Below are 70,719 nucleotides of genomic sequence, written 5' to 3' on the forward strand. Positions count from 1 at the left end.
TGATTTTTCTCGGTGCTAACGGCTCCGGGGACGTTAACGTCTGTCAGCCGGTCGACCGCTTTGGATTGAAACTAAAGCTGGTCACATATACATGGTCTTTAGGCATTCAGGACTGGACTTTGGTGGATTGGATTGTACTTTGGTACAGACATTCGTGGTCCCCAGATTTCGGTGATCCATGCGGTTGACACTTGTGGTTTTCAGTGAGTCGTATTTCCATCGTGTTTTCCATCGTTTGAGCTTTGACTGGAGCTCTTTCAATGACGTCACCTCATTATGTCCTCTTCTTCTTCTGCAGTGGTTTAATGGCATGGACTGGAGAATTTAATTAAAGCTATTGGATGGATTGCCATGAAATGTATTACAGACATTCGTGTTCCCCTGATTTTGTGTGATGATGAGACTCGCCCTCGCTCCCTCGAACTCTCTTGATCATTCCCCGCCCGTCCACCAGACACCTGCAGTTTCCCGCCCGACCTAATCTCCACACCTGTCTCTTTGTTTTCTTATTTAGCCCCACACTACACTGTACACCTGCCCAGTTACTTCAGTCAAATTGTCAGGTTGTGTCCTCGCCATAGATTTCCAGCCACTCCTGCCTGTCTGTCTATCCTACCCCTGTCCTGTGAATCTGCCTGTTACCGGTGTAAACCTATTCATTGACCACTGATTTTAGTAAAGTACATGTAATTTACCCTGCTTTGCTCAGCCTGTCTGCATGTCTGCTCTTTCTTGTTGCCTCGTACCTCAAATTGGGAACACACGAACATGAAAGAAGCTGAAAGAGTGAGAGAGTCACGATAAAGACGAGCAGTTAATGCTCTGACACACAAGCTACAGATAATCAGTGACAGCAGACATGAAGCCAGCGTGATCAGTTCTCTGCTGTTGAAACTGACAAAAATGCAGCAGAGCTGGAAATGAGATGATGTTCTTACTGAAACACTGTAGTACTGTGTACTACTACTGCTGTTACATAACAGTAGTAGTATCCAAAAGAGAAGAACAAATGCCCTTAAAGTGAAAAAGGTAAGGACACACACACACACACTTATATACACAGAGACAGACACGTTCACACTTCTGCATATACACGATTTGCCAGGAAGCAAATTGTTCAAGTTTTAGCTAAAAGAGGAAGTCTGGAGGCCACTGACACCCTCCTCGATCTGTGTAAAGAATATCCCGGGGGATTTCTCGCTATAACTGATGTTGGATATTCATTCACAGAACCGCAGATGATTAACCGTCCCTAGTTTGTGTCTAGCCGGGGTTTTGTTGCATACCACGAACACTACAGCTAGAGAGAACCCTCTTTTAAAGAAACCTACACTCAACCCTTCTGATATAAAGAACTACAGACATGTCTCTCTCTCACACACAACTTTCTGCAAACCTCCACCAGAGACTCCTTGCTGTCTCTTTACACCAAGTCACTTGGCTCTGTTATTCACTCACATGGCTTTTCCTACCACAGCTATGCCGATGACACTTAACTGATTCTGTCTTTTCCACGGTTTAAAACCCAGGTGGCAGCATGGATCTCTCTGTGTCTGGCTGACATATCTCACTGGATGTCTGGCTCACCACCTGAAGCTTAACCTCCCCTCTTCCTTCCAGGGAAGGCATCTCCCGTCCATGACCTCTCCATTACCATTGAAAACTCTGAGGTGTCCTCGGCTCGGATGCGACAAGCTCCCCGCTGACATCAGAAACACATTTTCCGTTGCAGACTGAAAACTCTTTCTCTATCTCTTATTATTTCTAAATGTAGCGCTTGAAGCAGTTCAGCATATTAGAGGAAGTTGGTGAACTTGCATGATTCTTGCAATTTCTGGCTTGTATCTACATGGTTAAATGCGCTTATTTTAAGTTGCTTTGGATGAAAGTGTTGGCTGAATAAATGTAATGTAATTAATACAGCAAGACTACAAGTCTACAGCCATGCTAGCAGCCTGTGAGCCTGTACTTAGAGTGCATTGGCGCTTTTAGCTAAATGCTAACATCAGTTTGCTAACATGCTTGTCATGCTGACAATTTTAATATGCTGATGTTTAGCAGGTAATGTTTACCATGGTCACCATTTTTACTCTAGCATCGTAGCATGCTAACATTTGCTAATTAGCAATAAACAACATACAGCTGATGATGGGAATGCCATTCGTTTGGCAGCTATTTGGTCCTAAACCAAAGTGTTTAATATCAATCAAATTATAATTCTAACCTGATGTTGGCACTACAAATTAAGAGATCATCAAAGTCACTGCAGTTCATCCCGAGGGGGGCATGAATATCAGAACCATACTTCTTGGCAATCCGTCCAATAGTTATGGAGATATTTCACTAAGAAAACCAAAATGTCGTATACAAGCAGGACATGGAGAACTGCTGCGTCGTCGCATTGAAGGACTCATTTGAGGTGGTTAAACATCTGATCTGCTGCTGGAGGTATTCAACACGCACTCAACTGGGAGGAAATGACAGACTCAGAACATGGTGGAGGGATTACATTTCATATCCCATCTGCTGTAGGAACGCCTCTGGATCACCCAGGCTATGGCGAAGGATGTAATGGCTACTTTGCTCACCCTGGTGCCTCCGTAAGTTTTATGCACCTGGTCCCAGTGTTATATGCCGTATTAACATTGATTAGAAGCAGGACAAGCAAGAAAACAGAGTCTATTTCCTCAGGTTCCACTCAGGATGCAGAGTCCATATCCTCAGTCCGATTGGGTTCAGCTCTGTCAATTTCGAGTCTTGCAGACATTTTCCGAACTCTGCAGAGGAGCTTAAGATAAATATCTGTGCACACGTGGGTTAAATGTCATCAAACTGCACTTTGACATTCATACACACATTTATTGAATGAATGAAAAGCATGAATGATAAGAGATCTGTCTGCACTCTACACACACACACACACACACACACACACACACACACACCACTTCTGCCGAGAACCTTCTCATTCATGACTCTGCAACCGGATGAGCAGGAGGAAGAGGAAGAGGCCTCCATCCCCCGAACCGCCCCGCTCTCTCTTCCTCTTTCTTCTTTATAATTGAAAGTATAGGACGTTCCGGACACTGCATGTCGCAAGTGTTGAGAACTTGTTGCATGCAGACCGCAGGTCATACATACAAAAAACACCACTCATGTCAGCAGAGAAGTGTGAAGAGCAGTCTTCCTCTTACTGTCTCTCTTTCTGGCCAACATAACGCAGCTCTGGTCTAGACTCCATTCATTAGACCTTGAAAACAGCCATTAAGAAGCGTTAGCTGGACCAATCACCAAATTATGGGAATTGTGTAGATGATGACGTGACTTCCTGCATATCAAAAATCCTGAATCCACTGAAGCATGACTTTACAGCTACATGGCAGGTTTAAGCTGCACCAGTTTATACGAATATCGGTTATTACGTCATTCCCTAAAACTGCTGAAGCTTTTTGATGAATGGATGCATCTTCATTTGTGCTCAACTTTGACCTGTGAAATAGTTTTGATGCATCTTGTGTTGATAATAATCCAGCACCAGACAACAAACTGCAGTATCGCTCTCATGACTTCACACGCATCCTTTTTGTTTGTGCTACATGCTGGACAGTTTCGTTAGATTGAGGTAACAGTGACCTGAAAGCAGTGTGTTGTTGGTAAAGTTGACACAGGTTCAAGTTTTCGCCACAGATGATTGAGGGGGCTGTGGTTTTTCACATAGTGCTAATGTCAATCTGAACAAGAGGGTCGCAACATGAAGGTCGTGGGTTCAAACCCACCAGCCGACTGGATTCATTCTCTGTGGAGGCGTTGGTTATATATAGTAAATGCAATGTACTCAGACATTTCGGTGCAAATGTGGCTTCCAGAAGTGATGCTTTTCTGAACTGCACGGTTAGCACGAGCAACGTTAGCCACCAGAGACGAACAGGCAAAGAAAAGAGCACCCAGTGCAGAAACGCCACAGGAATCAGCATCAAAGAGGAAGACAGAGCATTTTTTCAGTGTTATTTAATGTGCTAATACACACGCGCCTTTTCTTTAAAACTCTGACATTTAAATTTGCCCCTGATACAACTTCCTAATGTCTATGGCATAATCAAACCTGTTTTCCATTGAAGATTATTCCCCTGACATTTCACGGTTAATTCTGTAGGAATAAAGCAGCTGACACAGGACAGAAGCCAACAGTGAGCGTCGAACCGCCGCCGGCTCAGAGTGACTTGTCATCGCCTGCTGAGCCACCGGTCTGCCCCACTTATGGTACAGTCATTTAGTTACACAGCTCCTATTGTCACTCAGCCAAAATTGTACACAGACATAAACAAAACACACTGTCCTATTGAGCTGAAGTTAATCCCCTGCAGGCCTTTGAACACACAGTCACAGATGCTCCTTTGTGCGATCGAACACCCGTTCGGCCCCATGGAGACATTTTTCCCGTGTCCCTCACTGTCTCATCACATGTCTGTTTTTCCGGTTGGTTGTTACATTATTTGGGGCAGTAGCTCCAGGACGTTTTAATGTCACGGCGCCTGGCACTTAAGTTTGGGAACATTTTGTCTCGGGATCCATTTACTGTTAAACTCGACTTGATACTGTAGTTGGGAATAGTGCATGTTTCATTTAAGAAATAATAATAATTTTATGATTTACACAGCACCTGTCTTACAGGTACACTGTAGAACAGTTACGTTTACATTCAGTAACATCTCACCACACATTGTGACCCCATTTACACATTTCAATTGTCTCGATTCTGCATAAAATCCAGATGTGACTGTCGTTAACACTTAGCCCCATATTACAAATCTGCTTGCAACTGTCTTGGTTTTCGCCGGCTGCATGCAAATCAGGTTCAGCTCCACTCCAGTTCAGAAGGGGGTGGTAATGCACCTGAAGCTGTTTGGTAGCTACCAAAGTCACGTCGCTCCCTCACACACACACACACACACACACACACACACACACAATCAGTCTAATCTCCAATTCTGTGTATCTGTTGCTGACCTGGTTGTAAATTTAAAGATTGATTTGGTAAGCGTTTAGCCTAGCTTAGCACAAAGACTGGTAACAGGGGGAAACTGCTAGCCCCCACCAAAAGAAAAATACTACAAAATCCAGAACTTTGACAGCAGAGACAGAAGTTAGCGTCCCGAATTACTATTTGATTAACTTTTCTGAAATAGGATAATAGAATAATTCGGTCTATGTTCAGCCAGTGAGGCAGCAGACAATCTCACATGTGAACTACATGTGGAGAGACAGAAAGAACAAGACGTCGTATGAGGCCAACCACAGTTTTTGGAGCTGGCAGCCTCTTGACGTTCCCAACGTTCCCTGAAACTGGAACTGTGGAAGATTCTAGGAACTTCAGGAACGAGGAGGAGGAGGAGGAGGAGGAGGAGTGGAAACAGGGCGGGAGATCAGGGTTAGTGTGGTGGAGTGGTGTTACCAGAGGACTTTATTTTTAGGACTACAAGAAGAAAGAGACAGAGAGAGAAATGCAGAAATAAATTGTTTCATCTCGATTCTAACAACATATATTTCTACTCATCTGAGCATTTTAGCTGATTGTTCTGTTCATTTATCATCAGAGACCCTGAGAGTGTCTGATGAGGTCCTGCTGTAGCTCATGCTGCATCACTTCTGCATACAGCAGACATGTAATCCAGACGGTTATCTGAGTCTGTCCAACACATTAAAGACAGCTTCCCTTTTACTCTTATTCAAAGAAAAAAACAGAAGTAAGAAATAAACACAGTAAGCGTGAGAGAGAAGAAGTTAAGTTTGACCAACTTTGTCATTTGCAATTAGATTTGATCATATTTAACAATTGCAAGTCATCTGAAAGAAAATGTGACTGTTAAAAGGTTCTATGAGGAGTTTTCAGGAAGTCCTTGTTATTAATGACACCGGTGGCCGTGAAGCAAAATGCAGTCAGCATCCTGTTGCTCAATTTACAATCCTATTTATAATAACGTTACTATCTGTAATGTTTTTATATTTTATTTGGACCATTGCCTCCATGATACTAACTAGCTTTCTGTTTGCAAATTACTTTGTCAGCTAACGTTACGAAGCAACCACCACCAGATCCATGCGGCATAGCTAAGTTACAGCTAGCTGGCTAACCGAACGTCTCCTTAACGCTGTAATTTAGCTACTCTGCATGGATCTGGTGTCGGTTGGCTGATTTGCTAACCAAATTCGTCGGAAGTTAAACTGGCTCTTGTGCACAACTGCGCGTGCACCGTACAGAAGCAGGATTTTAGATTCACTTCGAGTTAATGGAGTCGAGTTAACTCATTCCTCTTTAAGAGTCGTTCAAAAAGAACGATTCATTCACAAATCTAACAAGATGACGCCACAGTCGCGGACTCTCCCTCTCATCTTAAATAACTGTAACATTTGTTAAACTCAAGACCATTTATTTCCTTATGTTTATTTCAGACCACACGCACACACACGCAATACCTGTATATTCATCAGGTTCTGGAAATAAACAATCACTTCTACAACAAAGGATTCTCTGACTGGACTTCCTCATATGCACCTAATTATCGCTCTGAGACAAACTTGAGAAATCCTGAACCTATCCTTTAATTACTGCGATCATAATACTGTGAATTACTGGCAGGACTGTTTATTATTTTTTGCTCTGTGTCAAAGCGCCCTTTACTTGTCCGGGATTTATTCATCTATGCTTCATCTCAGCCCCTCACGTCAGGGGCCACTTTAGTGTCCAGACTGTCCAACTGTTGACGAAATAAATGTGATTTGAGTTTTTCTTAGTTTGTATTTGGATGATATCATAAAACATGTCCAACACCAGCTGATACCAGTGAAGTACGAGAGCATCTTTTTCACACACACACACGTCGGACATGTTTGGATGCTCGTCTCGCCATCCCCATATTTGGCAGCCTGTTGCTGCCCCCCACACACACACACACACACACACACACACACACACACACACAGACATTCCCCTGCTGTTCCCTCTCACTTTATGACCGGGACTGAACCCAAGAACCTGACGAACCCCCACCCACCTCCCTCCCCCTCCTCCTTCAGGTTCACTGGGTGATCTTCTGGGAATCAAAAGCAGCAACACTCTTTTTGGACAGCTGGTTGGCGGGAGTTTTCTTTTTCTTCTCAGGCGACATGACGAAGTGTTCGCAGAGTGACACTGAGCTGCGTTTGCCTGCAGAGTCATTCTATATTTGTCAGGTTTGATTTCAACCTGCTGCACATCACATCCACTTTGGAAAAATGTTGCCTCTTGAAAGAAACATTTGAAGGATGATGGAATAACTGGAATAACTTTCTCAACAAATGAACAAACGTCTTCGGATATGATTTTTATAAAATGGTGGACTGTTGTTTATTCATACTCAAAAAGTCAAAAGCCAACAGTGCTTTCAAATGTTGAGGATTTTCATTTAACACCAATGTAAAGTACTTTTGTCCCCGGCTGCCATGTGTTTCAGCAGAGGTAGCCACCAGTTGGCTGGCCGTCCTGCAGCAGCTAGCTCCGCCCACGTGCATGCTGCCGTGGCGTGCCTGGTTCGGAGCGCGCGGTCCGCTCCGAGAATAAATGCGCTACTATGTCATCACCGAGGATACGATCTGTGTAATGCAGCTGAGCGGGTCAGCTCGATGAAATCCAACACTCACTCTATTTCAGGCAGGAATGCGTTGGCTGCAGCTCGCTGCCTCGACACTCCCGAGACCAAAAAAAAAAAAGATTTGTCAGGGTTCGTCACAGGCTTAACACCTGACACCGCTCTCTAGATATCCATCCAGATATCTTCTTCTACTGATCTTTTTTTGGTGGGTTACATAAAAGAGATCTTCAGTAGTATCTCAAATTCAGGATATCTCATCTTCACCTTCCACTACTCGTAACTGCAGTTCCAGATACGTACTACTGCACTTTGACTGGTCATATAATACTTTTACATATTTAAAATGATTATATATATTATGTGACTATTATAATATCATGTCATGTAATATATGTGTATATATATATATATATAGGCCTCCAGATTAGCTTGGTTAGCAGAGGTGCTAAGCTGGTGGTGAGTTTCCATTTTAATTCTTCCTGAATACCTGAATTTCCATCTGTAGCGTTCATCCAGTATTCATAGAACCACAGTTACACATGTAACTCTTGTTCTCCTCACGCTGATTGTGACTGATTGAGCCGTTTATTTCTTTTTTCCCGTCATTTCGATGTGCTGTTCTGATTAATTACCACCACGAAGCGAACATACAATGTGATGATTCATCAGTCAGTGTCACCTGCTGAGCTGAATCAGGCAGAATGTGACACATTTCTCGGATGACGGTATAAAAAGCTTCCTGCCTCATTAAATATGAGGCCTTTGCTGTGTGTTGCGCCTTTGCCTCCACCCTGAACGGATAATGTTGCAGTAATGAACAGGCTTGTTTTCAGGCGAGGCGTCTCTGCTATGATATGCTGCACGAAACTGAGGTCGATGTGTTTGAGTTTGGGTTTTCAATGAGAGCATCATCGTTGTTGAATACAGTTTTTTATTTGATGCCAAGGTATTTACTGCAGGAAACCACAGCGGCTGTAAACTGAAACACTCAGTGGCCCGAAGCTGAAGTGACTCTTTGAGTGTGTGAAGAGTTTCAGTGCAGCAGAAATATTAAACTCTCAGCGGCATCCAAATCCAGAGTCTGACGATGAAATATGGACTCTGACTGCTCCCTGCTGCTGTGGACAGCCTTATACAGAGCTCTTTAAACACACACACACACACACACACACACTGTGCAGAGTCAGGCTGACACAGCTGACGTGGCGTCCACACGGCACGTGGAGAGAGAAAAAAGCGCTGAGAGCTTTTCAGCTGGAGGGATTTTAAAGGGGAGGTCCACCTCTAAAGTTGTTTCTCTCTCTCTCTCACACACACACACACACACACACACACACACACTATAGTGAACACATGAGCATGGAGACGAGCACATTCACAAGCATACATACTCTAGACGCAGAGAAACGCAGGTCAAAGGTCAGCAGACGTTCATAAATGTAAGACACGAGTGTTACTGTCAGGTTTACTCCGTGAGTCACAAGGATAAAGCATTCTGTAGATGATACTGATAATACTTCAGAGGTGTGTTGATCTGATCCCGGCTGCTCTAGATGAAAAACAAGATTCTTATCACTTGATTGCGAAGTAAATCGTTGAAGCTCAGCTCACAAACGCTTCTGTGGAATACTGACATGAACCAGCAGGCCGGTTAACCCTCTAACATCCACCTCCGCCTACAATTTAAATCACGTGTTACTGTTTCCGATCGTTTAATTGTTGAGATGAAAGGCAGGGAGACACTGCGAGCCGTCCGCTGTGTCATTTTTACAACGTGACCGACAGGAACAATTCATATATATATATTACATGTTCATGCTCGTGTGACTTTTCACAGCACTGACGGTGTGTGTGAGGTCTCCAGCGTTAGTGTCCTGCAGGCAAAAAGGTGGTAAGTTAAAAGAGGACGATAAAAGGTTAATCAGTTGCAAGGACTCTGGAAAGTTTGTGAGAGTTTGCCCACCCAGCTTACACGTGTTTTTTGGACCTGGAGAAGGTTTATGATGTTGTCCCACAGAGTGCTAATTTTTTAAGTTTAAGTCCAGCGGCAGCCGTGGAGGATGTGGAGTCACTTTTTTTCCAAAGTAGTGGCTTCCATCTGTTATTAAATGCATATTTAATCTGTCTGATTCTCTGCTGTCTGTGTCATCACCCTCTGCATCATCTTTTCCTCCTCTCAGTCTGCGATGACACAAAGTCTTTTGGGCAGAGAACTCATCTTTTTAACTTTCAGCTAGTTGCTTGTCTTTTTATTACCTGTTACCGTTATCCCTCCGGCGGGTCGGTCTTCGTTCCCACTTGAATGCGCCATAACGTTGTTTGCAACCACCGTAAAACATCGAGGAGAAGAAGAAGAGTACACGTGTGTCATCAACTACACTCATTTGTTTATGTTGTCAGTGTAGAAAAGAGGACTACGAGCACTCTGCCTACTATTACTGCTACTGTGGAGACAATGTCAAGAAGGACCCGCTCGCCTTCCTTCCTACTTTATCAGACGTGCAGTTCAGAGGGTGAGATCAGTACGACCCGAAGCTTTCACACCTGATGCGAACCGTACCTGAGTGCTCGTGAACCGTACTCGAGACCACCTTCTCAAGCGGCACGGCACAGTGTTCACACTAATCAAATGAACTGGACTTTGGGGTCAAGTGTACTTACAGTCCATGTTGTCCTGCCGACGAGAATATTGTGAGTATTGTCTGAACACCGTCTGCTGGACTATCTGCCGTCCTGGGACCCCTCTCTGTGTCCTGGCAGTCAGCGCCTCTCTCCAGATGTTTTGGATCTCCAGGAGATTCTGGCTCTTGTGTGTTTGTGTTGTCGGTCCTCTTCCGGGTCTCCGTGGTGGAGAGGAGGTCGTGTGGTTCAGGTCCTGTTTGACGACACCTGAAGTTGCTCACTGTCTTCCCGGATCCATTCTTCATAATCTATTTATTGTCCGTATGATTGTCCGTACTGTCATTTTATTATTCTGGTTTATTCTGTACACACGGCATCCATTTCCTGTCTGTCCGTCCCGCGAGAGGGATTCTTCCTGCTGCTCTTTCTGAGGTTTCTTCCAAATTTGTGATTTGTGATATGAAAAGAAATTGATTGACTTGAGAAGATGCACACGTTTATTTTGCTCCACTCCCTCACATGCTTCAAAAAGCAAATAATAAAGCTTGCTAAATATATCACACATACATACACAACATACATTACATAGGATTAATATTAATTTCTCACCAATAACAGTATGACTAGGGCTGCAGCATTATTTGGTTAATGAATGTAATGTGTGATGTGACAGTTAAGGAGGGATCACATTGTGTTATGGGGCTCTAGGCCCTGCCTGGATGATGTAGTTCTGCTGGCTTCATCAGGCCGTGACTTCCAGCTTGTACTGGGATGGTTTGCAGTAGAGTGTGAAACAGCTGTGATGCAGGAAAACTGCGGATCGCTTTGGAGGTTCGGCATCTCTGTGACTCATTCATGAGTGAGTGAGTGAGTGAGGGTGAGACGGAGCATGAGATCGACAGGTGAGCTGATCTACGCTCCCTCTACGTCACCCTCGCCTCCAACAAAGACTTTAATCTCGACTTACAACTTAAAAGAATTCTCTCATCAAAACATTGGACATGCGGATGTGTCTGAGACTCTTCTGGAAACACCCTCATATGCAACAGGACTCAGATTTAAACCAAACAATTTGTCAGCAGTCTGACCACAATCAGACAGACTGCATCCTTTATTTTTTTGTTTTATTTAAAGGACATTGAATGAAGAACTTGGCGAAATGATTTTTTAAAAAATCCCAAAAGCCTGAACTTCCCTCCTCAGGACTGAAGATGGACTGACTCACTGCCGAGTCGTCTGCTGCCTTCAGTTCCTCCAAAACAAAACAACTAATGAACATGAGGAATTTAAGAGTCAGGAGTGACTCTCAATTCCTCATCTGTAAATATAAAACAGCTTGTGGTGATGTTATGAAATAAAGCTCAGAGAGTTGAGAGCTGTTTGTTTCTATTAGGCTCTTTGACTTTCACGGCTCGATCCTCCTGACCCCCCTGGTTTGGATCAACTGATCTACAGCTAAATTAGATAGTTTAATCTAATTAACAGAGAAATGTATATTATAGACAACATCAGCCAATGAATAAAAACAGGTTTAAGTTTTGAATGTTTTTGCGTATTAACTATAACATCATATAATTTACATTACTGGCATGTTTTGAGCCCCACCAGCTTTAAAGATGGCAACCAGTCTGTTGGTCTTTGGGTCCACAACTGGAGAGTGGACTGTTTCAACACCTATTGGACTGGGTTTGGTTCGGTTTGGACATTCACGGTCCCCAGAGGATGAATACCCAATGACAATGTGGAGACTTTTGATATAGTGCAATGGGAACAGACTTAGTGCATAAATCATGACGAACATGTGAACATCAGATCTGTGTGGAGCGATGAGGAGACTGTAAAGTTCCTCAAATTTATATGAAACAAACATAAATGTCATATTTCCATCATGTTTTCCACATAGTTTTCCACTGTTTGAGGTTCGACAGGTGCTCTTTGAATCCCGTCACCTCGTCGTGTCGTCTTCCTCTGCAACGGTTTAATGGCACCGACTGTTTACCTCGACGAACCAACTCTCCTAACGTTTGCATAATCGTAATGTCTTCTGTTGAAGTCTAAAAACATTTTCAAGTCCCTGAGCCAACTAATCACTGGTTCTCTGTGATTGATCATCTGCAGCAGGTCTCAAGTTTTTCTATTGAAACTTTTTGAACTGTACTAAACTTAAACCAATGGCTGTCTGGAAGGAAGTAAACGTGCTGAACTGTGCCAAGCCACCACTCTGCTCCATTGAGTTTAGTTTGAAACATTTCTACTGATTCATCGGTCAGACCAACCTCAGCGTGAGTCACTGTGGATCACAGGCAGACTAATGCCTGAAAAAATCTGAATAAAATAATGGGGGACTCTTGTTTGATATTTTCCATTTTGTTGTGGAGGGAATGAACCAGCTTCAGACGTCACGATGAGTCAAATCCAGCTGTCCACTCTCCGAGGGAAGTGCGATCACTTCTAAAACTGTCTGCATCTGGTTGGTAGAGGAAATTAGTACAGGAAGTTCATCGCTCAGTCACCCTGTCCAAAATCATTTCAGTCCTCTCCGGTTCCCTGTTTTTTTTTTATCCAAACGTACCTCCACTGGGTTTAATGTGTCTGATTAATGTAGACATCAGATGAGCTGAAAATTATAGGATACAATAAAGAGGAGAAGGTAAAATAAACCCTCCTGTCCATCAACAGCAACAGTATATGAAATTTCTTAGAAAGCTAAACTTACAGACTATAAAACCTCCCTGTAAGCACTGATCTGATCTTTTTTTTTCAATGTCAGGGTCACATGGTATGTTTAAATCTGTAGTTAGGACCTGCTTCACACTGAAACATACTCATCTAAACAGTTTTCTGTATCCTGGACATCCAAAGAATATGACCAAATGTCGCCCAGTTTTAACCTCAATGTCTAAACGTCTTTGGACCTGCGAATCACCAAATTAGTGCTTATTTTTTGGGCAGTTCACCACCTACTGATCCAGAGAGAGACACACCCAGAGTTTAGACGGAGGAGAAACGAACTGATTACGGGCTGACGAGGAGTGAGATTACTTACAAGGGAGTTGAGACTGAACCCAGTGCTGCTCACTGTTTTACTTTCAGTTCTGATTCACAAACCAACACATCTGGCCAGCAGAACCACTGACTACGCCTTTTCCTTTTTCTACCAGCATGCCAGAGTGTGTGTGTGTGTGTGTGTGTGTGTGTGAGTATGTATGAGGTGTCCACTGTGTGTGCAAATCCCAAAGCTAACATCCGTAGCTGGTAGATCCCAGCTGATAGAGCAGCGGCTCGCATTGATGGCATCATAATCCAGAGACAGGAAGTTGGTGGATGAGTGTGTGAATACAATGCCAAAACACACAAACACACACACACACACACACACACACACACACACACACACACACACACACACACACACACAGCTGACAAAGAGGGAAAATATGTAAAGCCTTTAAACCTCAGAAAAGGGTCATAGGTTTGTCTTTCTTGAGTTGATGGGTAGATCAAAGCTATTAATTACTATTAATTGTGTTGTTTGGGTACAATGAATTATTCCTTGAATCTCCACTAATCAATATTTATATTATTTACAATGAAACAGATGACAGGTGTAATGTGAACGTGTTTCTTCTCCTGACAAACCCACAGAGGATTCTCATCAACTCGGCAGCTCCGCTGAGCTTTTCAGCCTCTTTCACCTCAGAGTTTTGGGTTTATTTCATAGTATATTTCATTTAGTGGCTCTACAGGTGGATACGATGATCTGTCGGTCGGTCCAAATTCTATAAATTGACTACGATTTCATAGTACTCTTATTGAGCAGTGAGGGCAGTGAGTTCCTGTTGCTGTTAAGTGAATACAGTCCATGAAGATAGTGGTGTTACGTTGACCGCACCACAACAGGAACTCTTCCAGGGATTCTGTTCACTTCATTATTGATAGAGACAATAATCGATCATTTAAGACCACAGACAAACCTCCCTGTTAAAGAGAGAAAGTCTGAGGGTCCGTGCGATCAGAAGTGGGAGTTGTTCCAGGCTAACATATCTTATCTCATTTGTTTATACGCCAGTGCCAGTAAGAGTAAATACGTCAGCCTGCTGGAAGCTGGAGGGATGCTTCCATGGGAAATTGCTCTTTCCAAATAATATCAAAACATTCAAACAGATGCTTATTTCTCTTCCCTAAAAGGAAAGAGGTATCATAAGTAGTTGATGTAATGAGAACATTTACAGGACATTAGAGAGTCTGAGAGGCTTTTACTTCTACAGTATCTGCTGTGTTTCTGTTGTCTATATCTTTGAATGTTGCACAACTTTCTGTACAATCTGGGCTTCATTAACTGGTTTCTGATTTATGCCTGATGGGATGGGATGATAATCCGAGCACTGTAGGAAATGAAAACTTGCGTTGGGAGGTAACACTTGGCAAGGAGGACACGGTACGCTCAGCTTTCATGAGGGACAGCAGCGTTCCCATGGTACAAAATAGTCTCAATTTAAAGGTCCACTTACCTGTTTTGGGTCTTTCAACGCTGACTGTGAGTTGTGGTCATCAGCTACACCTGTTAGCCTCACGATTATAAAACACGATTTTAAGATCATAGTTCACGCTGAAGTCAGCTCCATGGTTGTACTAGGAGAGCTGGATACAGTTTGGCCAATCAGCATTGCAGGAAATTTTCCCCCGGTGGTCAATTGCAGTACTGCAACTGGAAATTTCTCAAAAAGACTTTACCCATAGACCTCCATACTTACCGGCAGGCACTTCTCATGCAAATGAATGGGCGCCATCTCTGAGTCCAGTATCCGGTTATTACGATGCACCCATGGTTGGAGCACTTGGTTAAATGTGGACTTTGAATTGTGTTTGGGTCGGTTTGTGATGACATTTCACAAGTCCATGAGAACACTGGCATTGATCAACAACACGATCAGCTCCTGTTGGTATAAATGTGCCACAGATCAGTAAAAATCTGACTTAACTTCACTCAACAAGCCAACAGGTTTTTTCCATCTTTGCCTCCTTCTGCAACAGAGAGAGAGAGACAAACTCTGTCTGACCCTCTGCTCATCAGTCTGTGGAGTATTTTCATTGAGCGTGTGTGCGCAAAATGTAACTGCACTTGTGAGGTCCAGAGAGTCTCAAGAATTTCAGCAGAAAATGATTTCTGCAAACATTTATTTGAGATTAAAGTAAAATGTGTGTGTGTGTGTGTGCTGGTGGATGTGGGACAGTGTGTGAGGTGGTGTATGCGTTGGATTGAAGTGGAGATGATAATGAGTTCTCAGTGTTGTTAAATAATGAATAATCCATTAGAGAGAGAGAGAGATTACTGTCCTGACTCCTCCTTGAGAGAAGAGTCAATCTGTGTCCTCAGAGGAAACACATTTGCACTTCTGCCTGTTGGACTACGGTCAGAATAAAAGTCAGAAGACTCGACGAAAAAAGTGGGGCTGGGTATTGAGCCGCAATACTTTTTTGCTGCTGACTGAAATGTGTCCGCAGTGTCCAAAGCTGCCATTGAATGTCTGCTCCGATGCGTAGTCTTGTTCACTTGCTTTCTCCTTTGATCACATAGTTCCTGATGTTTGTGTGCAGCTCTAGAGCTCACTGACTACCACGTTATACTTGGGTGAATTACGTTCTTCAGAAACTGCACAGATATCATTTTGACTTGGCTGAAGTGCATTCTGCGTGAATTTACACAGACAAGACATCCAGATACAGATCACATGTTAATACCAGGTGGAAATGAGGCCATGGCCTCTTTGAATGGAGCTGCGCTTTGTCCTAATTGTCTAGCAGATAATCACATGGGTGGAGCTGTTGCATTAGTGCAGCTGTGAGCACCTGGACCAAATGCTGCTAAGAGCTTCTACCTCAGCTAACAAGACTCTCTCTGTGTGCCGTGTCCTCACACTGTCAGCTGATTTCATTAAACCCTTTTAGATCACATCCCCCGGTCATATTGTGCACAACATGGCCCAAAAATGTACAAAAAAATCTATTCATTTGTATTCTTATATCAAAATCAAATCATGTTTTCATGTTGGAAGCTCTCAGAATGTCATTTCATCTCAACTTTAATGACCACACCCCATCTCCTCTATGCATTTTAACTTGATTTAAGTAGCAATGCAATACTGAGTTAAATTTGTTACACCACATGACAACAGGTTGTTTTATTGTGACGTTGTGTGTAACATCACCAGATTAATCACATTAAGTATGAGCTTCAGAAGCAAGGATAGCCGTTCAACATCTCATCTCGTCACTGGGCTGAATCACATAAAGAAGTCACTTTAAATTGAATGCAGAGCCAGCCTCTTCTTAATCCTGAAACCTGAAGTTAAAGTCTTGACTCCAGCCATGACCTAAAGTCTAAATCCTGCTCCCTCTAAATAAACCAGAATCCTAACCCTCTAATTAAATCTTAACCCTAACTCTAGACCCAACACATTCTAAACCAAAAACCCTTGAAATAAACACAGAAACCGAAACCTCAAGTCTGACCCTAACTCCAGACTATAGACCTTAATCCATTACCCAAAACCCATTAACTCTAAATGCAAAAGACAGACCCTGAAACCCAACCTAAGCATTACTGGACCTAATACAATACATTAGGAAAAGAAACCTCATCTCTGAGCCTTAAAATTATAACCTAAACCTTTTCCATCCACAGTGCCACCAGCTGTCAGCGCTCTTAAGCAAGGCATTGCACTGTGCTTGATCCTGGCCTCTGAAGAAATGCACATGTGTAGGGTAACAGGTAAATGAACCCTGAAAGCCAAATGAAAGCTGAACTGAACTCTAAAATGATCCTTTCGGTTCTCACGACCCCGGACGTTGGACAGCTGTCAGGTTAGCACGTGAATCTGAAGATGCGTACTCTTCTTCTGTTGTCCAAGCAGCCTTTTTAATAACAGAAAACATGCATATTAAATAGATACTGAAGATGTGGAAGATTCACATTCAAGTAATAGTGCAATAGTTCATGAGAAAACAGTAAAAATGTCCTGTTTCACAATTTCAAGGAGTGAAAAGTTCTTACTCACCGACATACTGATGACCGGGACTCGTGGGGGTAAATGCAGTGCTGGAAAGTACATTTACTCAAGTGAGTGTGAGGTACTTTACTTGAGTATTTCCATGTTATACTACTTTAAACTTTTACTTCACTACATTTCAGAGAGAAATATTTACATTATATATATTATATACTTTATTAGTTACCCTGAAGATTCTTTACATACGAAGCATCTGATCAGTTTATAGAATGTGATACAATATTGATTAAATTATAGATTAAACTGAACATCGGCTGCAACATTAAAATGCTGCTTACATTTAGATTCATCACTAATCCAGTGAGCCTGACATGACAATACACGACAATACTACAGTACTCCACAATGAGTACTTTTACTATTCATACATTTTGCTGGTAATACTTCTGTACTTCTACTAAAGTAAAATGATGTATGCAGAGCTTTTACTCGTAATGAAGTACATTGTTGTATTGCTACTTTTACTTCCTTCATGAACCTGATGATGTTTCTCTGCCCCTGTGAGGACCTAAGATGTACATGTGATGGATTTGATATGATAAACACACACACACACACACACACACACAGATACAGAGCACCACGCCCCAGACAGATAATTACATTTCCAGTATCAAACTATTCTCTGTGGGCTGTAATGCTACACACACACACACACACACACACACACACACACACAGGAAGTTACTCAAGGCGGATGTAATTTCATTCAGATGCTATGTTCTGTGTGTGTGTGTGTGTGTGTGTGTGTGTGTGTGTGTGTGTGTGTGTGTGTGTGTGTGTGTGTGTGTGAGAGAGAGAGCACAGTGGAAGACAGTTTAACACACATGGTCGCCATCTAGTGGCTGACAGATGTAACTGCTGCAAAATTATTATAAGAAGAGATTAATTATATGAAGGAGAAACTTTAATTTCAGTATCATCAAGTCTTATTTATTATATATTTGGAAATATAAGTTACTGCTCTTGTGTTTTATAGATTTTCTGTAAGTTGATTTGTGAAGAACAAAGAGAAATTTATCCACTGCTTCAGACAACTCATTCACATCTCCCTGAAAAGACATACGTCTGTGTGTGTTTGGCCGGGGGGGGGGGGTCAGAGGTCACCTGGGGCCAAGCCTGACCTCTGGGGTTCATCATTTTGTTCAAGGGCACTTCAGCAGGGACACTGTTTTTTTTCTTTGTTGTGCTGTGGAAATAAAAGCTTATGCTTTTGCTTACGCTGTTAATTTACTGCTGGGCTGTTACGTGTTGCAGGAGGGACAATGTTACTAATTTAACAGTCGATATATTTTTGTGAATCCAGTTTCCTTGTCATGAAAAGCAGTCGTCAACTCAAAACCATACAAAAATAGAGTCACAGTGACGTGCGATGGTGATCGGTGAGTGTTGTGTTCTCACCATTGGGAGCAACAGTCAGCAGACTGGCATCAGCTTCATCACACAGTTACCTCAAACTGAGTTTGTAAAAAGTAATAAAATCAACCAGTCAACTAGCATGCTGCACATTTGATTTAATGTAAAGACGGTCAAGTTTGTAAGATTACATTTTAATATAAAAACCAAAATAATGAGGAGGCAGACAGTTGAAGCTGGTGTATTCAACATTTATTTTCTGTCATTTTAAAAACTGTTTGAGGACAATCAAATATAAATACATTTCTCTCTCACACTCATCCACACACACACACACACACACACACACACACACACACACACACACACACACACACACACACACACACACAGCAACTGGCATCAGAACACACACACACTACACACACACACACACACACACACAACCCCTGCCCCTGATTTAGATGTTAAAAGGTGCAACAATCAACCATCAACAGCTGAATCATCAGGAACTTTCAAACTGCATCTTTCAGATTTCAGAAGTTATTCAAACACAGAGAAGAAATATCAGTTTTCTCTTTACAGCCGTAATACTCTGAACTTTTACCTGCAACAGCCACACGAGCCTCAGTCTCAGTCACAGATTCACACTGAACCAACATGTCCCAGACGAACCTCATCTGCTGTTACATACCGTGTCTGTCCGTCAGCTGAGTGAATCTAGAGACGAGCCGAAGAAGTTGAGTGTTTTTTTAAAACCATGAAAAAGAAGTTTGGTCCAATGTCGCGAGGTCTGACTGTCTGAAGTGTTCTGAGATTTTGTACTTCAAGCTACAACCTGGGACATACTTGAATAAATGTACATCATTACTGGGATGAAACTCCATCGGTTCACAGGTGACTTGTGGTAAGTGTGCATTTAGATTATTTAGGAAAACTGGTGATTTTTGATGTTTTCAGCATGTGATAATCACCATGCACTGATTTGAAACTACTTGTCGCCTTTATTTTGTTGTTTAAGTTATATTGTCGTTTGGTAAAGCAGAGACTGTATACTGTGGAATAACTTCCTGGTGTGGCATTCGAGAATACTAAAACATCTGGATAGGACGATGGTCCGCAAGGTTCTTTAACATGTTCATGACAGACAAGACAGACAGATCAACATAAAACTCTTCCTTAAAACTCAAAGAAACATGGTGGTGACTACCTTACAACAAACTACTGACTTTCCATCTCTTCAGGGAGATCAGGCACCGATTATTTAATGGATGAATTAATCTTTACTCGTCATGTAACTATTTTGATAATAAACATTTTTCAGTTTTAAAGCAAACTCTCTCCGTTCTTTGCTGTTTTCATATTGTTGTAAACTGAACATGTTTGGGTTTTGGACATATGAAGGTGTCACCTTGCACTGTGGGACCATGTGAGGGGCTTTCTTCAATATCATCTGACACTTTATAGACCAAAAGTGATTAAAAATAGTAGATTAATGCATCGTGAAAATAACTTGCAGTCCTGTTTGTTTCCCAGCAGACTGATGAAAAGCAAAGCACCGGTGGCATTTGGCATTAGACAGACAAAGTGGACCCTTCAGCATCTGGAGCTCTGAACAGTTAAACTGATTGTGTCGGAGAGTTGACGTCCACTGAGACTTATTAGGCAGTAGACTCCGCAATCATTACCACATGATAAAATAAAACAAAAGGTAACTGACTGTTGGACTACCAACCTGAAGCTCCAACCTGAACGTCTGATGTTCTTAACATGTTGTCACAGTCATGATATAAACTATATAAACTATGCCTGATCTGCAGTTAATGGGCCAAAACATGCGAAACCACCAGTGTGGTCTTCTCAGAAAAATTCCTTTTAACCAACATCTCACCCGTTTCTGTCTGTCTAACACTGAGGACGGTCGAAACCGGCTTAAAATAAACAGAGAGGCGAAGATCAAACCGGCAGAAACATCTGGGTCTCATATGGTGACTCAACACGTGAGTCAGGAATAAAGTCAAAATCAACCGACATTTACTCGCTTGTGTTCTTGTGGTCGGGAGCTTCCTGCCGCCTCCCTGCCGGCCCTGTCATTAACTGACAGTTTCTGGATGAGAATAACACTTCTGAAAGACTCGCAGGGCCACAGGAGGAGGATCGTCATCTGGAGCAACTGGCTGTGCTGCGGCCATCCCCAAAAAATAATAGAAAAACACGAGCATATCGTTTAACAGCAGTCTAACAGGGCAGATTGTGTTCTATCATCCCGACGAATGAAAGCAGGAAACAAGCAGAATAGAAGCAGCCCTTTTCCCCATATTTAAAAAAATCTCATCTACTTAATCTGAGTGTGTTTTTTAACACCGACACAGTGCAACACTCCACCTGGTGGGATCCTATAGTGTTGTTGTTTCCCTCCCTTCTCTGAGGCAGTGGTGGATGTGTCTTTACAGTATTTACACTCCTGAATATCAACAAAAAGAGGTAAAAAAAAAAATCATACGAAGAGTAAATTTCCAAGTAGCTGCATGATCACGACGAGGGAAAAGAGTCATTTTGTCGATTAGGGAGGCAACTTGCTCTAATACAGCAGCTGAATGTGCAGACGTTTTCCGGTGGCGATCGATTTAAAACACTAGGTGTAAACTGAGGACGCGGAGGAAGAAACGCAGAGCGCAGTGTCTGGAAATTGTGTGAACCCAGCGAGCTGAAGTTGAAGCTGGAGGACAAAAGAAACTGAACCACATGCTGCAAGTTTTCGTCTGTTTTGCCTCAACTGCCGCTTAAACACTGAAGGAATTTGGCTTCTTAAATATCGGGCTCCGTTCACACCGCAGGCCTTCATGATTCTCGACTTCCGTTTATATCAAATCATTTATCAGTCATTTATTCAGTCTTAAAATCACATTTCTCTTAAAGCTGCTATGTGTAGGACTTGTGTGCGTTTGTGTTCGTGACCAGCTGGACTTATATCATCAACAGCTGTGATCAGACAGGGACACAAAGTCAGACTGAACAGTGAAGCGAGTCAGATTATCAGGATAGACTAACATGCACCCACAGATCGAACACAGGGACACGGAGACGAGCAGGCTGAGAGCAACGCAGGCTGCACCAACCTCCATCGGGATTGTCTCTTCTTTTTTTTTTTTTTAACAAACTAACGAAATCCTACACATAACGGCTTTAAATCAAGCTTGAGCAAAACCCTGCCTGTATAGTGACGTTATTTTAGCTTGTTTCAAGCATTTTTTGTACGGAAAAGTCTTTAAGGGAACACGTCACCCAAAAGCATTCAACCACTCACAACCTGAGGCCTGAAGTACCGGAACATTCCTCACATTCATAGAGCACGTATGACGTACGAGGTACGAGGTATGGCACTCCTTTCAGATCCTGGTTGGCTCTGAACATGGGTCTTTATCTGAGGGATTAGAATTTCATATTGAGTATTTTTCTTATTGTCAATAAATCCCATGAAAAGACCAAAACCGACAATGTGTTCGTCCTTCTCTCAATACTTTCTGACATCTCTATCAGGTCTCTACGAGCTCCAGGCCTGTAGAGCCAAACTGCTCCTGCTGAAGACGCAACTTTAAAAACAGGCTCAGGATTGTTTCTTAGAGCTGGTCGCTGTAGTTTTTAAATCAACCTTTACTTTACTGGGGACTGTTTTCAGCAGCGGATTACTCCACATTTGGTGCTCTAGTGAGTATTTGCGGCAGCAGGACGGTGTATGTGGGATTGAGTCAAAATAAACTGCAGCGTGTGTGTGTGTGTTCATGGTAATGAAGGAACAGTTTGGCTCATCGATGTGTTTTTAATAGTTTTTAACAACAGAGGTCTGTGGCTCAGAGGAAGAAGATATATCAGGCTTTGATACACACATAATACTTGTTAGGATCAAGTCATTGTTGGTTTTGTTTTTTCTTTTTAAAGAGGATTTGTTGACAATAAGAAAAGTATAAAATATCACCAGACTTGTAATCATCTATGTCCTGTCGGGCTTTCTGTGATTCTACTTAAAGAAATGTGGACAAACATTATTTCATCAAGCAGTCCCAGTTACATGGGGTGAGTAACTGATAGCAAAAATTTAAGCATTTGGGTGACGTATTCCTTTAAAAAGTCTCGATGCCCCTCTCATCCTCACCCCTCTGGGACGAAGGCTCGACCACAGATCCTCAAACGGACATTCAGAGCAGCGATCCGAGCGTTGACAGGAGGGAGGGAAGCTCCCTTTCTCCACGAAGAAGCTTCTGGAGGCTGGGTCTGAATCTGTGAGGCGTCCTCTTCTCTGCTCGCGTTCAGTCTCATAAAGTCTCTGGTCCATGTCTGATTCTGACTCTGTCCTGTTGGCATCGAATTTAATGGTGGAGAGCAAAATTCAAAAAGGCCCACGAGTTCCTCTCCAGTGTTTTTCCACAACGAAAAGAGAGACAGAGGAATTAAAAACATGGCCGATTTAAAACCTCTCTGCCTCTCTCTCTGTACTCAATCTGACAGAAGACAGAAAGACTGAAGGAAAACAAACTGATCGATTCTGTTTCCAACCGTCTCCCTCTGTCTGTCTGTCCCCCTTCTTTCTGTCTTTCTGTCTCTGTGTCCGTGTCTTGGTCTGCGTTGCACCGTGGAGGCCAGCGGGGGGCGCTGTTAGGACGCCTTGCCCAGCTCTATCTTCTTCTGGATGACCCGAGCTGAGTGGTAGATGAGCGAGTCGATCAGACCGGCCACTGCAGGACAGAGAAGCAACAGAAGAAGAAGAAGAGTCCGATTTCATCATTTAAAGTTCCATCAAGATTTCAGACTGAGGTATATTATCAGGTAACACACAGCGTCACATAGAGGACTGACCTGTAAATACACCTCCAATAATGGCACAAACTCCTGTTAAGAAGTGTGTGAACGATCTGAACAGAGAGAGAGAGAGAGAGTGAGAGACATAACTGTCAATAAAATCATATAAAAAGGTGTCACAGATTTGCAATTTAAATTAACTTCTTTATACATTATATTGCCTTTAACACAAAACATAACAAACAATCTTGATATGGATCGCCAAGACACATACTGAGAGGGTCATTTGAGACTGAAATAACAGAAATATCGCGCTCTGTCTACTACTAGTTCGTAAAGTTACATTGTGAGAGTTTAAACAAAGCTAAGCTGTACAACATGCATTTGTAATTAGAGCTGGTCTCCGGTCTCAAAGAATGGAGCAGCCACAGGATCCCAGACGTGAACTGAACATCAACACACGCCATCGCTGATCACAAGAATCAGAGACTCAGAAAGTTACCCGGCAGCACGGCGTGCTGAGGAAAGATGAGGACGTTTCTGGTGGGATTGACAACCAATAGCTGTTCTCTTGATTTCTGACAGCAACAACGTGACCAGAAGCAGCTCAAGCACAGATGCAGCTCATGCGTCATTGCTGTATTACACAGTTTCAGCAACACGTGATGAGACAAAGACAAAGACTCTGCACACGAGTCGAATAAGCGTCATGAAATGGGCCGCGTCATGTTCCAGTAGAGCGTTAACGTCAACTGACCAATTTAAATGAGAGGCAACTGACAGCTTTTACAATGTGAGGTCCTCCGTTGTCTCCTACCTGTGTTTCTCTGTGAATTTCACCATCATGGGTGACAGCTCGTATAAAACAAACACGCCCGGCAGCCCCTGGTCTCCTATTAGCCCGTTGGCCACTTTCTCATGCCTGGTGACTGAGAACTGGTTTGTTTTCACCACCTGTAGAAACAAAATGACAACAAAACACTGTTTTAGACTGATGAGAAGGGTCGCAGGTTAAATGTAGCCTTATGGACCTTTCAATTAAAGATTAGATTAGATGGGGCATTTCAGGGAAACTCAGTAAGACACATACGTTTGGAAAGATACATGAATGTCTGTTTTATGTCTAATTTAAAAGCAAAAGAACAAACGAAAGATAACGTCACAAAAAGAACCAGCCTTTCTCAATTCGTAATTTTAACATCTCTGAGTCCACCAATCCAGTTCCTTGTTGGTTTGATGAGGTCTGGAATGAAAGAGGAATTTCAGGGACCAAATGTAAAATAAACTTAGACTCACCTCTCCATCAGTTTTCACGTAGATGGTAGGAACAATTTTCACAAAATACTGGTACATCATTGATGCTGTGGGGACAGAAAGGAAATTAAACTGAAATATGAATGCAGACACATGGAAGACATTTGAGATTAACATGGCTGTTAATAATCTGTGATGCACCAAATACCTGGTCAAGATAAAATAACAGGAAATAAGAGCAATGGGTGTTATTACATATAATATTACATTAAAAAAAACAATTATCAGAATGAAAGAAGCTATTTTAAGTAAGGAATATATATAATCTAATATTACAGCAGTGAAGAGTGTTGAGGAGTGACTGAGGATGAGGATGTTCATACAGCATAATCAATACTGAAAAAGGTTGTATTGGAAGCGAGTTAGAGAGTTAAGGGCTGTATATTATTAAAAGAGAGCTCGTGAAGACCGCTGCTGTACTTAGTAAATGATTAAAATCTAAATAATAGTGATAATGAAGTGAACCACGGGTCGGCGCTGTTCATTTCCTCCTCCAGGTTCACTCTCCTCTTTAATCGCTTCCTCTGCCCTTCTCTCCTTCCTCTATCCGGTTATGGAGGTCTGCTGGAAAGACATTTAAACACACACCTGCGCTCCGATAAACGATAATCCTCCAGCTTGGAACCCGAAAACCAAACCTTATTTTAAACGCATAGTCCAAGGTAAGGTCGACTTCAGGCGGATTTTCGATTATGTGTCGATCAGAGACGTAATCTGTCGGTGGAAACGTGCCGTGTTTATCTGTCAAGGCCACAGGTGACGTTAGCCTGTTAGTTAGCATGCTAAGCTAGCACAACAAACGATCCGGTGGGATAAAGGTTGAATATGACGGAGTTAACGTTACAGTCTTAAGTCTTAAGACTGTGTGCTCACCGTTTAAAGACTGCAGTAAAACAAGCCGCTGGTTATTTCGTCTGTTAACACAACTGTGCTCGCTAACATTAGCCTAGCTTACAAGCTAATTGAATAACACAGGCTAGCGCAACGTCACTGACGACATCCAGAGACAACTAGCTAACGTTAGCGTTAACCAGCAGCTTAACTACCAAACGTCTTTTGTTTAGTTAAGGCAACGTTACTAGTTAACGTAGGTTGTCAGCTGAGCATTAAATAGCCAGTAGAAATTATGAGATAGTATATCAAAGGTCAAATGTCTGACTGTTGGGAAGCTATCATTTGAATTTCTAAAACTTGAATTGCGTGTCGATGTTTTTGCATTAGAGTGGAAAAAAGACAAAGTAACGTTATGCATGTTAAGAGATGCTTAATTTGATTTAACTGTGTGACTGATATAAGTTAGTGTTGCACTACTCTTCCACTGTGCTCACAGTTGGAAACATTTTAAACTGACTGTGGATGGTGTTTAAACAGCTGCAGAAACACCTCAGAAAAACCAAAAATAACTTAAACTTGAATAAACATCTTGTTGTCTCACTAAGAGTAATTGGCATTTTAAAGTTGCAGTATATTCTTCTGTAAGTGTGTTGATTTCTTGTATACCAACTACAAAAAGCATATACTAGACAGATTCGTGTACTACAGATTGTACACAGTATGGAGGTTAGGACATTGAACACAGCATTGTCTTCTTCAATGCTGTGTTCACTGACGGACTGATGTGAGACTGCTGCCCCGAGGCAAACATGAGCTGCTAAGTCCCGACTTAACTTTCTTTGCTTTTCTGTTCACTGTATTCATATGCTGGGATATTACATGGCCCCAAGTTTCATGTGTAGTTATTTGATTAAACACAAATTAATTTAGGAATATGTTCAGTGTAGGCTTGAATATCAGCTGTAATAATGAAGGTCTTCCAGCTAGACATTATCAAATGGCCTTAACATTACTTTATTTACTACTGAATCATCTATCTCGTCTTCTTTCCTCTACAGATGCCAGTGGCTGTAGGTCCATATGGCCAGACCCAGCCCAGCTGTTTTGACCGGGTCAAGATGGGCTTCATGATGGGGTTTGCAGTAGGAATGGCTGCTGGCGCCATGTTTGGCACTTTCTCCTGTCTCAGGTAACTCTGAACTTAGTGTGCACACAAACTATTCTGCCTTTTTATAGAAAAAGCAACTGCATAATGTGGTGAAATTGAAAATGTGGACTTGGTTTCCTTTTAAGACCAACTGTTACAGTCCAGGAGCCAGTGTGAGCTGTTCAGTGGACCAACTAATCAGCCATAACTGGCCCCCCACCCCAGCGGTGGATGTTTTGTGTGTGCTGTGTACCACTTAGAATAATGTCTCTCAATTAACACCATGCAAACAGTGAAGACGTAAACTCATTAGTTGTAACTAGAGCTAAGTGATATAATGGAGCAAAGAGTAATTAAAAAGTTGCACACGGACAAAGTGTGCGCTCTAATATTGATCAGCCATGTCAACTCAAAGTTACCTGACAACATTATTTTCTTGTTAGATTATAAGTCTACTCTTTAGACAACCTACAGTTACGAGTCTAACTTTCAAACTGGAGCCTGACGGTCACTTTCCTGACAGAACAGCTATGAGCCTGTAAACTACCCACTTCACTCGACACTAAATGAAAGCCGTCTCTTCTGTCTGTAGGATCGGCATGCGTGGCAGGGAGCTGATGGGAGGAGTAGGAAAGACCATGATGCAGAGCGGGGGGACGTTCGGCACCTTCATGGCCATCGGTATGGGCATCCGCTGCTGAGGAGGAAGAGTGTAACAACCTCCTTCGCCTCCACACAACTGTACAGCTATGGGACTCTTCCAGGAACTACAACCACATCTCTCTGTCTGCTCGATGCTGTCACACTCTCAACCGACAGCCTAGTTTTGTCAATAAAAATTCAAATTTGTCAGATGGTTTTCAGAGTGGATGTGTTACACTTTCTGCTGCTGCCAACGTGCTGCTCGGAGTGACAAACGCAAAACAGCTAATTTTATCTTCCAGGAGAAGAAGAACACCTGCAGACGCAGCACACTTGGTTTAATTCTACATCACTACGTTGGTCTCTCGTCCTATGTATCTTCTCTCTGATTGGTGCAAATTGCAGCTATAGAAAGAAGCTCTCGCTCTCCAGTTCTGAGGGTCTGACAAGGAAAGACTCAAGTTTAGTCCTAATTAATGAAACTGAGTCGAACTAGATGTAGAACTGAGGTTAGACTACCCACTTCAGTGTGAGCTAGTGCACTCCTATGACAGCGTATCTGTCCTAACTTTCCAGGGTCCTGTGCAAATGTGCATTGCTTTTTATGGGTACCGTTATATGTAGCCGATAAAAGCCCTTCCTTGTTCCTCATGTGCGGTGGATAGGGACAGCCTACGTGGTCATAATTTTAGGGTGGTGCATGGACGTCCACACAGATAATTTAATTGTGAGCTAAGCATGATGGAATGGTAAGATTTAGAGCAAAATCAACCATGTATTTTTCAAGAAAAAATGTAGTATGGACATCGAACATGAGCGTTACACTGCTGCTTACTGTGATATTCCTACCAGCATAATATTGACGACAGTAAAAGCGTGCCGTTACCGACCTTGTGGCGCTGTGACGTCCGTCTCGTCCAGAGGGTTAACGATGCCGGGGTAATCTTTACCAAACGACAGGTGTTTTATCAGATGGGTCATATTTATCTGCAGGACGACAAGAACGGAAAGGTTAGAAGTTTCACTTCAGCAACTCTTCGTCGTAATCATCATCACTAAAGCAGGTTTTCCGTTAAAGATGTCGTCATTGCCTTGTCATTCAACAGCGTTCAAAATAATACAAAATAATTTCACACAACTGAACAGCTTGTCATCTCGAGTCTTTTCATAATATTATTAATAAGGGACATGCACTGTACTGTAGTATTACTATATACAGTTTTGAATATTACCCGACAGTCAATTCAAGTTTGGGGATTTATTTAACATTATACAAACTGCCAACAAGAAAAAATAGCAAACAAAATAATCTTTAAGTAAGCAAACGACAAAAATACAAATCTGTTATTTTTAATCATTATGAAAATATGAAGTTGTAGAAACTTAAAACAGAAAATATGATTTACTTACGTTGTCTAAGCCAAAACTCTGCAGGTCGTGAACTGCAAACACAAACGAAACACATCACTTAACTTGTTAATTACAAATGCTTCAAATACACTTTTAGTGAAGAAAAAGGATGCGAATGTATCTTTAAGCTACAGATTTGCCAGAAAGTTATTGATCAGTTTGTGATTCAGCTGTTCAGTCTGATTAGTTTGGAGAGGAAAGGCAACAAATAAAGCTGAAGCCAACAATCACAGTTCATTCAGAGTTAGTAGCTGCACGTCACATCTGTTCTCAGGGTGCTGAGTCTGTCTGACCTTTGACCTCCCTTAAATGAGCTTGTTTGCATTCATAAACATTCATGAGGTGTTTGGTTTGAGACAACTTCACTTCATTTGTCAGCAATAGCTCAGAATGACCTCAGCATGCGGACATTTCATGTGTAATCCTGTTCAGTAAACAGTGGCAGCTTTTCAAGTATGTCAACTGTGAGGACGTGTCATTGGGACGTTTTTTTTCTTCCCACGATTTCTAAAATCCGATTGGCTGCGAACAAACACACCCACAAAACTAATCATATATATGTTTGTAAAAATGCTGAAAACTGGCCAAATAAATACAATTTAAATACAGATAAATACAGTAAATATAAGAGCCAGAGGTTAATCAACATTACAGCAGCTTCACTGCCCCGTTTGTAAACCTGTTGGAAAGTACTGCAAATACACAATAACAAAGCAAGTTTCTTAGAGCTGCACGAAGCAGTTTTTCAGTCTGTTAAGGATAAAACTTAAGTCTGTAAAAGTATAAAAGCCTCCCAACTGAGACACAGTGGATACAGTTCTGGTGTCAGTTTGGTCAGTGGTATAAATCGACGACCTTCATTCTAAGTTCACTCTATAAATGACACCATCAGCACAGCGAGATCTCAGGCTGAAGCTCGAGACGTTTGCTGGATGAGAAAAGTCTTAAATATCAACATTTCTAACGGGAAACAGTCGGCTTTCTTCAGCCCTTTAAAAGCGTAAGCCCAATCACGTGCTGATACCTTAGTAATATAATATAGATACATTTACTGCATATGAATATGAAATCACATCAGAATTGTGAATTTAAAAAAAATGACCAAAAATTCAAATTCAATATTTTGAACGAAAGTTATTTTCACGTTTTCACTTCATATACTTGCAATACTTTCCCATAATCAATAAAAAGGTTGCTGTACTGGGGTGAGGCTGTTCTCCAGTGAAGTTTATAGGTATATATATATATATATATATATATATATATATATATAAAAAAAAAAAAAAAACTACAAATAAAGATGGACTTACTTTCCACAGCGTGCACTGCAGAAAGAAGAGAGAAGAGTCACTATGATGAAGCAGGTACACAACAAACCATGTCATGTTCATGTGTGGGAGGGTGTTGGTAGGGGCTGCACAACACTGACAAAATGTTTTTTTTATGCTCAATATTTTTTTACAAATCTACAAATTTCATGAAGACACAAACAGTGACGCATGAGGACACAGCTTCTAAAACTTACCTCAGGCTTTTGTGCTCATCATTTGGTTGGTTTCAAAGTATTAAAAGCTCAACTCCAATATACGAATTGATTTACGAGCCCAAGATTTTACAGAACAGCAGAATTTCTCATTGAGGAGGATTATATTTTTTTCTGTGCCAAAGAAGAGAGCTTAAAAAAAATAGTCGGTATAACTTCTGTCAGGGTAATCGTGCAGCCCCAAACACACGACGCAGTGTGCAACACTTTATGGTCAGTCCAGACTAAAGGGGGTTTCAGACCAGAATGAGGATGAGGGGGATTTATTTCAGCCGCAGCCTCATTTACAGTCAAATCTTCAGCACAAGTGATTCTTGTCTCTTGTTTCTGTTGCTAAGCATTCAAATATAACGGCAAACAAAACAAATGAAATGCGTTCAGTCAGATTAATTTATCTTACATCACAGAGCCAGAGATCAGGATGCTGCTCAGGAAACTAACAGCTGGTAGCCTCAGACTTCAGCCACATGCACTATTTTATCAACCAATCAGATTTGCATCACGGCACAGTATTTTTAGTTGATGCTTGGCTACCTGAAGAGTAATCTCATCTATTGGCCACGTTCTGCATCTTAGTAGCCGGCTATTGTTTTGTTCAGATTACACGCAGCCTGTCAAATTGTGGCACTTTTCCTGCTGAAGGGGCTGTTAAGAGAAGATTTATTTCAGCATTCGATGGCTGGCTGCTGTTCATTTCCTGCTCTGGTTTAATGTGCAGATGCAAAACAGGACAGTCCAGTTAAGATAATAAACAAAGACCGAAACTGACGCACAATGACGGCAGAGCAAAAGTCGGCGGCAGCAGTCAAAGGACGAAACAAAAGAAAGAAATACAAATGTAGACAAATGCAGAGGAAAAGCATGGAAATGGAGCTTTTTACAGTTAGACCAATGCATAATCAAGTGTTTGCTGGTGTATCAGGTGATAATAAAAATATCAAAAAAACCGAAAAGACACTCCATTCTCTGAAGACCCTGAGGTGCGGCTTTAACCTCCAAAAAAGGCGAGTAAGCGGACCTTAAGCGAAGATTATTTTGTTGAAATTGAAAAATGCCTTTTTTTGTAGTAAAACTAGTAAAAAAAAAAAAAACATGCAGCAAACATAGAGGCAATAAATAAATAAATAAATACTCAGTCTAGACGGCTGCATTATTCCTTAAAGGATGGAAAAACAAACAACTAATTCCAGCATTGGTGGTGCACATTTAAGCAACATGAGTCCTGGGACTTGAATATTGATGACTAAGACTTGGACCTGCACACTGAGGACTTGAGCTTTGACAACGCAGACATCTGCTTACATTTGCTTAAATGTGTTAAAAATAAGACGTCCAACATGTTGACAGAACGACACGACCTTCAATAGACACAAGGGGACTACAATGGATGTTCTGAATAAAGCTTTTCAAATACAAACATTGAAACATGTTGAAATGAAAATCACAATGATTAATTGTTGCAGGAAAATCTCAACATGCAATCAGGAATGATTGTGTGCAGCCCTGAGCTGGGATTAATGAAAGTTTTGTTAATGTGGTGGATCTACGATGAGGGATGATGAATGCATGGATTAACAGAGGCTGGTCAACACACTTACCAGTCAAACGTTTCTGAACACCTTTTATTTTAGAAAGTGCAGTGAGAGGTGACTCTGATCAGAAAAGACCCGACGACGGGAGAATGTCAAACTTATTTAGTTGACTTTTCTCGTTTGTGAGCCGTCTCTTTGTGAGCGTCTTAAACTTTAGAAAGGTTTTTATGATCGTTAAAAATAGCATAACGTACTGAACAGTGCAAATGTAACTGACATTTACAGATTTCCAGTTTCTCAACACCTGGTTATACATTTTTCTGCACTACACAAAACAAAGTTGGAGTCTATGCAGCTTTCTGCAGCTGTGATTTTGTGCTTTAGTTACATGACAAAGAGTGAAAAGAATTGAATTATCTGTAAAGACACAGTCTGCCTGTGTACTCTGCATATACTGCAGAGCTGTAAGTTAGTCATTCTGTCAGGTGGCCACAGAACACAACACTCCTCTTTTTCTCTCAATGACACTGAAACCTCATGTTGTGATTTGAGTCTCACTCAACTACACAGCTACTAAACAGTACAGCGATGAAACACAGTGTGACTATCCTGGACTACTGTGCCTTTCTTCTTGGTAGCTGCGTACTTCACCTATAAAAAGGTTCCAACAAAGACCTCTAAATCAGTGTTTTTAAAAGGACTACCACTTCAGCCACATCTGCCACAGGAAACTAACACAGGGTGTTCAAAAGCCTTTGAATGGTCCTCTGTGTGTGTGTGTGTGTGTGTGTGGATAAACAACAGGTCTTACCGTGGACATGAGACTGCTGGAAACTTTTTCCTGGAGCAAAGTGGAAATTTCCTGCCACCTGAGACACAAAGGATCCAATCAATACAGTCATAAAAAAAAGAAAACATTTCAAGAATAAAGTCATAATATTTTAAGAAAAAAAAAAACATTGAAAGAATGAAGTTATAGTATTAAGGGCTTTATTTCAAGAACAGTTGTATGTTATTAAGCACTTCCTGATGGATACATACTGAACTGCAGTCACTTTCCTATGACAGGTTTACAACTGAAACTTTTCCTTCTTCTCAAAATATTTCAACTTTACTCTCAAATTTAACAGGAAAGAACTTCGTTAATATACGAGCAACAGCAGGCAGGAGTTTAAGGAACTATTAAAGAACGTCTACAACGCACTACAAACAAGAGTTGTTTTATCTCAACATCAAATTATACAAATTTAAATTTTACAGCTTGATCTAAAGTTCTCTTGTCAGCTGAGTTCCTCTTGTTGCCCAAGACATTACGTGTCATTGAATTTTAAGTTTTCACTTCTAAAAGTTTCACATGTTCCTCTGAACATTTTTTGTCAAAACCCAGCTGCATGTCAGGAACAAGGCTGTTGCTCTGACAATAATTCCCAGATAAGAGCTGGAGTACCTTGTTGACCTCCAGGAAGCCGTAAACCTGGCAGCCTTCGTTCTTCTGCTCCTGCATCTTCTGTGTGAAGCCCTCCCTCTTACACTGCTCGATGGTGTCTGCGCTCTTGAACGCCCAGCCTCGCCGCCGGTACGCCTCCCGCACGTCGTCACAGGTGTTACAGCATCTGCACACGCGCACACACACACACACACACCAAGCAGACGTAAGGCAAGTAAACAAAACGTTTTACAGAAAGCACAAAGAAAGTAAAAGCAGAGCCTGTGTGTGTTTGTTGGTGTCTTACTTGAGGTCTTCAGTCTCGGCTCCGTAACAGCTCTCGCATCTGTTTGGGTCCAGTGTACTAGGGTCAAACACTTCACCATCGTCAGCCTTACCAAGTTCTACACAAAAACAAAACATAAAATCATCGTCAACCAACAAACACGATTTAGTTTTAATTCCCGTCAAAAAAAAAAAGCAACCAGCAAAAGACTCACTTTGCACATTCCAGTCTGAACCTTGTCGTGTGTAGCTTTTAGTGTAGCTTTAATGTCTGCTACCCTCACAAGCACTAAGGAAGAGGAGCAAACTGTTGCTGCCCGTCTGAATATTATAAAATGCTGCGCAGTGTTTTGACCTCATAGATGTATCACTCAAACTGGCCTTCCTGGATCTTACTTCCTCTGCTCACACACACGTGCAGAAACCTGACCACATCAATGCAGCACCGTGCATTTTTGTTTTTGTCAGAGTAAAATCTAAGATTACCGTGTTTATCTGCCTCTTCGGTGACAGGCTTGAGGTCTTTGTCCAGCCGCTGTTTGAACAGATTGTGTTCAACGTCCAACTGCTGCTCACCGGCCACGTCCATCGCATCTATACTGAGATCTGAGCGAACAAAAAGGAAAGAGGGGGGTTGTTTATAATTAACACGTGTCATTAGCTCGTTAGCCTCATCAGCCAGAAGCTCCTCGCTGAGGCAGCGAGATGACAGCAGTGCTACTTACAGGCGCAGGGCATGTGAGGGAAAATGACGTCGATGTTGATTTTCAGTTTGTCCCCTCGCGACGTGTCGACGTACAGCTCAGGGTGAACCTGCAGGGAACATTCATTCAGTCGTTCAGACAAAACACAAACATGTCTGACACATTTAACTGAACATATTTCAGATATGACAACAATGCATCTCCCGTTTTTTGCACCAAAGCAACAGAAAATCAATCCTGAAGTACTTTTTGCTGTAAAGTAGAATTTCTGCCATTCACTTTGTAGTAGCAGAAGTAATTAAAAACGTAAATGGGAAAACTTGAGAACACACTCGTACTACATTCCTACATCAGCGATATACCATGAAACTAAAGACATCAAGTGACAAAAGCTTTGTGATGTTAAAATGTTTGGGAGACAGGACATTAACAGTCACTAGTTGTATTATCTGATGAATATAAAACAGTTCAACGCAAACGTCATACTTCTGAATCCTGTGACTGTAAAAAGGTGAGTGGAAACATGTCGATTTCAAATTATTAAGACCAGTTATGATTAACAACTATGAGCAACACAATGATGAAAACTAGCGTTGACTTCACAGTTGTGTGTCGTAATTTTAAGCACACAGAAGTTTCATTGTTTGTGGGATCGGACTCATCAGACCGGTCTGACAGGAAACACACCTGAAGGCTGACAGCTGGTTACTGTTAACCCCAGGTAGCGTTTATTATTATCGTTACTTTACACTTTGTATAGTTTACTAATCTGTGCCTTTCATCGCCTGAGGAAAAAAAAAAATACATTCTTGATCTTGGAAACAGATTCATCAACAACAACTACTTCATTTTTCTGGGCACTTTTGGGACTTCTTGTCTATGTTGGCCTTAAAGTTGAACTTGAGCTTGAGCTCCACGGCAACTGTGCTAATGAAGGCCATGTGAGATGGCTTGTTTTTGGCAGCGCACGTGTTAAACTGCCTCCGTGTTAAGTGTCAAGTTTAATTTCACCTAGAGGACGATATCAAGTCATCAGGCGATGTGGGTGAACTCACCTCTTTAGTGAGATAGTACTGCAGCTCAGAGACAAACAGGATTAACATGATGACACCGCTGATGATCGTCACTGCAGAGACACAGAGGAAGAAATCAAGAGTTCTTTTAAATCCTGTTTTAAACAGTGAGAGCGAGAGTTTAAAGAAGAAAAGATCAGATCCTCTTCTTATGTTTCATCATGAGCGAGAAACAGTTTCAGAAATATCTTCTGTTTAAGAAAAGTGTGAATTAGAAGTTTAGGATTATTTATTTAGGATAATAAGGAGTTTTTGTTTTATCTGTAGTTCAGTAGTAAAGAAAAAAGAAAAAATGTCAGCAAACAAACCAACATTAAAAACTTAATTAACTCAGTAATTCATTCAGGATTGAGTGTTTATTAATAATAATAATCAGAATCAGAATCGGAATCAATACTTTACTGATCCCCGGGGGGAAATCATACAGTACCGGTGCTCCCATTCAAGAGTAGAAAGTAGCATAAATTTACAAATAAGAGTATGTACAAAAATAAGATATAAAAAAATAAGAAATAAAAAATATACACATTTACAATATTGAAAAAAAAGTGAAAAAAAATATATATACAATAACAATGTATATGTATGTATGTATATATATGTATGTATTGCACTGTTTAAAAGAATAAATGATGAGGTAGTATATGGATAACAATAACTAGTCGATTAATCATTTGAGCACTAAGTGAAAGGCTTCCCAGAGGTAAGTACTAATAAGTCTTCTTACTTTTTTCAGAAAGCAGAAAGACACAGTTTGGTTAGTCACTAACCTGTATGTTCTCACCTACACTCATAATTACATCAACATGTTTCATGATGATTCATTTGTATCTGAAAATGAGTTCATATACGAGCTTCATCCCAAGAAGTCCTGGTCCTGATCCAGTTAACAGGCTAAAAGATGTTGCTATGATAACAGATCCAGATCACATTTAGGCCAGCTATGGAAAACCCAGACTTCTGTCAAATCTAAGACTGCAACTCATTTGCATTGCCAATTACTTTCTGAATTTATTGATTAATCGCTTTGTCTATAAAATGTAAAAAAAAAAGATATTCATTTTACTATCATATATAACAAAGAAAAGCATCAAATACTCACATTTGAAAAGCTGAAACCAACAAAATTTTGGCATTTGTGCTCGAATAATGACTGATCGACAAATTGATTAAGCATTTAAGCTCTAGTAAAATCATCCACAGTCAAATCAGGCTAACTCATGTCCATAAAACAGGTCATGTTCACTGTGATGCATTACACAACAAGCAAGGTTCAACAGTCTGCCATTGGATTTTCAAACCACGCAGAAATAAATAGAAATCAATGGCTGCTTAATAGGTTAAAGTAGTATAGTAGTAGTAGTAAGTCACTGCATTATATTACTATATAACAGTACTATATTCCTACTACATATTGTAATTATTGTGCTATTATTTTATTATCTTATGTTATATCATGGTACTCTCTTCCATTTCTAGCAGGTCATTGTATTTTTACTGTACAGTTTGTGTATATTACATACACTGCATATATACCATAAATAATATTATATACTTTAGTGTACTATTAAGTCTATACATTTTATTGATATATATATATGTACACTCCTATATTTATATATATTTTATATTTATATAGCTTTTCTAATGTCGTAAAATCACTGGTATTGTCCTTTAAAGAAAATATGTAGTAAAAATACCTAAAAATTAGATGATAAGAATAAGTTTCTTTGAAAATACATCTCCTGTTCAGGTATTTATTTGCCTTTTCTTCACCAGCCTTGCCGTTAGGTTGCTCAACTACTGACATGTAAACGTTAAAGGTGTCTGTTCTGCTGCTGTTACGTGCTTACTCAGCGTTACAATGATAACGATAATACTGCGACTTAATGTGTTTTCTATATTTTATCATTTAAAAAGGAGAAACGGTTCAGTTAGCCTTGTTGTTAGCCGCAGCAGCTAACAACCTGTGTGTCTGAATGGCTGCTGCTCTCTGATAAATTAAAGCCTCTCACCGGTCGCTCCTCCCCACGTCTTCACTCGGAAATCCTCCAGAGTTTTGGGATACGCGTCAAACTGCTTCAGTTTATTTAACGTGTCCATTTTCTAAGCCAGAAAACCACCGCTACACACAAATGTTACCGACAGATTCCTGCACTCCAGACACTCATCAGTCCTCCGCTTTCACTTCCGGGACGCACACGAGGCACGGCTGAGCCAATCAGCGCCGGCCGCGTAATTTTGTCGTTTTATTCTTTTTGAAGAAAAAATAAAATAAAGTTTAAATGTGAACTTTATCAATTAACTTTGATATGTATTTATTTATTTGAGTTGTAGATATGTTCAGCTGCCTTTGTTTTTCTTTTTCTTTTTCAACTTTTTCGACTTCAATAAATACAAAATGAAAATAGTTACCAACATAAACAATATATTATATTTTGTGGCTACTTGTCTGAAACTATTGTTTTCTCTCCAGTAATACAAACACTGTCACAAATCTGACCAGTAAAAACCTGTGTATAACTGTAACATACATCTGAATGACTGTGTACTATGGTGATGCAAGGGACGGACACAAGATTCAAATACTTTAATTAGTTTTAATTATTAACTTTGTACAGTTTAGAAAACAGAAACCTATTCACATATTAAGACACTTTAACATTACAGAGCATTAAACAAACTGATCCAGAGCAAATCCCACAGCAAAACTGTCAAATCTTCAAGACAACAGACGGCATACTTCCTCAGTAAGAACCTGTTTTTGTGTTACCTCTGTAACTTTATAAACTCCTGTTTACTAAAAATCACAAATAGCTTTTCACTGTGATACTGACTTTCATTTGTTCTCCACAGTTGTGTTTTTGCATGACATTTGGAAGGAAGGCAGAAGAAAGACAGAAGCTGGTAGAAGCGTATAAATAAATGTACGTGTAAACAGGACGAGGTCATCGGCATCACTCCTCATCCTCCTCCTCCACCTCCAGCTGGAGACGAGAGGCGAGCTCCAGGCCGCTGCTCACCTCCCGCTTGGCCTTCTGTTGACCTTTGACCTCGTGTCGGACCCCGAGGTCAGCCACGGCCGTCTGAACCAGCTGCAGACGGGTTTCTCTGAGGGAACGCCTCAGCTTGGCCCGCCGGTTCTGGAACCAGATCTGAGAGAGAGAGAGAGCGAGAGAGAGCTGCTTGTCAACATGCTTTCATAGGTTACTGTCCTCTGCTCCCGTTTTACTCCCACTTACTTTTATTAGATGGAGGCATGATCAAGAAGCAAGTGATATTAAAATGCTTAAAAAGTAAATTACCAAACACACATTTCCCCCCCAAAACCAGACAGAGTTTGTAATGATTTTGTGAGGTTTGAGAGGTTAACAGTGGTCACAGAATCAGTAGAGCTACATTCATTTCATTAAATTGTCAGTGAGTGCCGTCTGAACCTGTATCCGGTCTTCGTCCAGGTCGAGTCTCCCTGCCAGATGCTCCCTCAGCTGGATGCCTGGATAACAGTTCACCTGAAACACTGTCTCCAGTACATTCACCTGCAGGACACACACACACACACACCCACACACACACACAGGTTAACAGACTAAACACAAAGCTGTATTTGTTTACAACATAACTGAACTCAATGTTTTAATGAAAGAGAATCCTAAATGACAGACTGATTGATTGATTAATTGATTACCTGGCTGTTGGTGAAGGCAGTGCGCGGTCTGCGTCCGATATACCAGTTTGATATCGGCCTGGCAGAGCTCGGCGGCTGAGGATGATGATGATGGTGTTGGTGTTGTTGTTGTTTAGAGCACATACTGTTTCCTCTGTTCTCCTTCTCTGCTCCGATCTCTGGATTCATGGGAAAAATAAGAGGAGCAGGTCACACATTATACACTTTTCATCATTAAAATATGAGTAATAATCAATTCATTCTCACAACATGAAACAAAATGGAGGACCTCTTCCAGTAAATATCCTAGACCCAAAAGATTTTACACCTATTAATATACATCAAAACATGTAATACATTTTAATGGGTTAAAATTAGCCTTCATGAACAGTTATCAGTTTAATATTTATATCCAACATAAAAAGATGATACACTGAGATTTAGTTTTTTGTTTAGTTTACATTTCAGTTAAGTTTAATTTAGCTGAAAGGGACAATACCCTGATCCATCAGCAGACACTGAATAGCGTGAGTGTGATTTTCAGCCATGGGTTGATTGATAAGAGGGCTGGAATTGTTTTGTTATTAATTGACCGAAACCAAAATGTTAATTAAAATATTTCAGTTAAATAAAACATAAAACATTGGAAAAGTGGAAATGAAGGTAAGTGAATGTTCTAAAAATAGCAGCTAATTAAGTGAAATTGGGGGAAATATTAATAAAAATACTGAACTCAGAAGTCAAATAATTACACAAAAGAGCCAAAAAATTAAATGTCTGCATTAATAGAAAGATGGCAACTTTACTCTGAAAATATTTAGTATGAGACACTTTTTTAATCGGGTAAATTTTCACATCACATATTTGGCGGTTCTCTGCGTCGTATACAGTTATATCAAACTAAATGGTGTTAATGTTTACAATGACAATTTTCTTTTCCTGAAATGCGATTTCACATTTGATTTTCTTCGTCATCTTCGGCACAATAACTTAGATAAGGCAGAAATCACTGAATTAAATGGCACTTAAATATTCAAATGCCTAATACAAGACAGCAAGGAAATCATAGGTCATTACTGTATTTCTATAATTCCTTCATACTATCAGACTGACGGTTGGTGCTTCATCAACAAGAAACAGCCACTCTTTAACTCTTCACTTAACTTGTACAGAAAAGGGTTCAAACTCGAAACCTTTGCTCCTCACCTGACCAGGGTCGGTGGAGTTTCAGGCAGTTTCCAGGTCTTTCCAGCTCCAGACCCAGAATCCTCTCGATGGAAAACACCGGCCTGCTTTCTGCTGTCACAGGATCCAGAGTGGACGGCATGATGATTAATCTGACCAACCTGATTAATATAACTATATTATTCTGATTTCACTGTAAATAAAATAGTTCCATAGGTCGATCTTCTTTAAGCAGAAGTCTTGATGGTGCTATAGGTGCTACGCTGCGGAGCTGAGCTCTCAGATCAACTGAGAAGGTGAATGGATGGTTAAGTCTGAGGCACATATGAAGCAGCAGGAACACAAATTGCTGACTGCTGGTTTAAATGGGAGTGGAGGATTTACACTGGCCACCAATTAGAATTAAGAAGTGGTTTTCCATGTGAATGAGACTCCCCGAGGTTCCATACAGCAGCTAATCTCTGCTGTGTGTGTGTGTGTGTTACTGAGGGGCAGCATATTTACATTTTTAGTTTACTTAGTTTCACAATCAAATGCCACAACTCTGCAAAAAAACAGCGTATTTACAGAGTATCTGTGTGTGTGAGATTAGGACGAGGAGCCTTTTTAAAAACTGCCGCCAGTGTCACACAGACACAAAGCATAATTACACCCTTTTCTTCTGAATTACCAAAGGAGAAAATCAGTTTAGTTTTCACACTAAAAATACGTCCATCCTTCTGTTACAAGTCTGTGACGGAGTTTAATCTAATAATAATAATAATGATAATGATAATGATGGCAATAAATAACGATCCGGTGAGATCCAGTAATGCTATTAGCCTAATCTCTGTGTGTTGTGATGCAGATGAAGCTCGTAGCGTCTGAATGCAGGTTGAAGCAGCGGGGAGGAAAACCTTTTCAGGACCAGATTAGCTCCTAATGAAGGCCTGAAGCAGCTTTAAACTAACAGCACACTTGTTTATTTATCCGTCGCTGAAAAGCAGGATGGATGTGAGGATGTGATGACGACAGGCCGTCTAAACGCAGCTGCAGAGTGATTGGTGGAATTCAGTTGAAGGAATATTTCAACATTGTGGGAAACAGACTTATTCACTTTCTTTCCAAGAATGAGATGAAAAGATCGTTATCAATCTGTGTGCGTTAAGTTATTAGTTTAGCTCGGCGTAAAGAGTGGAAAACAGCTAGCTTGGCTTCGTCCAGAGTTAAAAAATACACCAACCAACACCTTTAAAGCTCACAAATGAACATGCTGTGTCTAGTATTAACCCGTACATTAACAGAAACGTCAAAACAACAATTTGTGGTTTTAGGGGGAGTTACGTAGCGAAAGAGTTTCTTGACAGTTTATCTATTAAGTTTTGTTTTTTGTCTCCTTACAGGCACGATGGTACCAAATCACTGTGACAACAAGACTACAAGAAGCTGCACAGTCACCTCGCCTGTTTGCTCTGTTCTTTGCCAAGAAACAGTTCAAGGATGTAACTCCCCCTGGATCCACAAACTGTCACCTTTACATTTCTGTTCATGCAGAAGGTGAGAGTGAGTTGGGCATTGAATGAATGCTAAAGTGGGTAGCGGAGCTGAAAGGGTGAGAGAGAGACCACTTTCTGCAGTGAATGATATGCACTTAGAGAGAAGAAAAGTGTTACACCAGAGAGTGGCTCAGAGAAATGTATTTATGGACTTATGGACTACTCACACGGCTAGTAAGCTAACCAGTAACACCCTAACTAGCCAGGAACATGCTACCTCCAGCCAGCCACTATAGCCCTGCACTTTTTGGGGCCAGGGACCATTTTCCCTCATAATCACCGATTAAGCATATGCATTTTATACTTTAATACTATTTGTATTCTAAAACAACCTAAAGAACCTAGATACCTAATACAATGTAACCTAAATACTTCAGACCTGTTTCAAAGTGAACAGAACCACGTTTCAATTTCAATCCTGTTAATACGACTTACATACTTTTAAACAGAGGGTCATTTCAATTAACACTGCATTTGGACCCAACTTGACAGCATTTGTACTTTTCAAGTAATTGATCTAAAAAGCTTTCAGAGACTGGCATAGTCCTAATAAACACAGACATTTAAAACTACCAGTCTGAAGCTGACTTTCTGTAACTGCTTCAGCTTTAAAGTAATGAACGTATTGCTCCTTCTTCAAATCATTGTCAGAAAGCTCACAGAAGTTATCATAACGGTGTTACAGAAAACCAGCAAGATACCTTGTATAAATACGACTGTTTCAGTGATATTGTGGTCTATTGTTTCACTTTGGAAGGAGCCAAGCTAACTGTTTCCCCCCTGTTCCCAGTCTTTGTATTAACATAAGCCATAAACATAAACCTCAGCCTAAATGGAAACCTTTCTGCCTTATGATGCTGAAGAAGATGTGTTTAACTGTTTGGATCACTGGACAAAATGGCTTTTAGAGTTACAGCACTGTGAACCTGAATATGCTGCAGGGATTATATATTCCATATATTAACACCTTGGGATGACGTCTGGGCCACCTTGCTTAAGGGGTCAGTCTGTCTTTCCGATGTCAGAATGGGGTAATTTTCCAAAACTAGCTATCGGACAATCACGCTTATTTCACACAGCATCATGTGAAAGTAAGCAGGGTTTCAATGTCTCTCTCAAGCTCTTTTGTAATTCTTCACTCAACTACTGCAGCGCCAAGGAAAGACTGTCAAAAAGTGCTGGAATTGTCTTGACACTGACATTACCCTGTGAGTATTGTGGAAGCATAAAGCTAATATTACCTAATAAAGCTCCACCCCTTACCTGACTCACCTGAGATATGCCAGTAACAGTTTGTCATTCTTCCTCATTGACACAGACAAAAACAAAAAGCCGGCGAGATTCACCGTCAGTTCAAACTAACAACATGTACTGAGAGAGGACGGCTAGAGGAGGGAATACCAAAATACTGCCACTTAAACCTGCTCCAACACCCCACGCTGCATGTGAGTTATTTCAAAAAACACATCTCAAAGTGAAAGTAAGTGTCAGTGTAGAGCCACGAGTGACTGTGATTTCTGCCTGGTGTGTTTTCAGCTTCACTCAGAGAGAAAAATGTCTTCTGGATCAGAGGAGGACCTCTCCTGTCCTGTCTGCCATGACATCTTTAGAGACCCCGTTGTCCTGTCATGTAGCCACAGCTTCTGTAATGCCTGTCTGCAGAGATGGTGGACTGAGAAACAAATACAGGAGTGTCCAGTTTGCAAGAGAAGATCATCAAGGAATGAACCACCTTGCAACTTGGTGTTAAAGAAGCTGTGTGAGGCCATCTTACTAAAGAGAGAGAGGAGATCTTCAGCAGGGTCTGAGACTCTCTGCAGTCTGCACTCTGAGAGACTCAAACTCTTCTGTCTGGACCATCAGCAGCCAGTGTGCGTCGTCTGTCTGCATTCAGAAACACACACTGGACACAAATTCAGACCTATTAATGAAGCTGCACATGATCCCAAAAAGGAGCTCCAGAACTCCCTGAAGTCTTTACAGGAGAAACTGAAGGTCTTTGAACAAGTTAAAGGAAACTGTGATCAAACAGCAGAACACATGAAGGTCCAGGCCCGACACACAGAGAGGCAGATTAAGGAGCAGTTTGAGAAGCTTCACCAGTTTCTACAAGAGGAAGAGGAGGCCAGGATCACTGCTCTGAGGGAGGAAGAGGAGCAGAAGAGTCGGATGATGAAGAAGAAGATCAAGGCTCTGAGCAGAGAGATAGCAGCTCTTTCAGACACAATCAGAGCCACAGAGGAGGAGCTGAGAGCTGAAGACGTCTCATTCCTGCTGAACTACAAGGCTGCAGTGGAAAGAGTCCAGCAGCGCCCCCTGCTGGATGATCCAGAGCTGGTCTCAGGAGCTCTGATAGACGTGGCCAAACACCTGGGCAACCTGACCTTCAACATCTGGAACAAGATGAAGGAGATGGTCTCCTACACTCCTGTGATTCTGGATCCAAACACTGCTCATCCAGAACTCACCCTGTCTGAAGATCTGACCGGTGTGAGATTTGGACAGAGACAGAAGCTTCCTGAAAACCCCGAGAGGTTTGATTCATTTCGCATTGTCCTGGGCTCCGAGGGCTTTAACTCAGGGACTCACAGCTGGGATGTCGACGTTGAAGATAATACAGGCTGGTTTGTGGGTGTGGCAGCAGAGTCTGTCCAGAAGAAGGGAAAACATCCGTCTCATTTATGGAGAATAGGGTACTTTGATGGTAAATACACAGCACGCTCTTTATCAGATCCCTCCACAGTTCTGTCAGTGAAGAAGCTCCAGAGGATCAGAATGAATCTGGACTGGAACAAAGGAAAACTGTCATTCTCTGATCTTGATACGAACACACACATACACACCTTCACACACACTTTTACTGAGAGGCTGTTTCCGTACTTTAACACTGTAAACATACGCCCACTGAAGATATTACCAGTGAAGGTCTCTGTAAGGCCATGTTCAGAGACAGCACTGCCTGAAAACCCTGATTCATATAAATGACACCACTGTGAAACTGCCGTGCAGTGTTTGGCCTCTGGTAAATCTTTAAACTTGTGGATCTATTACTCCAACTGGCCTTTTTGGACTGTATTTATTGTCTCAGCAGTGTTGCCAGGTGCTCAAAACCAAAAAATTGCACAAAGACTCCAGAAGTACTGTCTTTAAGGGCAAAATATTGTATATCATATCTAACCCCCCCCCCCCCCCCCCGAGGATTAATAAAGTGTTATCTTACATTCAAAGCCCGACTGCCACAGTGGCAGCGATACAGGAGTATCTGTAGTGTCTGCAGTGTGTCACCATAATAATTATACACATTTTCACTGGTTAATTAATAGTTAATTAGTTACTGATAGCTGTATAGATGTATAAGGTGATTAACTACATTTATATTTAAGTGATGCTATTCAAAAGTGTTGGAAAAAGTATTTCAACGGCTATAAAATCTTCATTGTATGTGTCAATAATTCCGTTTCATCGTGCTGTCTATAGATTATAAATAAATGTGTGCATTTTAAAATGGATCTTTTGAAAAGGGTGTTTAACTTTAACCTACTTTTATTCTATTTACGTGGTCTTCCAAACATATTTCATCTCAATTCATTTGTCTCCTGTGTTCTTGTTTAAGAGGCAGATACTTTTTCACATGGGTGATATAGGTGTCGGAAAACTTTGTTCATCGAATAAAATAAATAACTGAGGGTGAAAGGTCTTGACCTTGGAAACAGAATTACAGTTAACAAGACTAAGAGTCTACGTGCTAGCACAGTGCTGCTTTGAGCTAAATGCTAACATGTTGATGTGTGTGCCAAGTTTACCAGGTTGATCATCTTCTTAGTTTAGCCTGTTAGCAGCTATCATTTCCTAATTAGCAATAAACACAAAGCACACCAGAGGCTGATGGGAATGTCATTAGTTTCTCAAATTTGTTCATAAAGTAAAATATTGGGACAATTAAAACTTTTACTTGATGCTATTTACTTACTTCACTTACTTTGCTTAGACATTACCAGGTTATTATTCAGAATCAGAATCAGAAATCTTTTGGAATTAAACCTTTCGTATATCGCAGTTAATGCATCAGCATTTACCTAGATAGTATGACAAAGCTCCACCCCTTATCCAACTCACCTGAGACACACCAGGAAACATAGCTTGTTATTTTGTCCTAAGGAGACAAACAGACCACGGACAATAAGATTTAGCTTCAGACTAAACTCACGGCTTCCACCGAGAGACGTCAGATACGGGAGCAAACACTGGATTACTGAACTACTAGGATACTTACAGCTGCTGCAACTCTGCACACTGAATGTGAGTTTTATAGAAACTCAGCTCAAGGGGAAAATAAGTGTCAGGTAACTTTCTAGAAGGGGGAGGGGAGGCACAGCTAGCCGACTGTACTTTCTGTCTAATGAATTTTTTTCTTCACTCAGAGAGAACATGGCTTCCCCATCAGAGGAGGATCTCTCCTGTCCTGTCTGCCAGGACATTTTTAAAGATCCTGTTGTTCTGTCATGTAGCCACAGCTTCTGCGAAGACTGTCTGAAGAGCTGGTGGAGACAGAAACAAACACAAGAGTGTCCAGTTTGTAAGAGAAGATCATCTATGTATAAACCACCTGTCAGTTTAACATTGAAGAACCTGTGTGAGGCCTTCTTACTGGAGAGAGATCAGAGATCTTCAGCAGGGTCTGAGACTCTCTGCAGTCTGCACTCTGAGAGACTCAAACTCTTCTGTCTGGACCATCAGCAGCCAGTGTGTGTCGTCTGTCGAGACTCAAAAACACACAACAACCACAGATTCAGACCCATCGATGAAGCTGCACAGGATCACAGAGAGGAGCTCCAGAACTCCCTGAAGCCTTTACAGGAGAAACTGAAGGTCTTTGAACAAGTTAAAGGAAACTGTGATCAAACAGCAGAACACATGAAGGTCCAGGCCCGACACACAGAGAGGCAGATTAAGGATCAGTTTAAGAAGCTTCACCAGTTTCTACAAGAGGAAGAGGAGGCCAGGATCACTGCTCTGAGGGAGGAAGAGGAGCAGAAGAGTCGGATGATGAGGAAGAAGATGGAGGCTCTGAGCAGAGAGATAGCAGCTCTTTCAGACACAATCAGAGCCACAGAGGAGGAGCTGAGAGCTGAAGACGTCTCACTCCTGCTGAACTACAAGGCTGCAGTGGAAAGAGTCCAGCAGCGCCCCCTGCTGGATGATCCAGAGCTGGTCTCAGGAGCTCTGATAGACGTGGCCAAACACCTGGGCAACCTGACCTTCAACATCTGGAACAAGATGAAGGAGATGGTCTCCTACACTCCTGTGATTCTGGATCCAAACTCTGCTCATCCACATTTCACCCTGTCTGAAGATCTGACCGGTGTGAGACACGAAGAGGGACAAAACCTCCCTGACAATCCAGAGAGGTTTGATTCCTTTCACTCCGTCCTGGGCTCTGAGGGCTTTGACTCAGGGGCTCACAGCTGGGACGTTAAGGTTCGAAAAAGCACATTCTGGTTTCTTGGTGTGGCAGCAGAATCTGTGGAGAGGAAGGGAAAGAAACAGTCTGGATTATGGAGAATCGGGTTCTGTGATGGTATATATAGAGCTCGCTCCCCATCAGATCCGGATACTGTTCTTTCTGTGAAGAAGAAGCTCCAGAGGATCAGAGTTCATCTGGACTGGAACAGAGGAATTCTGTCATTCTCTGATCCTGATACTAACACACACATACACACCGTCACACACGCTTTCACCGACAAGCTGTTCCCGTACATTAACACTCTGAATGAACTGCCACTGAAGATATTACCGATGAAGACCTCTGTAATAACAGAACAGGACAGTCTGAGATGACGAGCATGATGGAAACAGAAGTGATGGCCTTTGGGCTTTCAAACGCAGGTCTCTGTTACGGGAATGTTCCGTGTTAGACTCCGTTCGATCACGACAGGACTTTCACAGAGGGAGCTGCAATCTGTTATGAGCTTTTCTTCTCATCGTGGTGACAGCACTTTATTTCGGTTAATTGATGCACTCAAATAAACAAGTATACAGTGAGGGATGTGTTTCAAGAGGAAATCCACATTAACACTTTTCTTTTGCACTGTAGATTCTTGTTGGCGTACAGGTTTGGTCTTAAGGACTTGTTGCTCTGTGAAAGATCCAGACTCATGTCAAATTGGCACAGTGTAATCTGGATAACTACGTTATCTGCATATGGAGAATGTGGCCCTGGTGCGAGCGGCTCCAGGAGAGTTCTACAGTGAAGATCCAGGGTAACCCAACAGCTCTACATGGAGCTTCTGTATCTTTAAAAATCAATTGGTTGAATTTATTGCGAATGTTATTGTGCAACAAGGATGGAGATTTGTGGAAATGTCCAAAAAAATAAAAGCTGAGAAATTGTTTGTGACTGAACTATTTTTCTGCCATATAATTCTGTGAAATACAGACAGGAAACAGATGAATCGCCCACATATTAATAGGATTAGTGACGATCCACTCTGGAGGTCAACAAATGATAACCTCATGAGAAAGTTTGTTCATTCACCACTTTATTTAATATTTACATGTGTGTAGTTGCAGATTATACATGTCAGACAGAAACGATCAGAATGACACAGGCAGCGTTAGAAAGGTTGGTGTGTATGTGTGTGTTTGTGTGTGTGTGCAACGTCTACTGCTGCTTGAAACAAAACAAACGGCCACAGAAACGTTTCCTTTAAGATAATTTATTTTGTACAGTAAAACAGGTTCAGAGGCTGCATTTGATCCACTGAGTGGCTTTGTGGAGGGGACAGGGAAGGATGGATTTACACACACCCAGGATGTTACAAAGTTTTAGGGCAACCATTTCTCAGCACTCCTGTGGTTATTGAGAATCTTATAAAGATGGACAATCAGTCAACTTATCAGTCACTTGTGACAAAGTGTCCGATACCAGATGTCAACACAGAAACTGCTACCAGCGATGACGCGATGCAGATAAAAGAAACAAACTTTGTGGAAGGTGCGTTCAAGAACGCCACAACTCTCTGTCACAAGCTTGCACCACAATATTCCAGATGTAGGAAAATCTGCCACACAGTAAGTTCTACCACGCCAACAGCTAAAAAAAAGGCATTTTTCTGTAGCAATAAACATAACATATATACTTTTATTTCTCTACCCCCTCTTAGAAAGGCATGTGTGTGTTTGTCAGTTGTTCTGTGTCCACATAATCATTGTGATGTGAGCGTTGTGGGGTCATTGAACGCAGCCCTCTCTGGTAGGTTTTAAGCCCAGGTAGGGGTGCGTTTGTTTCAGTTTACTTGGGAGGCTTGTAGGCGATCTTCCTGCTCTTCAGCACAGACCACCTGTGTCTCTTCATGTAGTACATCAGAGGGATGATGATGGCCGAGCCCATCAGCAGCTGGGAAGAGAACGAGAACAGAAAGATTCATCTCACAGCAAGCTCCATGTTTACACCCTGTTTCCATGTGTTCAATTGTGTCTGTGTGCTCAGACTACATCTTAAAAATTCCTTCATTAACACAGAAAAAAGGGGGATTTATAGGCGCGTCCAGGGGCCACACGTGTTCGTGTGTGTTGTACCTTTAGTCCCATGCGTTTGCGTTGGTCGTGCTCCGGCTCGGCCGCCCACCTCAAGAAAGTACACACGTCTTTAGCAACCTGGCTCATGGTGGCAGGGGTTCCTATGGCAACAGACACACAATAACCATCAGCACAATGATTTTCTCCTGGACACAGTGAGAGTGGGCGAGGTGGCTAAATCTTCTGTAACAGTATTTTTATAAACCATTAGCAATTGATACTTTGATATCAATGTGCCTTTATATATAATCTGTGTTTGGCTAATCTAGTGTATGAAATACCTGAAAAATTAAGGTATTTCTATTGACTCTTGAAGCATATTACTACGACCATTTTAAGCAAAAAGCATTGCAGCAAAACGTTTCAAAGCCTCGCTTCAACACGCCAGTCATGTGACCATAACAGGCGCTGTGCTGGTTTGAATAGAAGATGGCAAAATGCCAGTGTTTAAAAGTAGAGCTTTAGACTGAACATTAAACCGTCTCCATTTTAAAATGTTGATTTCCAGGTAGGTTTTGTCGAGACCTGTGCCCACAGTGAAACACCTGAAAATAAAACCAGCTAAATGTCTTTAAGCAGCTTAATGTGGACGTACTCTGTATGGAAGTGGTCAGTTCTTACAATATAGTCCTTTCTGATCGGCGAGTCCACTTAAATTTTGACTCACTGTTTAATTATAGTCTTGGATTTAACTCTTCAGAGGGTTGCCTGAGGGAGATGGCAAGCAGGGACATCTTTGGCTTTGCGTTTTGTACTCTGCTATTTTGTTTTAGTATCTTGTGTCTTTGGACAAACTGAAAACTTAACAAATTTAAATAAATATATTTATTTAAAAAAATACATGTGATGGGATACCAGAAGCGTTTGTTTCTGCACGGCCCGACAGCAGATGAAGCTCAGTGCATCTTTACGTACCGTCCTCAAATTCCAGCACCTCGTTGTAGATGGGCGGGGCCATGCCGATGGCCTGGCCAGGGAAGTATGGGTTGTAGTACAGTCCCTCCCTCACTGTCACTCCTGCTGGAGGTTCGCAGTATCCTGTCAGCAGGCTGAACACATAGTCCTCTCCTCCATGTCTGAGGGAAGCAGGTGGACACAACAAGTGAACACCAAGGATACGCAGATGTGAGGCAATTTCATGACTTTCAGACTTCACTGTGTAGGTTTTGTTTTTCAGGAGTTACCTAGCATTGACAATGTAGCTGAGGTCTGGAGGCAGGGCTCCGTTGTTCGCGACGCGGGCTGCCTCAGGGTTGGGGTAGGGCTTTGGGAAGTAGTCTGACAGCTTTCCTGGCCTGGTGAACATCTCTCCACTCTCATCAGGACCATCCACTACCTCAACCTGAACACAACACACAAAACACATTTAAAATATGGTCGAAAACCTGGAAATATAAACAATAGATCCAGCTGGGTGTCACCCCCTAGTGGCAGAACTTGGTGTTTAATTCTAAAAATAGAATAATAAATAATTTTTAAAATATTGCATGCTGTAAAATACTAAGTCAGTGTTATATGATCAATTTGAAACTGCTCCACCACTGGAACCTTGGACTCTTATTCTTATACACACAAACAGCCTCACCTCCTCAGCGATGGTCTTAACCTCTGCCTCTGTGTGCGACACTCCCACCAGGTTTCTGAAGGCCAGGTACTCCATACTGTGGCAGGCTGAACACACCTGCTTATACACCTGGTAACCACGGCGAATACTGCAGGTGGCGGAGAGGGCGAGAGAGAAAGGAGCCAAAACACAACAGACTTTAAATCAAAACAATATAACAATAAAAATCGTGACCAATAACAAATTGCCAATAAAACATTTACAAAGATAATTTCGTACTTGAAAAAAGGTGATTTGTGGAGTTCTCTTGTATACAAACAAAGGTTATGTTTACTTTCAGTGTTACTCACCAAAACACAGTGTGTTTCCTTGAGCTCTAAAAAATGTGTTCAATGCATTTCCTTCCTCATAAAATATTTGCAAAGCCGAGATTTTATACATGTTAAATCCAGCATTGTTTACATCCATGTTTACCAGACAGCAAGTGATGTTTGGTGAGCCGGGGCACGCTTTGAATGCTGTGTTTACAGACCGCAACCGACAAACCCTACTTATTCTTCCTTTAAATGTTATTGCAAAATTATCTTTACTCATAGTGAGCGTAGGAATCTTTATAAATGATGTCCCATGTCCTCTGAGGTAGCAGAATGTTTTGTACTAGTTTAACTTTCAGAGCGTTTCCTCACATTGATTATAATTACAGACTCTGGAGTGTGTGTGTGTGTCCACACCTAGCGTGGTCCAAAGAGGAGAGAGGTCCAGCGTGGCTCCAGGGGTATTGAGGGGGGTGGAGCTCCAGGTCAGAAGCGTTAACGGACTGGTGCAGCATCAGAGCTAGCCCCGCCCCACCAGCTGTGACCACACCTAGTGTCGACAGGGCAACCTTCTTGCTCCTCGGCAGGCTGGCGAAGGACATGTTGGCCTACGGAGCAACAAGAGCACAACAAGATACCAGTTAGTTTACAATGATCCCAGTTCAATAACATACAGGTAATAGTTCAAAACAGCCAACTACTTAATATTCTGTGTTATAAGAATGAGATTAGGGCTGAAACCACAGGTTGGTTAATCTATTAGTTGATTTTTGGGGGCAAACATGCCAAGAATTCACTGGTTCTAGCAAACCAGATGTGAGCATTTGCTGTTGGACTGCTGGCTGGTCAAAACAAGCAGTGATCTGAAAACACAAGCTTGGATTCAGGGACACTGAAGCACAAAGTTTATAAACCAAACTAATAATTGAGAGATCAGCAGCGCTAATCATGTAGACTTGTAGTCTTTGATATCATAATGCCCTTGCTTGTAGTGTGCACGCTGGTCGTCCTTATGAAACTGCCCTTCACTAGAGCTCCAGTAACCAGGCAGCTGGCATCACATGACAGCATCCCTGCACCATTACACACAAAAAACCTCAATCTCCAGCCTGAAACCATGCTACACTCAGGAAGATCGCCTATTTACAAACTTTGGAGTTGGAAAAGTGGTATCTGCCAGCAGACGCATGACATGTACAATTCCCACAAGTCTTAGCGGCCGAGTGGTTAAGACGCATATCGTGTACTGTGATTGCAATCACTTCATTAAAAAAAATAATCAGCAGAAGAATCAGTAATGAACCTAAATGTTCTTAAAGCCACTTTTCTGAATTAAACAAAATTTGCAGTTAGCTATGGACATGCATTTTATGGTACACTTTAGAGCTTAATAAGCTTAAACAAACTCATACATCTACACAATGAAGATGGCCTATTTCTACTTGTACCTCAACGGGTCACAAGTGATATTACATACAAAAACGACATTATGTCATTTTCTAAGTAACATCAGTTTACATAGTTTTACATTTTCACAACCCTATTAAGAGTCTGGAATATATAACAACTTAAATCAGTCTCAGGACGCACCCACAGATGACAATTAGCTAACAGATGAAGGGTACAGGAATATACGGCTAAAGACGGCTTTCTCCACCGGAAGTCCTTACAGTCCTTGAAATGCTAACTCGTTTGCAAGCTGATTAGCTCAGCTACTTTAGCCGTTGGTGTTTTAAACAGAGTATGAACGCAACATGACTCGTGTAAGGGCGCAAACAATTACAAACTCTACGATCACACACTCTGGCGCGCAGATCCGTATCCCTGTACCGTTATCCAAGTTAGAAGTTGGTTTTAGTTAACCTGTCCACTTGCCGGCTGGTTGACATCATGAGTTAGCTAACCGGCTAGCTTGCTACATCTAGCGATGGCTACCAAGTTTTAGAGATCTGTTGCGCGTGTTATAGCAGTTATTGACACTTTGTCGATATCTACATTTATGGAAAGACAAAATATCAGAGGAGCTATTGCCACAGTCGATGGCGATATCCTAGAAATGTGTGTGAACACGAGTGACCTTGTCTCACCCCACTGTCAGCAACCAGGCTAACGTTAATTTGGTACCAGGACATCCCACAGCAGCGCTTTCCAATCAGACTTTTGGTAAAAACACACTCCGCCCTGGGTGATAAATACAATACTCATCTATAGACTTACCACCGGGGTCTTGATAGTTTTCGGCGTGCTTAGGAGAGCCCTGCCGCTCCCCGATAGCACCGCGACTCGTAGCGCCGCCATCTTCTCTGCAGTTCTCTGATCTGAAAAGAGCCGCTGGGATCAGCGTCGAGCCACACACAGAATCCTTCCGGTCTGAACCTTCAAAATAAAAACAGCCTGCGTGAAGTGCAATGTATTGTTTACGCGGGCCCCCACCCGATCACAACTGTCAGAATAAAACCCATTCCCATCACATCCAGATTGTATGAAAACTACATGAATAGTGCACACTAATTGCAACAGATACTATAAAACATCCGTTGTACCTAAGGAACTATTTTTGGTTTAGCATCATTTGCATGTTGAGAAAAGATGCCTTTGTCGTACTAGTTTTTAAGGCTAGAGACGTACAAGTAGCCTACAACTCAGTACATAATATTTTTAACATCTCAGACCCTGAGTGTCACAAAGGCCACACAGAGCTCACCAAATTAACTGTAGTTACTAAATTGTGGTTGTTGTTTAATATGAACACTTCAGGTTCAGTGGTGCTACTAATTGTAATAGACAATTTTAAAAGGAAGGTAAAATTATGGTTTATGGGAACCTTGGGAGGGTAAGCTAATCACTCTAACTACTTATAACTTGTACATAATTATTTTCTTTTTTAGGTTTGTTGGTATTGTGATGTCTCCTGGATTGGGCTTACTTCTGTGTGATTCATAATTTTCATAATGTAAAAAGTAAGTTAAATAGATAATAGATATTTGTAGCTAATATAATAACATTTGCAAGGAAGCAAAGGGGCATTTTGCAGCTACAGCTTTGGCTATAGTCGACTAAATGAATAAGTTAAAATTTTACCAACACAAACACCTGTCACAGTATGAAAGACTATGTCTCTTGAACGAAACACGGATTATTCAGTATATTTGTCGTTGCTTTATGGACCTCAATGCCTACTGTATTTTCCCTTTCTTCCAGTGTCAAGTCATCTGCTCTTATTTTGGAGGTAGTCCTCACCTACCGACCGGAACTGATTCTGGCTAACTTCACGCATCCTTACACAACCTGGATTTACACAACGTCTTTTTCGCATTGTTTTGTAACATATTACAAAACAAAACAAAATCTAACATATTACAAAACAAAACAAAGTAAAAAAAAAATAAAATATGAATAGACTCATAGCTATTTTCTCAGATCGCTGTTTCTTAAGATCAGTTGATTTGTAATAAATCAGACGTGAAGCCGACGTTGTGGGACTGTGGGGTGAAGTCTCCATCCAGCGGCTGCTTCACGACTCTTCATAACATTTGACCTACATTGTGAAGCTGCTGTCAAGACTGTAGCTCAACAGTAAACTGATCTTAGTTATGACAGAAACCTTTTTATAGACCCCCCCATGGATTAAAGCCACCGTTTGCTCTGTAAGGACATGAGGACAAGGGGACATGGAGACAAGAGCAGCTCTTTCTGCACATTCAGGCTTTGACCCCAAATAGCTTTTGAAGGAGAAACCTTTATTGAACCACTGCACAGATGACAACTTGAACTTTTCCCAGTGGACTCAACACGCTCTCTCATTTGTTTTGTCCCTAATTTAGGACACTGTTTGTCTTTCTTTCTTTCTTTCTTTCTTTCTTTGTTGGTCTTTGTTACAACAAACAAGTTAACATTTCAATAAAATTTACTTTTTCTACTTGAGGGTAGAACAAAAACATAACCCTTTAGTAAATATGTGGTATATGTATGTAAGTAGGGCTGCAATTAACTTATATTTTTGTTATTAATTCATCTGTCCTTTCCTTCAATAGTTCAAATGTATGAAATGCCAGAAAATTGTGAAACATTGTCCGTCACAATTTCTAGTGTTATCTGACTACCAGTCTAAAACCTGAATGTTGTGATGTTACTGTGCATGTCTGTTAGTTTCTGGTGAGCAGTCTGTGTTTGTCAAATCAAATGTGTTTTTTAGACGAAAGTCTGTCTTTGTGTCTCCCCACACAGCGTTTCCATGCTGAGCTGTGGTGAAGTAACTTAACTTCAGATAAACATATGATAAACTTTTTTTTTTTTCCAAATTTTTGCATTTCGTTCTCCTTCACTTACACGGAAACATGCGAGAAGGGGATTTTTAAAAGAGCAGTATGAGCAGGAGGAATGATTACAGCAAGCAAAAACGCTTTAAATGTGATCTGGTTTGGCACCTGTTGTTAGACAGACTTTAAATATTGAACAGGTTTATTCCTGCATCACAAACCCAAGTGGGACTAAACAGACCAAAACTGAAGTTGAAGCTGTTGTACCTGTGTCCTCCAGAAGATGGAAGCACAGCATCAAAACATATGCAAACATATTTATGAACCTATCTTTACCCGGTTTAAACCGGATTACTCTTATGGAAGGTAGACAACATGGACGCAGTGTCTGTGGTGTAACCTATAGATTTGTAGAAGAGATGATTTAACATTATAGGTGGAGTGGATACAGCAAACCTGAAGATTTCTGGAGCCTGGTACTGCATCTCAAAGGCAACCCAAATATAAACAAAATGTTTGACGGAGACGAAAACGTGGAATCTGCTATCACTCTCAAGGATTGACGTTGGACAACAACTGAAAAGAAGAAAGAAATGTTGTTTGTATTAATGTGGGGAATCAATCACCTGAATCACATATTTAAATATGTACATGGCAAAATAAAATACTTCACAAAGTATCTCAAAACGAATCAATACTGAAAACTTTTCAGACAAATTTAGAGCTAAGTTAACATCCATCAGAGACAGGAGATGGAGGAGGAAGACTTAAATAATGAAAGAACAAACATGTAGCCTGAAATATTAAGATACATTAAAACACCCAGCTTGTTTGAATGAAATGACGTTGGTAGTGTGTGTAACTGCAGATGGATGTTTGCTGTTTGACAGCAGGTAGGTTATAAACTATTCATCAGCCCCAGCAGCAGACTGTCTTGGCCTGTCATGTTTGCTTGACAGGAGGCCTTCTCTGTGACGCTGCCACCAGGTACGTGCTGTGCATGCGAGCGCTCCAAATGTGCAGCTAAATGACAAGTGCGACAGCTTCAAATTAGACCAAAAAATGAAACCGAAGCTCATCAGAAATTACACATGAGCAGCAATTAGAGACCCAGAGTCTGACTTTGTTTGCTCGACTGAACTGCAGCAAAACAACAAGCCAGTGACTTACTGGAAGGCCATTAATGCTAATGCAGGTGATTTGGATACCTAAAGAGTGACAACTTGGGTCTTATTTTAGTAGTTTTGTCCATCTTTCTTGTCAATAGTTGTAATAAAGATGTAGGAGCACAGTAACATCACTAAAATAAGTCTGACGAGGACACAAACCTCCAGGTTAGAATAACGTATTTGGAAGAGTAAAATGATTATGCAAACTGTCTGTTGTGAACATCATGACAGTTTTCAGACCCACTGCATGCTTCTACTTTGACTTATTACTGTAGCGGTGTGCACACAGTTTCCCTGTACAATGAGGGATTATTACCAACATTTCAGGTGCTCTCACTTTCAGTTTGACTCCAAATAAAGTGTTTTTCAGTAATGTGGACAAACTGTTTTCCGGCTTGTCTGATCATCTGAATGCTTGTTTTACTTCCCCCATCAGACTTCATTATAATGATGTTGAGTGTTTCCAGATTTAAGCTATTGACTTGGCGACATAATAATAATGATAGTAATGACTGACCAAACTACAAAAACAAGACCCAAACCTGAATGATCCTTTTAAGCAACTTAACTTAACTTAACAACTTGTTTTACCTTGAACACGCCCCCCCCCCCTCACTTATTCAAAAATGCTTCCAAATCCTGAGCACCACTTAACTTAACTAGATTAAAGATGTTTATGAACAGATCCAATAAAGATTGCGTTTATCTTTGTGTGTGTTTATGTTCGATGACTCGGGTGTGTGGTGGGAAACTGCACACAGCAGCAGTTTCACACATCAAGGCTCGCATTATGGAGGCTGATCGATGGGAATGTAGTGCTGCTGTTGAACTCTGCTATCAGATCAGAGGATCCATCACCGCTGTGTTAGACGCTTTCATACTTTTGTTGTCGTTGTACAAGTTCAGTGGGACGAGAAGGACGAAGAGGAGGAAGTCTTTCGTTTCATTCTTCAGCCAGTCAGCATTTTAAAAAGCAGAACAGTGGACAACGCCTTCCTTTTAGAACCACAAGGATCCAGAAATAGAGACGAGCAAAGGTCCAGGATTTAGAACCCTGAGAGTAAACTTTATAAAGCACCTCCTTTTAAAACAGTAGGAACAGAAAAGAGGAACAAAAGAGGAGAACGCAAAGCGTGCAAACCACAAAATATAAAGCTATAAGATCAAGAAGAAAAGGGAGTTTTAAGATGTTTTTAAAAACATGCACAATGATTCATACACCCCGGAGAAAACTGGGGGAAAAGTGGAAAAAGATTTAGGATGATTATTTGTGCATAATCCTCCATAAAGCCCTGAAAACAACAAACATGGAAGGATTTAAGCTGTTACAAAAAACGTTAAGTCTCCCTTTTGGGAAAGTGGCTGACATGAACAGAGCTGATTAAAACAGAAGAGCATAGATCAGCATTCATTTCCCTTTTTACGATGTAAAAGACATTTTAATTTGTCTCGTAAATGAGCACTCAGTTTGCTAGAATTCATTAGGCTTTCCATTATTGCTTCCTTCCTACATTTATGTTGTTGTGCTCAAGTGTCGAGACACAAAAATAAAGTAAACCTGGCTTTCAATTAACACTCAGACTGTTTTCTTTAAGTGGGATGCACAATTCAAATTTCCTATCATTTATGAATTCACATCACTTAATGTATTTGTTGCTCCCCGGGGCAGCGAGGCGGCACTTGGTTTGTTAAAAAGCAGCAGCATTAAAGTTGTAATGTTTAAGCCGAGGGAGCAGTCGCGCTCATGGATTCTGTGCAGCTGAAGTCCGGAGAGACTGACGTTGAGCTTTTCAATCAGAACTGAAATGATTGTTTTTGTGCAGATCGGCAAAGAGCTGAGATCCGGGTAATTAAAATGAGACCACATTAGCATTCGTACACTGACAGCTGAAGTAATTGATGTACTTGCATGTTTGATAGGTTTTATGTTGTGTGTCAAGGGACAAAAGTTTGGCTTTTTAGTCAGCATTAAAATCTTGTTCTTTTGAGTGTTAATGCACAAACGTATTCTACCACAACTTGTGTGTGTATTCACAGGGGTGCAGGGCAATACATTCATTATGATGGAGTCATCAAGAGAATAGATTTGGACTAAACGTGGAACAGATCAACATTCACACACTGGTGAGCAGCGCTGACAGCTGAAGTAATTGTCTCAGATCTTTTGAATGACTGCCGTGGATACAGGCTGTGTAATTATAGACATGTTAGCTGTCATGAAGATTACAGAGTGTGCATCAGTCTCAGTGTGTGTTGCTGAGACTTGTGTCCGTTGTGACAGTGTGAATGAAGGCATGGGTTCATTCAGTTTGGTTGTGCAGAGATCCGTGTGTGTGTGTGTGTGTGTGTGTGCGTGTGTGTGTGTGTGCGTGTCAGACGTTAAAATCACAGTGAGCGGCTCTTTGACAGCCAAATGTGTCTGCGCTCCAAGTCAATGACATCTGATGCATTAATTACACTGATGTGTGCAGATAAACAGGATGCAGGAATCACTGCGCCTCAAAAGAGCAGGTGGATGATTCAACTGTTACACAAGCCTCCCTTCACAAGTAGCAATAATTGTTCTTGTCTGGCCACCAGAGGGCAGAGTTTAAGAAGCTATGGAGACGTCAGCGGCAACAGTAAATCACCACAGGGGCTGCCAGGATGAGGCTCTTCTCACTGGGGATGATCATGGATGTTGACCTGGTAATCTTGCCAGGTTAGAGAGTCAGAGGACATTTTCAAGTGGGCATTACGTAGATTAATCGACCACATATTTGCAATCAATCTGAAGAAATATCAAAACTTCACTATTTGGTGACACAATAACAGTTGTAAATGTTTTTCATTTGATATTCCATAAAGTATGTATGTTTCTGTACCTGATGCTTTTTTTTGTTTTCTTCTGTGGAGGTTGATAGATGTTATAAATGTCAGAGTGACTTTTCATCTGGACTGAAATGTCTCCCTGTGGCTCCTGGTGTGCGAGCATCAAAGTAACCCTCCAAAATATCTTTCATAAATATGTGAAATGCACATTATGGTGTCTGAGCACCAAATGTACTGTATTTCTCTGAGGCCAGAGAAGTCACTGCTATTGAATCCTCAGTGGTGTTCTTTGTTTGAAGTTGCACTGTGTGTTGTGTGTGTGTGTGTGTGTGTGTGTGTGTACGGTCTCCTGTGATCTGGATCAAAGACAAAGATTAGCAGGTAGCATTAGCTCATCATTGTGCATCATTGCATCTTATCTATAATTTTCTTTTCCCGTCTTTGTACATTCACTCCCAGGATCTTTTCAAGTTCACTCTCATCACTGAATCACATTTCATCATCTCTACTCACCAGAAAGTCTTTTTTTTCCTCCTCAGCTCAATTTTATTTTCCACTGATCTTTCACCGCTCACGCTCGGATACTCTCAAGGCTGGAACCTGCTCCATACATTAACTTCTCAGAGCTCTGGTTCTATTGGACCACCTCCAAATGTGGTCTGAGCGATCGGTTCTCAATGCGTTCTCAGTGCGTCTCGGGTGCATTGGGTGCTCTTGGTATTAGAGCTGTCCACTTGTAATCGTATCACCCAGGACAGATGTTAATACCAGGTCTGAACAAGTGTTGTTAATCTCCTCATCTAAATCTACTTTGCACACTTGCACATCCCGACACACACACACACATAATTGTTGTTGTACACACACACCCTTCCTCATACCATCAGCCTTGCATGACTCTCTGCAGAGTTATAAGACCTTCAAAGTCTCACTGCACGCCAGATCAATACAATTATTAATGAGCACTAATGACTGCGGTCTGTTCGCCACACAGCATCCTTGAGACTCATAAGCGGGTCATTGTGTATTCGTGACCTCGATGGATTCTTAATTCAGACGAGTAGAGCGAGCATCAAACCGTCTCTTCCACCTCCCACGACATCACTGAATAATTAAACTCTGTTTTCTGAGAGGTGGGGCAACAAGAGCAGGGAGAAGAAGCTGGTGGGGAAGGGTGAGGGGGCTCTGGGTGGAGGCGAGGCGAGGAGGGTGGCGCTATTTTGGATAAGTTTCTGTTTCTGAAGAGGATTCACTTATGCATTTTGTTTGTCTGTTTTCAACACAGAGCATGTTTTATTCAGGTGGTGGAATGTGTGAAAGAGCATGAGGCCTTAATGTGAGAGTGAAACCCAGACAGGTGGAGGTGTGCACTTCCATTGGTTTCAGTTTATTCATTTGTTTATTCAGCATGTTATTTAAATACTCTTGCAGAGACTTGAAACTTACTTTCTTTCGGTAGGTAATAAACCCCCTAAACAATTTGTATTTTTAATAATAAGAAAGACTTTTCTTACACTGTAATACTTTGGAAGCCCATTTCTGAAAAAAGAAAAGTACAAGTTAGGCACAATGAAAATAAAAAATACTACAAGAGTTTTACCCACTAATGTAGTCTCATAATTTTGACTCACCGTATCTTTATTTTTATCATGCATAACTTTCCATCCATTTTTTTCTTTCTATATTATGCAGGTAAGCGCAAAGTAAGTGAAAACAAGTGTCCCCCACTGGTTTTAGATAGTCCTCTAATAGCCTGATAATCAGACTGCCACTTCATTTCACTTCATTCATTCACTTTATTTCAACATTGAGTTCCTGTTAGTTGATTTTGTGGTGGGAGGTCTGGATATTTTCTCAAAGAGAGACTTTCAAACACACAATCGTGCTTTTCCCATCACTGTCCAAACTGTCTACAAAGTGGTGCAATGTGTCAGTGGTCTGCCCACTCTGAGATAGATGTGATACATAAAAGATACTGCAAACTAACAAGATTCAGGATCCAACCAGGAGTTGTTTTTTTATTCTTCTGTTTGACTTTGGTTTTAAATTGAATTGTCTCAGTAGCATGTTTTATTCAGATGGTGGGAGAACGGTAGGAAAGGTAGGATGGCCCCCCGGCAGTTGAAGCTCTGTGCTGATGCGGGACTTTAAGTCAGACTATCACAGCAGAGATAGGGGACTGAACCACCGGCACGCTGAAGACAAAGTGGTGGACTTCATCTCTTGAAGAATGAATGTGGAGTCAAATTGGGTCATGGCGAGAAGGGGGTTGGAATGAAATATAATTCAACTTTTACAGTTGTTGGGAATAGATGGCTTAAGAATGAATGGGTTTAAAAGATGCAAGAAACTAACCTTGACCAAGCTTTGACCACCGCCCTGACCGATGGTCGGTCTTGCTATGACGGGATCTGCTGTTAGAAAGAAAGTTTGGAAAGTATAATAAACATTTTGACCCTCGCTGGGCCGTTAATACGTTCTAAAACTGTTTCCATGACTTATGTAAAAGTAAAAGTCTGAAGAATGACCAGTATAAAAGATGAACAAAGAAAAAAAAAATCTTTTTTGATTCAAACTGCAGTGACAAAGCATTTTTAATTCACTGGCTTCTTCTCTTCTGAATGAATGAAAGGTTCACTGTTTCCACTTCACCACTGTGTCCTTCTAGTTGTTCCCATTACAGAGAGTGTTACTGCTGTCAGGGTCTGTTTACCTCACCTGACTCACACACACACACACACACACACACACACTGCCCCTTAGGCCATAGCACTTCACCGATAAAAAAGAAAGAGGGTTACATGCAAGTAGCAGATAGACAGGGTGGGATGACACACATAAACAAGCAGCTCTGCACTTCTTTCTACCTCACAAACACACGAACGAGTAACATTGTGTTTTATCTCAGTGGTAGAACATTTGACAACAGACCATCTCAAACACAATCGTTTTCTATACCATAATGCTACACATGAACATATGGAACAACTGTAAATAGGCTTCAGATGTGTAACAAACATATGTGACCGGACGAAACGTAATTGTCACAGGCTCTAGTTTTTGTTTCCACTCTTCTCCCCCTGCTTTAGGGGCGACTTCCTGGACCTGAATTTTGGCACTGCTCAGGACGTGGTACTCAGTTCCAGGTACTGTCAAGGGTGGCAGTTCTTTTACAACATGGCAATTAATAAACCAGGACTTGTGTTTAGCTAGTGTTAAGCATTTGTCTGTTTAAACTGTAGATTGTCTGCACAGTGTTAGAGAGATTAACTACATATCCCAGTAACGTTCAGGTAGCGTAGGTACTTTCCAGAAGTGAGCTACTTTTTTTTTCCATTAAGTAGCAGGACAGCGTGACCAAAGGCTATATATCACAATTTTTTATTTTCCCTCGAAGAAAGAAAAAGCTCAGAAATTATTGCTCTGGCTCCCACAGTCTGTTCTCCACCAGATCCTCTCCCATCACCTCCTTGTCGTCTGATTCAGGAGTGAAGGTATGGAGCAGAGAGAGCGCTGGACTGGCAGCTTCCAGTGTCTCCTTCAGAGCAGCTGAGGGGCTTATCCGGCTCTGGAAGGTCTGGAAGTCATTAAATGTGACACAAAATGACGATGTTTGTCCTGGTCTATAAAGCGGTGTTGTCTTTTCAGTTAAGTATATATCTAAACGTTTCGGTTGATTAAAACACATCAAGGCAGACACAGGAACCAAACACTCACGGGTTCTTGAAAGTTCAGGTTACTTGTCGTTAAGTTCCCATAGTGGAAAAAAGTCTGTACACAATGATAGAAACAGAGCTACTGTAGCTCAATCAGTTTGTTGTGTCTGTAGTTTTGACATCTGGGTGGAGCCTCAGGTCTTAACAACAGAGACCGAAAACTTAAGTTAATTGTGCTTTTGCTGTCATTGCTCCTCGACTCCGAAACAGCAGCCTCCTGCGAAATCTGAGAGGGTCATTGCGTTTTGTTTGCTTGCTCGCATGAGGCGAGAAATTCAGCTAATTTCAGAGCAGCCAGAATATCAAAGTACACAGTTTGGTATACATCTTATGACTACCAATGACCAACATCTGTAGTCAGAAAACTACATGATCATTTTTCAAAAGCATGAGGAGAAACTGATATGTTGTTACATATTTAACACATTGCCTCACTTTTCTTATCTGTGTTAAATCGTGCTGCTGTTGAGCTCTTGGCTACAGAACAGTGATTTCACTGTTTATATAATCATGTTTAAACTCCATCCCGAAGTTCTTGGTATCAAAAAAATTGATTTAGCTACTTCTAGTACCTCTGTGAGCATCATTATGTAATGCTGTGAACATTAAGGGCACAAGAAAGAAGCCACAATTAGTGATAAAACTTGAAGAACTAGACATGATAATGAAATGATTCTTTACCTGGTGCTGTAAATCCTCTCTGAACCTCCCAAATGGACCTTGCGATGCCCCCGGGAAGAACTAGTTCTGTAATTGGTGGGAACTGTCCCATTCACACACTCACAGCAGGAAGGAGGAAGTTGCTGTGGACGTCGATAGTGATTACAGCAGCAGGTTGAATCTCCTGAGCTGCGGACGGACTGAACCTGAAGCTCTCTGCAGGCCGTCGTTACCTCTAACAGCCGACCTGCTGCCTATAATGCAACCTGACAGGGACGAGCAGCCAAGGAGAGGAGGACAAAGCTTCACGATACACGTACCTACCACTTACTATTCTCCACTGTTAACAGAATAAGAAGTGAAAGACTCCATGTTCAGACAATCAGCTCAAATTTGTTTGATTTGCACATCTGGTATGTTATTAAACATCAAAAACCCGTCTCTGTACGATTTTCTGTAATTTCCTCCTTCCTAATTTCCTTAGTTTTCATTGTTACTGGTCCCCCGTTCCCATGTGGAAATAATCAAATAGCATAACCACACATACATGCACTACACCATGCACCATGCGTAACCATTGATATATGTACTAGACGTGATGCAGAAGACAAAAAATGGACCAAGGTTTCACATACACAGACTTGTACCTTACCTTTTAAAATCAAAAGACCATGTTTTCTAATGCAGCTGTTCATCTTTTGTACTGAGTCTCGTGTCCATCCAGGCCTCGAAGGGCTCCGACTGTCACACAACATTTTCTTTTACTTCTGGACTTGACACCATGACAGAAAGAATATCCCAGCGTTGCATCCAGAATCTATACAATCTGTCGAACTAACCAAATGAATCGCTTGATGAAATCGCTCATAATTCATTCAGACAGTGCAGTGCAGTCCAAGAACAATGTCATATCAGCTGTTTCTGAGAGCAAGGAAGAAGGTCAATGCCCTTTAAGAATATGGAGGGGATACAAGAAGGAATGAAAAGAACAACACGCTAGTTTACAAAGATTTAACAAAAAGCAGCAATGCGCTGCGTGTTACGTGTATAAACTGTGGTGGCTAGTTGAAAAAGCGTTCACACCACAAGGCTCATTTAGTAGCTGTTCAGAAGCTTTCAGTCGTATCACATGATCTTCATCTGCAGATGATGTTTGCCCAGTCGTTCTGGAACTGTGGTGATGGTAAAATGTCAATTTTCCCACAGCACTTAAAGGACTTCTTGTGATTGAAATGTCATTCTTGACCTTAGAAATAGTAATTGAAAGATCCATTTAGTAAATGGTTACTACAGCATTTCACAGCCATGACAGCAGAAGGTGATAGTACACATATGAGACTTTTTACGGTTTTATTATTTTTCGTGTCAGTATACCTACAGAGGTTAAAACCTGTGTGATATTTACCCCCAGTTTTACCAAGGGTGACAACAAGGAAAATGTAACAAATATTACCCAATCTTCATAAACATTCGTTAGATTTTCCAGATATTTCAAGTGTACTCTAATGTACTTAACGTCATAGGGTCTTTGAAATCAAACCTCCAGGGGGCTTGAATGTGCTCAGGAAATGTCAGTTTATGATCGTGTGTGCACTGTTGACATTTTGGCCTGACAGTGGTGTAAGAGGACAGGTCAATGACGTCCACAATGGATGTGCTCCATAAATCCTATGGTTATTTGTCCACTTTGTTGTCATTAATTCATATAAAATATGGCGAAATTCGCCCAGAAGGTGGTGCTTGAGGAAAGGTCATGGCGTCTTTCAAAAGGGCTCATCATTTGGGGGACATGAATATCCCCAGAAAATGAAATGTTAGGATCACATCTAATGCAACAATAGGCAGTTGTTTGTCTTTGGAGGACTGAGTTTCATGTACTGACTTTTCTATTCATGTAATGTAATCCACACAGGTAAGAAGAAATGCTCTGTACGTTAACTGTAACTGGTCCAGGACAAAGACGAAACTAAAAATATTATAATACCAGCTTGGGTTTGGCAACTGGTTACTCAGGACCGACTGCCAGCTCTTGTTAGATTAGGATCGCATCTAATGCATCAAATGTGCAAGAGCAAGTAAAAGTGAAACCATGCCCACACAACCTAAGTTGAAAAAAAGGACACTCAAGTATATTTAGTATACACTATACAAGTATATTTAAAGTTATACTATGTTACAGTCACCACAACAGAAGGCAATAGTACAAATATATGTTTTAAAGTTTTATTTTCTTTGTGTAAATACAGCACAGATCCCTTTCTATTGCAAATGAATTGTACAAAGATTGTCAGAGATAATGGAAGTAAACATATAAAATAATAAAATACAAAGCATAAAATATAGAGTAATAAAATCACAATCAGGGAGGTACAGTTACTCCCCTTATTTAGAGAAAACTTCTTTGCTCTAATGTACTTAAAATACAAATGCATGCAGTTTTTCTTTGCCATGTGGGTTGTTTAGATGACATGGCTTAACTTAACTTCTGCCTGCTCTTCCTCCTCCTCTTGGACTGTGACTAAAATGTTTCCAAAACTGATAAAAGTTAAACACTATGCACAAAACCCAGGCCGTAAAAATCAACAACAAAACAAAAAACATCCTAATTAGGCAAAGAAAGACTGTACTGTAACGTAACATTTTTAGATTAAGATGTGAGTGAGACAGGGTAAACTCAAGCCATGTCCACACTGTCAGATACTGTGAGTCTATAAAAGTCTGGAGCCCATACTGAAATGCCTAAACAATAGAAAGGGCTTAAATCTCTGTTTCTTGGTTCACTTTTAAAGTAGTTCAGCACTTGGAGACATTCACAACTACAAAACAACAAACAAATATTTCACATAGTCATCATCCACATCATCTTCTTATCTAGCTGTACTGGTTTTCTCTTACAAAGACAGGAATTTGTAATATCTTCATTGGGTGTGCACATAGAGTGTTAAAGTATGGAAACAGCCTCTCAGTAAAGGTGTGTGTAAAGGTGTGTATGTGTGTGTTACTATCAGGATCAGAGAAGGACAGCGTTCTTCTGTTACAGTCCAGATGAACTCTGATCCTCTGGAACTTCTTCTGTATTGGAAGAACAGTGTGGTGATCTAGATCAGAGTCTGCTGTGTACTCACCATCGCAGAACACAATTCTGAATAATCCAGACAGTTTGTCTACATTACTCAGGACAGACTCTGCTAACACTCCCACCGCCCAGAGCGGACTGTCTCCAACCTCAACATCCCAGCTGTGAGTCCCTGAGTTAAAGCCCTCTGAGCCCAGGACAGAGGGATAGAAATAAATCCTTTCTGGGTTTTCAGGAAGCCTCTGTTTCTCTCCACATCTCACACCGGTCAGATCTTCAGACAGGGTGAGGTCTGGATGAGCAGTGTTTGGATCCAGAATCACAGGAGTGTAGGAGACCATCTCCTTCATCTTGTTCCAGATGTTGAAGGTCAGGTTGCCCAGGTGTTTGGCCACGTCTATCAGAGCTCCTGAGACCAGCTCTGGATCATCCAGCAGGGGGCGCTGCTGGACTCTTTCCACTGCAGCCTTGTAGTTCAGCAGGAATGAGACGTCTTCAGCTCTCAGCTCCTCCTCTGTGGCTCTGATTGTGTCTGAAAGAGCTGCTATCTCTCTGCTCAGAGCCTCCATCTTCTTCTTCATCATCCGACTCTTCTGCTCCTCTTCCTCCCTCAGAGCAGTGATCCTGGCCTCCTCTTCCTCTTGTAGAAACTGGTGAAGCTTCTCAAACTGCTCCTTAATCTGCCTCTCTGTGTGTCGGGCCTGGACCTTCATGTGTTCTGCTGTTTGATCACAGTTTCCTTTAACTTGTTCAAAGACCTTCAGTTTCTCCTGTAAAGGCTTCAGGGAGTTCTGGAGCTCCTCTCTGTGATCCTGTGCAGCTTCATCGATGGGTCTGAATCTGTGGTTGTTGTGTGTTTTTGAGTCTCGACAGACGACACACACTGGCTGCTGATGGTCCAGACAGAAGAGTTTGAGTTTCTCAGAGTGCAGACTGCAGAGAGTCTCAGACCCTGCTGAAGATCTCTGATCTCTCTCCAGTATGAAGGCCTCACACAGGTTCTTTAAGGCCAGGTTACGAGGTGGTTCACTCAGTAAAGGTTTTCTCTTACAAACCGGACACTGCAGTATTAGTTTTGTTCCCCACCATCTCTTCAGACAGTCTTTACAGAAGCTGTGGCTACATGACAGGACAACAGGATCTTTAAAGATGTCCTGACAGACAGGACAGGAGAGATCCTCCTCAGATAGGGAAGTCATTTTCTAGCAGAAGGAAACACAGATATGGATAAAACTTGAGTCAGTTTGCCCCCTCCACTTTAGAACTACCTGAAAGTACTTTTGCTTGAAGACCTCTATTTTTAGTGATCATCCACTTTTCCAGTGATCCAGTACTCACTGTGGTCCCAGTGTTCTGTCCTGTAGCCCTTTCCCCCCAGTAGACATCCTGTCTTTGCTGTAAATGTAATCCTCTCTCAGTGTCTGTGTCTCTTCTCAGTGGAAGAACAACATTCTGCATTTCTTGGTTTGCCTCAGGTGAGATGAGTCAGGTAAGGGGTGGAGCTTTTCTTTGTCCTGCCCTTTGTTCCAGTGTAGACTTTCTCCTGGTTTTCATTGGGTGTTTCAGACTGATAAAAGGTCCAGTGGCCCAGCTGGCTCACAGACTGTGTTTGATTTAAATATCAAAAGGAAGAGATGTACAGATAATGCATGTCATGGCTTCATGTTAAAACCTGCTAAATGTAAGGATGAAACAGCTCTCATGAAACAGCTGTAGAGTACTTTTACTTTAACTTTGGAAAATTTAATAAGTGAATTCTGCTAAGAATTTCTGTCTTTCTATATGTTCTGAAACTAATTTGGAGGTTTCTTCAATTTTCTTGCCCACAATGGAAAAGGTCCATCCCCTGAGAAGCATGATGAATGTGCTCTATAAGTCCTATGGCAATTTGTCCACTTTATTGTCATTTCTTTACATAAAATATGGCGAAATTTGTCCAGAGGGTGGTACTTGAAGAAAGGATGCTCACAATTTGGGGGACCACAGAAAAATGTATTCAATCTGACGGTCAGTTGTTGAGATATCATGCTTATGATTGAAGTCTTGGAGGGACTGAATTGCATGTACTGACTTTTCTATTCATGTATAATCCACACAGGTAAGAAAAAATGCTCTGCACCAGCGAGTCAAAGCCCTCTGAACCCAGGACTGAGATGCACGAATCAAACCTCTCTGGGTTTTCAGGAAGCTTCTGTGTATCTCGGCATCTCACAGTGGTTAGATCACCTGACAGGGTGAGTTCTAAGGAGATCGTCTTCTTCATCTTGTTCCAGATGTTGAAGGTCAGGTTGCCCAGGTGTTTGGCCACGTCTATCAGAGCTCCTGAGACCAGCTCTGGATCATCCAGCAGGGGGCGCTGCTGGACTCTTTCCACTGCAGCCTTGTAGTTCAGCAGGAATGAGACGTCTTCAGCTCTCAGCTCCTCCTCTGTGGCTCTGATTGTGTCTGAAAGAGCTGCTATCTCTCTGCTCAGAGCCTCCATCTTCTTCTTCATCATCCGACTCTTCTGCTCCTCTTCCTCCCTCGGAGCAGTGATCCTGGCCTCCTCTTCCTCTTGTAGAAACTGGTGAAGCTTCTTAAACTGCTCCTTAATCTGCCTCTCTGTGTGTCGGGCCTGGACCTTCATGTGTTCTGCTGTTTGATCACAGTTTCCTTTAACTTGTTCAAAGACCTTCAGTTTCTCCTGTAAAGGCTTCAGGGAGTTCTGGAGCTCCTCTCTGTGATCCTGTGCAGCTTCATCACTAGGTCTGACTTTGTGTCCAGTGTTTCTGAATGCAGACAGACGACACACACTAGCTGCTGATGGTCCAGACAGAAGAGTTTGAGCTTCTGCTGAAGATCTCTGATCTCTCTCCAGTAAGAAGGCCTCACACAGGTTCTTTAAAGCCAAGTTAAGAGGTGGGTCACTCCTTGATGATCTTCTCTTACAAACTGGACACTCCTGTATTAGTTTCTCTCTCCACCATCTCTGCACACAGTCTGGCAGACTGGACAGGAGAGATCCATTTCTGATTGTGAAGCCATTTCCCCTCTGAGTGAAGATAGAAAACACAGCAGACACAAAGATGAAACTGAAAGTGAGCCCTCCCCCGACTTCAGAGGAAAAACAAGGCTTTTCTAAGATTCTGTCCACTACTGGGAATATTCCCTCTTCTGGTTGTTCTCCACTTTTTGCTCAACCATTAACTGTACATACCAGGGGTGAGTTGTGTTGTAGACCAGTAGAGGGACCATTGGCCAATTCACTTAACAGATTGTGTTTTATTTAAAAGTAAAATCTTATTATTGCAAATAAAGTTATTATCCTATCTTTTCAAAACAAATTATGTCAGAGGGATTAAGCAGGCTCTGGTTTAGAGTGCTAAGAGTTAATGTTGGGAACAAAAAACCAAGACAAAACTAAATATATAAAGTAACCTTTGAAAAGTATGACAAACGAACAATTTTCATTATCTAATAAAAACTAAATGATAATGACGGACACGTAGACAAATGAACTACATACTGTTTTAATGCAAGGTCCTGGCACAGTTATGTGTAATCACACATTGTACCGCCCAAAATATCTAATATAATAAGCCACATCTTGAATTTCAGTTTCTGTCTCTGTCAGTAATGTTAACTAACATCCTGCAAAGAAAAAGTAAAAGATTTATGGACTCATTTCACTTACAATCCCACTGAAAATTACACAATGGCAAAAGAAAGCTGGGCCAAAACCACAACCACAACTGTGCATATCAAGAATGAATAAAAAGAACCGAACAGACCAGAGTGAACTCATTAATTTGACATTAAAACT

General features: G+C 41.4%; 7 protein-coding genes and 1 pseudogene across 8 annotated transcripts; 3 read left to right on the forward strand and 5 right to left on the reverse strand.

Moving 5' to 3' along the window:
- Positions 1-22,487: 22,487 nt before the first annotated feature.
- On the reverse strand, positions 22,488-37,539 carry ergic3 (ERGIC and golgi 3). Of its 2 annotated transcripts, XM_070901883.1 has the most exons (14): positions 37,399-37,539; positions 35,366-35,436; positions 34,332-34,419; positions 34,093-34,212; positions 33,629-33,725; positions 33,343-33,508; positions 32,707-32,764; positions 30,131-30,145; positions 28,821-28,852; positions 28,301-28,397; positions 24,770-24,834; positions 24,291-24,427; positions 23,531-23,586; positions 22,488-23,409 (listed from the first exon to the last, which is right to left on the reverse strand). In XM_070901883.1, the coding sequence occupies exons 1-14, from the start codon at positions 37,484-37,486 to the stop codon at positions 23,330-23,332; spliced, it is 1,170 nt and encodes a 389-aa protein (XP_070757984.1). In that variant the 5' UTR covers positions 37,487-37,539; the 3' UTR covers positions 22,488-23,329. The 2 variants fall into 2 exon arrangements, with proteins under 2 accessions (XP_070757984.1, XP_070757983.1); XM_070901882.1 differs by lacking the exon at positions 30,131-30,145.
- Positions 25,321-27,620, forward strand: romo1 (reactive oxygen species modulator 1). Its single transcript, XM_070902838.1, has 3 exons — positions 25,321-25,449; positions 26,680-26,810; positions 27,361-27,620. Exons 2-3 carry the CDS (start codon positions 26,680-26,682, stop codon positions 27,467-27,469), a joined length of 240 nt encoding a protein of 79 aa, XP_070758939.1. The 5' UTR covers positions 25,321-25,449; the 3' UTR covers positions 27,470-27,620.
- Positions 37,540-38,340: 801 nt separating the features above from the next.
- Positions 38,341-40,377, reverse strand: LOC139283306 (homeobox expressed in ES cells 1-like). Its single transcript, XM_070903303.1, has 4 exons — positions 40,257-40,377; positions 39,072-39,229; positions 38,821-38,922; positions 38,341-38,538 (listed from the first exon to the last, which is right to left on the reverse strand). The coding sequence occupies exons 1-4, from the start codon at positions 40,375-40,377 to the stop codon at positions 38,341-38,343; spliced, it is 579 nt and encodes a 192-aa protein (XP_070759404.1).
- A 2,947-nt stretch (positions 40,378-43,324) lies between these two features.
- Positions 43,325-44,634, forward strand: LOC139282275 (E3 ubiquitin-protein ligase TRIM35-like). The gene is given in 2 exon segments (XM_070901881.1): positions 43,325-44,599; positions 44,602-44,634. Coding segments are annotated over 2 exon segments (1,308 nt in total).
- Positions 44,635-46,186: 1,552 nt separating this feature from the next.
- Positions 46,187-48,124, forward strand: LOC139283425 (nuclear factor 7, ovary-like). Its single transcript, XM_070903430.1, has one exon. It carries the CDS (start codon positions 46,199-46,201, stop codon positions 47,606-47,608), a length of 1,410 nt encoding a protein of 469 aa, XP_070759531.1. The 5' UTR covers positions 46,187-46,198; the 3' UTR covers positions 47,609-48,124.
- Positions 48,125-48,470: 346 nt separating this feature from the next.
- cyc1 (cytochrome c-1) lies at positions 48,471-53,534 on the reverse strand. The gene is made up of 7 exons (XM_070902372.1): positions 53,444-53,534; positions 51,644-51,834; positions 50,934-51,060; positions 50,533-50,690; positions 50,264-50,424; positions 49,349-49,449; positions 48,471-49,166 (listed from the first exon to the last, which is right to left on the reverse strand). The coding sequence occupies exons 1-7, from the start codon at positions 53,522-53,524 to the stop codon at positions 49,062-49,064; spliced, it is 924 nt and encodes a 307-aa protein (XP_070758473.1). The 5' UTR covers positions 53,525-53,534; the 3' UTR covers positions 48,471-49,061.
- A 12,564-nt stretch (positions 53,535-66,098) lies between these two features.
- Positions 66,099-68,335, reverse strand: LOC139283134 (E3 ubiquitin-protein ligase TRIM35-like). Its single transcript, XM_070903093.1, has 2 exons — positions 68,256-68,335; positions 66,099-68,119 (listed from the first exon to the last, which is right to left on the reverse strand). Exon 2 carries the CDS (start codon positions 68,114-68,116, stop codon positions 66,713-66,715), a length of 1,404 nt encoding a protein of 467 aa, XP_070759194.1. The 5' UTR covers positions 68,117-68,119; positions 68,256-68,335; the 3' UTR covers positions 66,099-66,712.
- A 53-nt stretch (positions 68,336-68,388) lies between these two features.
- LOC139283308 (E3 ubiquitin-protein ligase TRIM35-like) lies at positions 68,389-69,941 on the reverse strand (annotated as a pseudogene).
- Positions 69,942-70,719: the final 778 nt, after the last annotated feature.

The sequence above is a fragment of the Enoplosus armatus genome, chromosome 3, assembly GCF_043641665.1.
Source record: "Enoplosus armatus isolate fEnoArm2 chromosome 3, fEnoArm2.hap1, whole genome shotgun sequence".
Classification (NCBI taxonomy): Eukaryota; Metazoa; Chordata; class Actinopteri; order Centrarchiformes; family Enoplosidae; genus Enoplosus; species Enoplosus armatus.

What these genes read in the sequence shown, in the direction of transcription:
- romo1 (XM_070902838.1), top strand. Translation starts at nt 26,680, where the DNA reads ATGCCAGTGGCTGTAGGTCCATATGGCCAGACCCAGCCCAGCTGTTTT. An exon ending in GGCACTTTCTCCTGTCTCAG is followed by an intron (nt 26,811 to 27,360) that starts GTAACTCTGAAC and finishes TTCTGTCTGTAG; the next exon opens with GATCGGCATGCGTGGCAGGG.
- ergic3 (XM_070901883.1), bottom strand. Translation starts at nt 37,486, where the DNA reads ATGGACACGTTAAATAAACTGAAGCAGTTTGACGCGTATCCCAAAACT. An exon ending in ACGTGAAAACTGATGGAGAG is followed by an intron (nt 24,428 to 24,769) that starts GTGAGTCTAAGT and finishes TTGTTTCTACAG; the next exon opens with GTGGTGAAAACAAACCAGTT. An exon ending in AAATTCACAGAGAAACACAG is followed by an intron (nt 23,587 to 24,290) that starts GTAGGAGACAAC and finishes CTCTCTGTTCAG; the next exon opens with ATCGTTCACACACTTCTTAA.
- LOC139283306 (XM_070903303.1), bottom strand. Translation starts at nt 40,377, where the DNA reads ATGCCGTCCACTCTGGATCCTGTGACAGCAGAAAGCAGGCCGGTGTTT. An exon ending in CTGCCTTCACCAACAGCCAG is followed by an intron (nt 38,923 to 39,071) that starts GTAATCAATTAA and finishes TGTGTCCTGCAG; the next exon opens with GTGAATGTACTGGAGACAGT. An exon ending in TGGACGAAGACCGGATACAG is followed by an intron (nt 38,539 to 38,820) that starts GTTCAGACGGCA and finishes TCTCTCTCTCAG; the next exon opens with ATCTGGTTCCAGAACCGGCG.
- LOC139283425 (XM_070903430.1), top strand. Translation starts at nt 46,199, where the DNA reads ATGGCTTCCCCATCAGAGGAGGATCTCTCCTGTCCTGTCTGCCAGGAC.
- cyc1 (XM_070902372.1), bottom strand. Translation starts at nt 53,524, where the DNA reads ATGGCGGCGCTACGAGTCGCGGTGCTATCGGGGAGCGGCAGGGCTCTC. An exon ending in TTAAGACCATCGCTGAGGAG is followed by an intron (nt 50,691 to 50,933) that starts GTGAGGCTGTTT and finishes TGTTGTGTTCAG; the next exon opens with GTTGAGGTAGTGGATGGTCC. An exon ending in GCAAACGCATGGGACTAAAG is followed by an intron (nt 49,167 to 49,348) that starts GTACAACACACA and finishes TTCTCTTCCCAG; the next exon opens with CTGCTGATGGGCTCGGCCAT.
- LOC139283134 (XM_070903093.1), bottom strand. Translation starts at nt 68,116, where the DNA reads ATGACTTCCCTATCTGAGGAGGATCTCTCCTGTCCTGTCTGTCAGGAC.